This window comes from Lynx canadensis, chromosome E2 (assembly GCF_007474595.2).
Source record: "Lynx canadensis isolate LIC74 chromosome E2, mLynCan4.pri.v2, whole genome shotgun sequence".
In the NCBI taxonomy this organism is placed as follows: domain Eukaryota; kingdom Metazoa; phylum Chordata; class Mammalia; order Carnivora; family Felidae; genus Lynx; species Lynx canadensis.
Window position 1 is genome coordinate 59,014,082 of NC_044317.1, and position 69,038 is coordinate 59,083,119.

Genomic DNA, 69,038 nt, shown 5'->3' on the forward strand with positions numbered 1-69,038 from the left:
CCGGAGGTCAAAGGAACAAGGAGCCTGGCCTTGGCCGGTCAGCCAGGCTGGAAATACCCCTCGGTGGGTCCCCTCCTCCCACAACCCCAAGACTCTGGCTGCAAGTACCAACCAGGAAACCAGAGTCGGCATCAGGGGGACCCGGTCCTGAGGAACGACCTACTAGTGGGCCTCACCTCACAGGATGCTGGGTGACTCCACGGGACCGCGTCGGTCAGGCACGTCGCGCGGTGCCGAGGGCGGGAAGCACCCCCAAACTACCGTCAATATCCTTGTCCTCTTCCCCCAGCCCCTCCGCTGGCCCCGTCACCTGGAGCCCTGTAGGGGAGACAACTACCCACCAAAGTCCCTCTCCCTCCTCCACCATATAGTTTTGTCACTGGGAAGTAGTGGCCTGACCAAGGGCATCTCCAGCCTCCTCTGCAGGGAAATGTGACCCCGTGACTGCTCCCCCCCAACACACACACACACACACACTAACTGGGATGTGAGCGGGGGGGAGACACGTGTCATTTCCAGGCCAGGTTATCCAACAAGCTGGATGCAGGGAGGGGCTTCAGGGGCCGGTGGAGGAACCACAGACAGGAGCAGGGGGCTTCCTTTGCCCCTGTCCTCTGTCCCGTGTGAGGACCCACTTTGTGTTAACCCACCGGAAGGGACCAGGGGATTCGTTTTAAAAGCAGCAGTAAGCAGGCCCTACTCTGAACCAGCCCCAGACCCTCCCAGGCCGGCCAGGCGACCTTCTGTCCGGAAGGCCCACAGCCCAGGGCAGGTGACCCGGTCAGGTCACCCTTCAGGCCTGGGAGGGAACCAGCTGCTCAGCCATCTGCTGCTGTCCCCCCTGTGACTGCTGGGCAGCGACCTCCCCCCTCCCTACCAACTCAAGAACCAGGCAGAGCAAAGACAATCAGATAGTGCGATTTATTGCCCCCGCACCCCTCCTTCAGCCCCGTCCAGGCCCGGGAATAGACGGGACCCCATTCTCTGAGGGCTACCCTGGGAACAGGGGCTAGTCCTGCTCCAGCGCTCCTCCACCACCCCAAACCCAGGAAGGGGAGGAGGGACGAGGGCCAAGAAAAACAGGACCCGCGGGGAAGAAGAGAAAAAAACAACGGGAGGGGGGAGTCAGGGGGCGGGCGCGATCAAACGAAAACTCTAAAGGGAAAAGGGCCCTCTCTCCCTTCCCTCCCCAGGCTCCCCTGCACGGGAGGGGCCCGGCTGCTCTCCACCCCTCGCGAGCGCCCCAGGCGGCGGGGGAAGAGGAAGAGGGGCCAGGGGCCGCTCTCTCTCTCGGTCTCCGGTCTCCAGTTCTCCGCACGGTCTGTCCCGGACTCACCGAGAAGAGAACCGGGAGGGCGGGCCAGGCCGGGGGCAGAGTGCAGGGCGGGGGCGCCCGTTGCACCGCGCCGACCGCGGGGCGGCGCAGGGGAGCGAGACGAGGAGGCCACCGCCCCCCCCCCGCCGCCTCTGTCCATGTCTCCGCCTCCTCCGGGTCCTGCTCCGACCGTCGTCCCCGCCAAGCCCGAGGGGCCCTGCCCCCCCCCCCGGGCCTCCGCCCCTACCGGCCCTCCCCGCCGCGGCACTCGCTGCAGCGCCCCCCCGCCGCCTCGTGGTCGTCGTCGTCGTCGTCGTCCCCGCCCGCCCGGTAGTAGCTCTGTCCGCAGCGGCTGCAGACGGACGGCGCGCCCACGGCGTGCACCTTCTTGTGTCTCCGCAGCGCCGCGCCCTGCACGAAGCCCTCGCCGCACTCCACGCAGATGTGCGCGGGCTCCTCGCCCCCCGCCGCCCCGAGCCCGTCCCCGTGCTGGGCGCGCTGGTGGGCCAGGAGCCCCGCCCCGTGCCCGAAGCCCTTCCCGCACTCCACGCACACGTACGGCTTGGGGGCCGGGGCGCGCCGCGAGCGGGGCCCCGGCGCCTTGGCCCCCGCGCTCGCCATGGCGGCGGCCGCCGCGGCCCCCTCTCCGGGCGCGCCCACCACGATGATGCCCTCGCCGTCGCCCACCGGGATGGCGATCTCGCCGTCCGCCGCCGCCGCCTCCTCGGGCGCCTTGGCCCGGCGCACGCTGGCCGCCAGCACCTTGGCCGCCACGCCGGGCCCCGACAGCTCCGGGTGCAGCCGCAGGTGGCGCGCCAGGCTCTTGGGCTGGCTGAAGCCGCGGCCGCAGCGCGGGCACACGAAGGGCTTGAGGCCGCTGTGCGAGCGCCGGTGCTTGGCCAGGCTCTTGCTCTGCGTGAAGCTACGGCCGCAGTCGGGGCAGGCGTAGGGCTTCTCGCCCGTGTGGATGCGCTGGTGCTGCATGAGGTTGGAGCTCCAGCTGAAGCGCTTGCCGCACTCGGAGCAGGCGTACGGCTTCTCGCCCGTGTGGATGCGCCGGTGCTGCACCAGGTGCGAGCTCTGCGAGAAGGTCTTGCCGCAGTCGGCGCAGGCGTTGGGCCGCTCGCCCGTGTGCGTGCGCTGGTGCCTCGTCAGCTTGGACCAGTGGCTGAAGCTCTTGCCGCACTCGTTGCAGATGTAGGGGGCCGGGGGCCGCGGCCGGGGCGGGGGGCCGGCGGGGGGCGCCGACTGGGGCGGGGACAGCTTGGTGGGGGGCCAGCTGGGGACGTCGTCATCATCCATGATGAGGATGTCCACTAGAAGGCAAGAGGGGAGGAGAGTCAGGGAAGTCACGGCTGGGGGGTTGGGGGCGGGGGGAGGGGCTGTCCAGGAGCCAGAGCCTGGGGCTTCCACCGGGCCTGGCCTCGGGACCCCCTGTGATCGCAGAGGGCGGCTAGGCCCGGTCAGCGCAAAGCCCTGCCCACAGACCCGGCTGAGCAGACGCTCTCGGTCTCCGTTCCCTTACCCGCCCTGTTTTCCTCGAGCATCGCTCAGTCCCTAGCATTTTACTGAACATTCATGGCTTTACTGAACACTCAAGACTTCCCTCCCAGCTGCTTCCCCCACACCCAGAACAATGCCTGGGACACGGCAGGGACTCCAGAAATGTCTGGAAACAAACAGCGTCAACATGAAGGAACATGAGTGGAAGTCCAGGAAATGACCCTGAAACCCCAAGCACCAGGCTGGGGCAGGGAGGCCCCAGAGTGAGGGCGCTCGGACCGCAGCCCAGAAGCAAAGGCAGGCCTGGGGGAGAGGGTGTTACACCTGGGCTCTAGGAAGACTGTCCCGGTGCGGGTGAGGAAACAGGAAGGAGGAACTGGTCTGGTTAATGGTATCACAGGGACCACAGGCCAGCACGGGAGTCCCGCTACCCTGGAGTGTGACCTCACATACCAGAGCCTCTGTTACAGAGCCCTCACACTGGTCCCTGTCTGCCCCGCACAGACAAACAATAAAGTGTGGGGCCCTGACCCATCTCCCACGGTAAGGGAGCTGCGCCCCCACCCCCCCCACAACTGGCTCAGCTCAGAGAAGGCCCCTGTGCACCTGCGACCAGGACCGTTGCTCTCCCCGGCCAGCAGGGCCTCAGCCCGGGACCCCGCATGTGCCGCCCGGATCAGCCCGACCTCCACGGGTGCGCCCGCGGGCTCCCTTCAAACACTGCTCTCCCCGCTCCTTCCCTCACCGGACCACATGCTCCAGCCCAGGGCAGACCGGTCCTGCATCCAACAACCGGGCACGGGCCGGGCCCACAGGCTCGCACACCAACCCGTGGGAACACTGGCAAACACACAAAGAAGCAAGAGGACGCACAGAGGCTGGCGCTAGGTACTTAACCAGCTTCAGTGAGATTAGGTCCTGTGAGCAGGGCGCTATGAATCGGGTCTTTACAGCACAGAACCCGAGGCACCACGCAGACCAATCAAAACCTGGAAGAGGCAGAGCCGCCCCGCGCCCCTGCACCACACACTAAGGTAGTGCTCCTCCAAGGGGGGGCCCCCCCCCCGACAGTGGCATCAGAACCAGCAGGGAAGGCAGGGTCTCGCTCAGCTGCCCCGGGCCTGGCGTTTCAGCAGCTCTAGGGCAGGGGGCTCAGCACCGCGTGACCCTGGCTCTGAAGACCCACCACTCCACGGCAGGGAGCCTGGGATCTGGCCTGTACCGGATACAGAATCATCTGGAGCAAAAAAGTGCAGGTAGGAAGTTGGGAGGGGTGGGACTTCCAAAGAACAGGGTGGAGCCCGTTTTGGTGTCAACACCAACCAACAAATGGAGTTACTAGCACATCCGGTGGAGACACACAGAGACACAGGGACAGAGACAGAGAGAGAGAGGGAGGGAGGGAGGGAGAGAGAGAGGGGGGGAGGGGGAGGAAGGGAGAGAGAGAGGGAGGGAAAGAAAGACAGAACAAAATCGGACGTGCGAGGGGCACCTGGGTGGCTCAGTCGGTTAAGTGTTTGACTCTTGATTTCGGCTCAGGTCACAATCTCATGGTTTATGAGACGGAGCCGCACATCGGGCTCTGTGCTGACAGTGGGGAACCTGCTTGGGACTCCCTCTCTCTGCCCCTCCCCTGCTCATGAGTGCACAGGTGCTCTCTCTCTCTCTCTCTCTCAAAGTAAATAAACTTTAAAAAAAAGACGTTTTGCTTTTTAAGTTGTGGAGAACGTTTAACAGTACGCTGTGTTCACTAAATCTTCAGCTACGAAGGGTGTTTACACAGCCACCACGCACATTCTGAGTACAGTCGAGGCTTGTGAAACGCTGATCCCCAGGTCGAGGGCTCGTCCTCACCCCAGAGCAGTGTGGTCGCATGAGTGCAGGCCAGAGACCTGGGCACCTGGTCCAGAGTGGGACGAGATCCAGGAGGACGGGCTGTAGCCTCCAGCTGATGGGGCGGCTGGGTTTTGTGACATGCCTCAGCTCAGGCTGAGTGAATTTTCTGCCTGTGTCCAGCTGCCCACACACACCACTGCTTTTTCAAGCAGGTGTTAAAGAAATTGCTAAGGGGGGAGGGTTTTCATCACTCTGGGAGGCAGGTTCTTTTCCAACCTGCGGGTTCCTGGCCCTCTGAGGACCTCTGGATGCTGGTGTTTGCTTTCCGAGAATCGGCTGGCTCTGGGCTCGGAGGTGGTGGTGAAGGGCCAGCCTGGGGGTCAGGCAGGAAGTGAGCAGCCGCCCTCTGACCCCCCTCCTCACTAGGGGCTTTTCTCTGAGAGGATTCAAGGAACTGCTGGAAATAGAGGAGTGTAGTGACCAGTAGAAAGAGCTCACTCCACAAAAATAGCAGAAGTAACTGCCCTTCAGCGGAGGGGAGGGGAGGGGAGGGGAGAAGAAGGGAAGGGAGGGGAGAAGAGGGGAGGGGAGGGGAGGAGGAGGGGAGGGGAGGAGAGGGGTCTCCTGGCACCAGCACTCACAGCAAACATTGTCTCGACCTGGCCCAGCTCAGGGCCTCAAGCGGACCACCCTCTGGGGCTGAAGCTGGTGGTTGACCTGGCCCAGCTCAGGGCCTCAAGCGGACCACCCTCTGGGGCTGAAGCTGGTGGTTTAATTCAACGACGTTAGCCCTGCTGTTGTAAAACACACAGCCAGGGACTCCGAGGACCCCAGAATGGAATGCAGAGCTGAACACAGAAATACAGACAGACAAGTGCCCAGGTCAGGCAAGACACAGGGCCTGGCCACACACAGGGAAGCCCCTCCCGCACTCAGCCCTCCCACCATGTGCCCCTGCATTTCTCGGTGGCTCTGTTGCCCATGTGCATCCCCGGAAGCTGCAGTGTGGCCCTGTCCCATTACTTTTTTTTTAATTTTTTTTTTAATGTTTACTTATTTTTGAGAGAGAGATCATGAGCAGGGGAGGGGCAGAGAGAGAGAGGGAGACACAGAATCGGAAGCAGGCTCCAGGCTCTGAGCCGTCCGCAGAGCCCCACACGGGGCTTGAACTCACGGATGGCGACATCATGACCTGAGCTGAAGTCGGACACTCAACCGACTGAGCCACCCAGGCGTCCCTGTGGTCCGTTACTTTTCAGTTCGGAGTGTCTGAGAGTCTCTTTCAATCCAGACTCCCCTGTGTCTTGCTTTTGCTCACAGAGCGCGGGCTGCGTGTGGTTCAGCAGGTGACTGACTCCGTCCCCAGACCTGCTGTCCGAAGACCCTGCCCCTGCCTCAAAGGTACACGATGTCTGTCCGCCATGCCTGTCTGTCCGTGCCATCGGCGTCCAGTGCCTGTCTGTGCGGTCAGCAGCCACTGGCGCTCAACACTCAGGTGGCCCGACTCACTGAGTGTGCAGAACAGAGCTCCCTTTCTCAACATCGCCATGAACTCCTGGATGTAAACGCATATGGTGGGTCTCACTCCACTGCCGTCATTACAGCTAGCGGACCTCCCAGTGTCCCGTCCACAGCAAGCTGCGGGGGCTCCACACCCCCAGACGGGGCCCAGGGGGTCTTCTGGCGGCTTCCCTGTGACCCAGCCCGAGAAGTTCCAGGCTCATCGACGTGTCCCACCCGGACGTGAAACACGCTGTTTCTCCAGGAGGCCCTGGGCTCTTTTGGCAGAAAATACTTCAAGACCACAATCAGGAGAGGATCACTGTTTGTTTTCTCTCCTTACAATAAAATTCCTCTGAGTTCACACTGACACTTCCCAGACAAATCCGGACCTACAGGTTTTTCTAGAGTCTTCTCTGTGATCTCTGCATCTCCCCTCTTCAAAGGGGAAGGAGAGAATCTGAATGCCCCAGAGTTACTTACTTGCTGACCCCACGTTAGTTTCGAGATAACCACCGAGGAGCAAGTAGCTGCCTCAGTGCGGGCCAGAGACCTGGACGCCAGGCCCAGAATCGGAGAGAGATCCCACCATTGCCAATTACGATTCCTGAAAACACAAACGAAGAGTGGCTTTGGGTGCGCAACTCCTGTTCACAGCCGGTCCTCTGCCAGCCACGTGTGCGGTCCCGACCTACCCTACCTCCCGGGGTCTCATGAAGCCCAGCGGGCTCACTGCCTGTCTGTCCTCGCCAGTGTCTGTCCGAGCCTCACTTGCTAAGACTCCTCAGGAGGGCCCACAATGCGGTGGACAGAGCCACCCAGGCGCCTCCAACTCGTGGGTCAGTTTTTTGTTTTTTAGTGTTTATTTATTTTTGAGTGAGTGTGTGAATGGGAGAGGGGCAAAGAGGGAGACACAGAACCCGAAGCAGGGTCCAGGCTCTGAGCTGTTAGCACAGAGCCTGATGCAGGGGCTCCAACTCAGGAACCCCGAGATCATGACCTGAGCCAAAGTCAGATGTTTAACCAACTGAGCCCCCCAGGCGCCCCCGTCAGTTTTGAGAAGACCCTTGGCTCCCTCTGCCTTCCCCGGGAATCCTACACACGGCTCCACTTTCTTCGGCACAAAGGGCTGCTGACACACTGCCAGCACCCGCCCTCTGCCCACAGGCCCCGAGGTTTGCAGCCAGTGACCCGAACAGAACGGGGCCTGCTCTCCTGATGCGACACTCTCAGATCTGTGATTTGCTCTTTCAACACCTAAGTTTTGCATTCCAGGAAGGTTCCCTATTTACTCCCTGTCTTTGCTTTGGGTTTCTGCAGGACTGCCCCCTCCAATCACTGGGGTTCTGGCTAGCTTCAGTTTTTGGTCCGTTTTAATCTTTCTTCATTTCTCTTTTATTTAAAAAAGGTATTTTTTAATGATTTACTCTTGAGAGAGACAGAGCATGAGTGGGGTAGGGGCAGAGAGAAGGGGAGACACAGAATCCGAAGCAGGCTCCAGGCTCTGAGCTGTCAGCACAGAGCCCAACGTGGGGCTCGAACTCACAAACGATGAGATCATGACCTGAGTTGAAGTCAGACGCTTAACGACTGAGCCACCCAGGTGCCCCCCTTTTTTATCGTAAAATGTCCTTTCTCGCTGGTTATCATATGTAAGTGCTGAATCACGCTAAATTCTACTCCTGAAATCACTATTACACTATTATGTTCGCTAACTTGGATTTAAATACAATTTAAAAAATTTTAATAACAGTAATAAAGTAATAAAATAAAATGTCCCTCCTTTTTATCTCCAATTTTTCTTGGGGAATGTGTTGTTTTTATTCTGCCCTGACTTTTCTCTTTCAGGCATCACTGTGAAATCTCTCATATTGCAAACTCACTGCTGGGCTGTGCACCCCTGCTTCTGAGTGTTCTGACTTTGCCCTCTGACCCTATCTGGGGAGGTGTTATCTGCCCATGTTCCCTTTTATTCTAATAGCTTTTCGGGGTGGGGGCGGGGTGGGGGCAAGGTTCCGGGTAGTGTTTTGGCTTCTAACGTCCTGGCTTCATGGCTGAGAGTCTGTGACACACTCTCCCAGGATTCCTGGCTCTGCGGCCACCCCTGTTTTCATCTGTGGTCAAGAACAGTTCCCACTCAGTTTTGGGTCCCCTCCTGGAAGGTTCCACCCCGCGTGGGTCCTGCCCTGGCAGGGCATTCGACCTGGTGGGCACCAGAGCCCATGCGTGGGCCCCAGGCCACTCCAGCCCCTCAGACCTTCCTGCGGCCCCGAGCTCCCTGCTCCCAGTCCGGACAGAACACCTCCAATCTCAGGTGCTGGCCTCAGTGGGACCCCCAAGCCTTCCAGTGAACCCGAGGGCTATTTGGGGCTCTTCCTCCCTTTCTTCCCTCCAGCACAATGCTACCAGCACACAGGCCCGGGGCAGTTGGTTTGTCCCCACCCAACCGTATTTGGGGGCTCACGGGGGCACCTTCACACTAAGGTGTGTGTCATCAGCATGGCCTGGGGCATGTGGCTTTTTATGTGTGGGTCTGGGGGGAGTCCAGGGCTGCCATCATGCTGGGCTCAGAAGCAGCATTTGAGGGCAGCTCTACGGAATGACTCCAGGGCGCGGCAGAGGGAGGTCAGAACCCATCCTCCGGCAGGTGACTTCTGGATGCCAGCTGACATCTTTCCTGTTGGGAGGGCGCCCTCCTCAGAATCACGAGGTCTTTTCTATTCACATACCCATTTTTCTGGATTACTCTGTAGCTAAAGCCCAGATAGGCCTGGACGGCTCTTCCCCCCCTGCCACTGCCTGACCCCACACCTCTGGCCAACTCCACCCTGGACGGCCAGTTTGGGGCCATCAGGAGGCGCCCTTCTCCTGGGCACTCCTGGGAACCATCAAATTGCCTGGAGGTGGCCCAGCCTCCCCGCCCAGCACTGTTTCTGGCATCCCAGCCTCCCAGGGCGGCCGGTGGCCGGACAAGCCCGGGACACGCAGAAGTGCTTCTAAGACACCAGCCTCTGTTGACAACGGCACCAGCTAAGCCTGCACACCATTCCCCAAAACATCCCAACACGGGGAAAACAGAAATTCCTGCGGTTTCACAGATGGTTGGGGCAAGTGCACCCCAGGGAAAGGAAACGCGACCCCCTGGCTCTTTTCTCTCGTGTGTGCGGAGCTGCCTGACAAGCACCGCCCGGGTGACCGGCCGCCTGCCCTGGGAGCAGCGGGCTTCAAACTGGGTCACGGCCTGGCAGCAGGGGCCAGCTCGGCGTGGAGAGGATGGCGGCATCCCGCCCGAAATAGAGCAGCAGGGGAAACGAACAGCCTGGGTGCCGCCAGCAGTAGGACTGATCCGAGACTTTTACCTCAACGCTCAGCACACACACACACGTACACACACACACACACGTACACACACACACACACACACACACACACACACACAGAGGGGCTGGGGGCGAGTGTGCAGGCGTGTGAGAGGTGGGGCGGGGACGCTCAAACTTGTGGGGACATGGAGCTGGAACGTCCTGCAGACACCATGGGCTGGAGCCCAAGCCCACCTCCTGGTCTGCCCCTTGAGGCCCCACCACCCAACGCGTGGCCTGAACGAGCCTCAGGCCCACGACCTATAGCTCCTGAGGGGCTGGCGGCCTCCAGGGAAGTACAAGGCACCCCTGCTCCCACAGCAGCCCAGACAGCTTCCCCATCACTCCTGAGCACCAGAAAAGGCCCTTCCCCCTGGGGTGACCCTGCTGGGTGCTGCCCACGGTCAGTCCTGTCTTCCTCGCCAGAAAATCCCCAGCACAGGGCTGAGCTGGGACAAGCCAGGCATGGTGACCCTGAAGCCACCCCCTACGTCACGCGTCCCCGACTGGGCCAACCAGACCCAAACGGGGTTGACGGGGAGAGAGGCCTGGGCGGCCCTCTCTGCATCTGCCGTGCCCCTCCCGTCCTTCACTTCGGGCGGGTGCCTGGGCGGACCTGAGAGCTGAGGCTCCACTCGGGAGCGTGGGGGCGGCCGGGACAGCACGCAGAAGGCCACCCAGGGCCAGGACGCGGCGGCTCGTGGAGGAATCACGGAGAAGTGGCTGAGCTAACCACCCCCGAAAGCACCCTGCTTGCAGCCTGCCATCCCAGACCACACGTCGTTCCCGTCCTTCCCGTCCAAGCCACCAGGACGGTTCCCTGTGGTTCCGCCTCCAGCTGTGCACGGGGACCCCTCCAGCCGCTGGAAGACAGCCCCGGGCTACAGATGGTGTCCCGGGTGACCCCGGCAGGTGAGCGGAGCAGGGCGTGGGGGTCACTGCAGGTTACCTCAAGGAGCTGCCGCTGGCAGCTGGGGACAAGGGTGGACACAGGACTGCGTGGAGCTCAGTCAGCTGGGGGGAGCGGGGAGACTCCAGGGTGCAGTCCCAGCCTCCACGGCCAGGGATGCCTGGGGCCACGTGGCTGCGACTCAGGGCCGCGACAGCACTTCCCAGTCTTCATCTTCCGGCCCTGGGACGGGACAACAGGCCCACCCCACCTGCCTTCTCCCAGCTCCAGCTCGCTCTCGGGGGCCGGCAGACACCAGCCCCTCTCACTCACCGCTCACCAGGCCCCGTTCCTCTCCACTCTCCACGGAGCCCAGCCTGCCTGTGCACACGTGTCCTCCCCACCCCGAAGGCCCAACATCCCTCTCGGGCAGGCCCAGGGAATCACACCACCAGAGCCACCACAGCGGCAGCCAGCCGGGGCCTCGGGGCCTCGGGGCCTCGGGACATCAGGGCAGGAGTCCGGCACAGTAACGGTACCACGGGAGGCTCTGTGCACAGGGAGGCAGGAACCTGGCGGGCCCACAACGATGGGATGCCCAGCAGCTCGGTGTCCACAACAGTGGGACGCCCAGCAGTGCCCAGCAGCTCGGAAGCATCCGGGCATGGGGCTCACTAGCTGAGCTGAGCGAAGGGAGGGTCACAATGTGGTGACACCACAGTGGGGGATGGGGAGCACAGGCTCAGGACAGCCGGCTGGACAAGGGGGATGAGACAACCCACCTGTACGCTTTCAAGGTTTCATAAGGAGAATAAGTTAACGGAGGACTCATAAAACTAAAACTAACTTACTCAAAGGCAGACGTACACTCTGGAGAAAACGGGGTGTTTGGACAGGGACTGGGTGTTTCATTAGGTGGGGTCAGCACTGTGTCCTTGTCGTTTTGGTCGTGCTCTTATAGAGCCTGCCCCTCTGGGAACTTGCAGGTGTAATGATACAACGTCTAGAATTTTCTGTAACTGCTTCAGGGGGAGAAGAGGGCACAAGTGGGGACATAAGAGTGGTGAAGGGTCTCGGATCGCCAGAGTTCAGAAGAAATGAACAGTCGTTACACCACTCATGTTTCAAATTTCCACAACAAAACAGGCTTTTAAGTTAATTTTAAGAGGGCTAGAAGGTTGGGGCACCTGGTGGCTCCGTCTGTTGAGTGTCTGATTCTCGATCTCAGCTCAGGTCGTGATCTCACAGTTCGTGAATTCGAGCCCTGTGTCAGGCTCCGTGCTGTCAGCACGGAGCCTGCTTGGGATTCTCTCCCTCCCTCTCTGCCCTTCCCCTGCTTGTGCTCTCTTACTCTCTCTCTCAAAATAAATAAACTTTAAAAAAAAAAAAAAGGGGGGGGGGCTAGAAGGGCAAGAACACAGGTCAGGAGAAGGAGGAGGAGCAGGCCCGGGGGCGCACCAGGGAGGGACAGGCGTGGGTCCTCCCGGTGGGGGCAGCTGGGTCAGAGTAAGCACAGAGCCCCCGTGACTCGGTTTCCTGCTCCGTACCCAAGGCTGCTGGGGCCCTCCCAGCAAGGAGCTGCTCTTCCTTCTCCTCCAGACGATCTTAGAACAAAGAAGCGGGAGCGGCCCGGGGCTTTGTAATAACATCTACCCCCACGTGTGGTCCGGGCCCTCATAGCCCTTCTCTTGGCAACTGCAGTACACTGGCACAAGGGGGTGAACTCAGTGCCTGTTTTGAAAATAAAGTTTTATTGGCACGTGGTCACATTCATTCACTTCCAGATGGTCCGGCTGCTTTCCTGCTGCAAGGGCAGGGCACAGGGTCAGAAAACCAGAAGTATCTCCCCTCTGGCCCTTTACGGTAAAAGCCATTTGCCAACTCGGTGCCGGCCCCGGCCGAAAACACCTCATCGGCAGCACGAGAAGAACGTCCGTGCTTTATTTCCCGGCTGCCCTACAGGAAAGCCCCCGGCAAGCAAACCCCAGGCCCCACGAGCTCAAAAAGGAGTTTTATTCGACCCAAATAACGCTTTATTAAATAAAACAAGGTACCAGTATTTAAAAAGTGAAACATTTCCCATAAAAACCCAGATACCCAGCTTTCCCCAAAAACCCAGCAGACAGCCGCCCCTGTAGTCCTGTCAGCTCAGGTCACGGTCCCACCCCAACCCTGTCACACCCGCCCCCTGGTCTACAGTCTCTTGCTTGGGAGAAGCACAGGGCAGCGTGGCCAGGCCGCTGGGGGGCGAGGGGGCTGGGCCATGAGGGCAGGAGGAGGGACGGACAGCAGCAGCCCCCAAGGGCTCCCAGAGCCACAGGAGGAGAGGTGCAGGGAGCCGGGGTCCAGGAAGGGGGCAGGATCGGCCAAGAACCGCCCAAGGCCACCTCACCTGGGTTCTCATGACTGGCCATCTGCTGGTCCTCGGAATCCAGCGGCCCCGGAGACCAGGCCTCTTCCCGAAGCTCCATGTCTGGGTCCCTGTTAGGAGAGGATGAGACGGAAGGACAGAGCTTACAGGATGCCAGGCGCCGCATTGGCTCCAATCCGCGCTCAAGCACGGCCCCGGCAGACAGAAGGCGTGTGGCAGCAGGTACCTGAGGGACCCTGCATGGGGGACCAGCCCAAGGCCACACCCGATCTGGGGAGGAGCGGCTGCCAGCCAGGCTCGTGTCCCAGAACCGCCAGGGCGAGACACCGCCTCCCGCCTGGGCCTCCACGGCCGCCCCACACGTAATCGCCACCTTGGACCTGCCGGGGACCCAGGAGCGAGGAAGCCCTCCATCCACGACGCCCCGCCAGTCACAGGGTTGAAGGGCTGGCATGCCGGGCCCACGCCCAACGTCACGGGGAAGCAGACCGACGCAGGCACCCAGGTCACCCACGGGGTCACGTTCTGTGGTCTCAAACGTGCATGAACTAAGAGAGTCCACATCAGGGTCCTGGGGGAGGTAGCTGAGTCCCCAGGATACCTGCACTCAGAGGGGTAGCCAGACAGCCCCCAACGCCCTCCCGACCCCTTACCTCCTTACTGGCCCCAAGGGCCAAGGCCTGGCTCCTGGGGCAGACAGCCCCCCACCTCTTCCTGCCCCCTCCGGCCTCCATGGTGCACTGAGCAGAGCTGGGCAGGCGTCTACCCTGTGTCTTAGACTCGGGCAGGGTGGGAGACCTAGGCGGCACCCGGCCCCAGGCGTTCGGCCCCTCGGGACCCGCTCCCTGCTGTGGCCTCACTCCCTGGCAGGAAGCCTGCAGCGGGCAGGACCTCTGACAGGAGGCTGTAGCAGGCCAGGAGCAGTCGACTGGACCTCAAGGGCTCCTCTGCACCGTCAGGCCCTCGGGCCCCAGACCAAGGGAGCTGCTGCCTTAAGGTGAGCGCACGCAGCTCTGAGAAAACCGCCCCGGGGTCCTTCGCCTGCCACAGGACCTCACAGGGCAGCACCTGCTGCCCGGCATCTGGGAACGGCAGCCATCGGCCCCCCCCCCCCCGCACCACACACCTCCTCGCAACCTGCTTGATCCACTTCTCTCGAATCCCCCACCGACAAGGGGCTCACCGCCACCCAGGCACCAAAGGAACCAACCGTTCCAAACCCGTTCCGCCCCACAGTGGCCTCTACTGACATCTGAGAGGAAGCCAGGCAACCGGCCGTCCCGCTAACAGACACACGCAGACACGTCTCCTGGGTCTGGGCCCTGTTCTACGTGGTACGGACACCATTAACTCTGAGCAGGCAGCACCGCTGCCCCACCATCAGATGAGGAAACTGAGGCAGGAGCGGCAGCGATCCGAAGGCACACGGCACGCAGAGAACTGCAAACACGCAGTCCAGGTCCGAGCGAACAGGACAGCCTGGCCCAGCCGGCCCCACCCCGCAGGGCCTGCGAAGCGGCAGGAAGACAGATGCTGCTGTCCCCCCACACCTCCCAAGAGCTTCCCGCCCCCCAGCCCCGGCTCCACATCACCCTGCACGGACACGCTCTGAACGACCACCATCCCATCGCAGCAGAGGGGAGATCACCAGGGAGCAGGGACAAGATGCCAACAGTGTGGCCACAGAGCCCCTGGCCCCAACCGCTCTGCCTTCCTGACACCCAACCAGTCATCACAAGGACCTGTAAGAGCACAGGACGTAACCAAAGACCAAGGCAGGGGGCAGGCGAAGGACACCGACGAAGGGATGGAAAGCAGCTGACTCGGAGGCGCTGGGGGGAGGCAGTGAGGAGCCCCTGGTCGGAGCCCCCAGCCCGGGCCTTCTCATGGCCACCGTGCCACCAACCATGACAGGGAGCCACCATGAAGTGGGGCCAGGTCAGGAGACCGTGCCCTGTGCAGGCTCTCACCCCCACGCGTGGTCACAGCGCCCACTGTGACCCGGAGGCACCTGCCTCACTGATCAGAGGCTCCCCCTCCACACAGGGCACTTATGGGACTAACCAGAAGACAAGGCGGGAGAGCCAGCAATTCTGCAGGGGCCGGCATGTGCTCGGTGGCACAGTCCCTTCCTGCCTACCTGTCCCTGCCACCCCCACCCCATGGGCACGGGGTGGTGAACAGGCCACAGCCCAGCCTCACAGGAGGTCCCTGCCAGTGATGAACAAGCAGGTGAGTGAGACAGTGAAGTTCATGGAGGGGAGGGGAGGGGAGGGGAGGGGAGAGACAGGCAGCTGCACCAAGGCATCAGAAGAGGATCTCGCAGGTGGAGGGGCCGCAGGAGAAGCATGGACTGGGAGGGATGCTGGTGGCAGGAACAGCAGGTACCAAGGCCCCAAGGCTGGAGATGCAGGGCTGGGAGGATTCTCTTGCAGAGCCCAGAAGGCCAAACGGAGGACTGAGCTCTTTGAATCGTGGTGATCCCTTTGAGCTGGGCACCGTCACAACACTGGGGCTCACTGATGTAGGGGCGCCAGGTCCTGGAGGTCCCTTGCAGCAACGGAAGGAGCACCGATGGTGGGCAGCCAGGACTCACTCGGCACGCACAGTGCCACGTGCAGTGCCACAGGGTCTCCCAAGGTCCAGGAGGGTGTGGAGATGAGGGAGGGAGGCCCCCCGAGCAATGTTCCACCCTGTCTGCCTGAGCCATCACCGCCCCAGAGGCCTCCCAGCCCCCAATCTGCCCCACCCTGGGACCCACGAGGTGCCCGACACGCACAACAGCGCCAGGTGCCGATGGGGGCTGAGGATAGGCGCGTGGCACACGCCTGAATGGGCGTGAACAGAACAGAGGCTGCAGGAACAAATGCCCTGCAACTGTGTCCCCCTTGCCCACCCACCCGCTCACACCCCACAGGGAGGACGGACTGCACCCCAGAGCCCAGTGAGCCCCAGCCAAGAGCGGGTGCCACACACGGTTCGGATGAAACCAGGCTGGCATAGTCCGGCCACTCGGCTGTGGAGCCGCAAATGCTCTGACCCTGACCAGATAACCGCCTTCTCCAGAAACTAACTAGAGGGGAAAACCCGAACCTGGAAAAACGCTGCTTGCAGGGGAACAAGAGTTCATCACAGCCAGATTTCGAGCAGGGAAAAACTGGAAAGAAGCCACCAGCGCCGGTGGGAGAGCTTAAGAAAATCCCACAGAGGGCTGCCTGGGCAGTCAGTGAAACGTCCAACTTCAGCTCAGGTCACAATCTCACGGTCTGTGGGTTTGAGCCCCGCGTCGGACTCTGCACGGACACCTCAGAGCCTAGAGCCTGCTTCGGATTCTGTGTCTCCCTCTCTCTGCCCTTTCCCTGCTTGCGCTCTGTCTCTCTCTCTCAAACATAAACATTAAAAACAAACTTTTTTTAAGGAAAAGTAAATCCCACAGATGTCACAGCCTCACAGACGCTGGTCCTGATGCCCCCTGATGAGAGCAGACAAGCGATTTTAACTTTTTTCTTTTTGTTTATCTTCATTTTCTCTATTTTTTCTTTTTACGTTAACGGGTAATTACTTCTGTAACAGGGGAAAGACTAAAAATTGATTCCTTTCTGGGACAGCCGTCGCGTATGGCAATGGGAAACTCACTGGGTGTTGAGGGGGCAAAGTGGACGCAGCCGGATGGCCCTCGGGTCACACAGGGTAACCGCGAACCCACAAAAACCCTCATGCTCGGCTGGCGGGCGTGCAGGACGGGGCGGCCGCCGTGGACAACAGTCTGGCGGCTCCTCACGTGGTAAACAGACTTACCTTGTGACCGGCGACTCCGCTCCTAGGCACACACCCACGAGACATAAAGCACGTGTCCACACGCAGACCAGCCCACGAACACTCACGGCAGTGCCCTTCGCAGCATAAACACCAGAGGAAGAAACCAGCCACAAAGGATGCGGACAGCAGATTGCATCTATGCGGACGGCCAGGACAGACAGGAGCGGCTGCCAGGGGCTTGGGGGTGGAGACAGAGAGGGATCGCTAATGGGCTTTTTACGGAATGAGAAAACTCTGGAATCAGACCATGGTGACGGTTGCGCAACGTTTTGTGAATATATTAGAAGCCGCTAAACTGTACGCGTTAAAGGGTGAATTTCACCACATGTAAGTTACACCTCAATTAAAAACAAAGACTTGGGGCGCCTGGGTGGCTCAGTCGGTTGAGCAGCCGACTTCGGCTCAGGTCACAATCTCGCGGTCCGTGAGTTCGAGCCCCGCGTCGGGCTCTGGGCTGATGGCTCAGAGCCTGGAGCCTGCTTCCGGTTCTGCGTCTCCCTCTCTCTCTGCCCCTCCCCCGTTCATGCTCTGTCTCTCTCTGTCTCAAAAATAAATAAAAAACATTAAAAAAAAAAAACAACCAAAGACTTGGGGCTCCTGCCTGGGGGGCTCAGTCGGTTGAGCATCCAAGTCTCAACTGGCTCAGGTCATGATCTCACGGTTCACGAATTCCAGCTCCACATCAGGCTCCTCGCCCACTAGCAGGGCAGAGCCTGCTTGGGATTCTCTCTCTCTGTCTCTGCCCTTTATGTTCTCTAGTGCTCCCTTTCTCTCAAAAAAAAAAACTTCAAAAAATAAAAAAAACAAGACAGACTTCAAAAAACGTAAGGGCCCCCTGATAACAAGGCCACAAATGCTAAAAGTGAGGCAAGAAGGGAGCATCTCTACTTGCTAAATGAAACATTGCCCCATTCATGAACCGCTTAACAAAGCCAATTGTGTCCGCAAGAAAAGCGAGGTAAGCCACAGGAAAGAGCCGGTAAGTGCCCACAGGGTTGTGGCTGGCGGGGTTGGGGTGAAGGAGGTGGGCCCGGACAGCCGGCTTGGCTCCCTCCTCTGTACACGGAAACTTGTTTGCCAAGTGGGCATGCTGTGCTTCCCCTGAATTAATGTGTAAGTCACTGACAGCAGGGACTTCCCGGCCCCGGGCCTCCACCGCAGGCCAGCTTCCTGCAGCAAAAAGGCCTCGGCCTTCGCTCCGTCCCCTTCCTGCCCCCGTCCTGCCCCGCCCCCCAGGGAACCTTTGGGCTCTGGGGCACCTGGACCGGGCGGCGGGGACAGGAACCCCTTCTCGCTGTGCCGGACAGCGAGGTGTCAGCGGCTGCCCCACGGCCCAGTGAAGTTCCCGGGCAGCCAGCAGATGGTCACCCAGAGCCAGGAGCCTGGTGCCCACACGGAGGCAGTGAGGGAGCCAGTGCAGCGACACATGGGGGCTCCCTGTGAACAGAGCAGAGGCAGGGCTCCATCAGGGCCACCACCAGGGCCATCTACCCCAAATAGGCCACTTTGCTTCCTGGAAGCAGGAAATGAAACCCGCACAGCAAAGTGCCCTCCCTGGACCAGGAGGAAAGACCATCCTTCCCTCCAGACGCCAGAGAAGGAAGTGTGTATAAACGGACCTCCTAACGTACCCTTCTGTCCTCCAGTCCCCTCCAGGGGGACCCTTCTGTCCTCCAGGGGCTGCAGCACCTTGGCCTCCGAACTTCTCTGGGTGTTCACTTCTCTCGCTTGGGCTCCCGTGTTTGTGGAAACACAATCCGCGTGCTTTTCTCCCATTGATGTGTTTTAGTCACAGCAGGAAACCCTAAGAGGGCAGGGGAAACTCTTACCTCCCCCACAGACCACTGGAAAAGGCCTCTTTGTGGGACAGACCGGACTGAGAGGGAGTCATAGTCACGGTCCGCCCGCCCATCAGCTACCCCCTGCTACCAATGGGTTTCACCTGAGTGTTTTAATGGTCACCCTTTAAAATATATCTAAGTAGCGGGGCACCTGGGTGGCGCAGTCGGTTAAGCGTCCGACTTCAGCCAGGTCACGATCTCGCGGTCCGTGGGTTGGAGCCCCACGTCGGGCTCTGGGCTGACCGCTCAGAGCCTGGAGCCTGTTTCCGATTCTGTGTCTCCCTCTCTCTCTGCCCCTCCCCCGTTCATGCTCTCTCTCTGTCCCAAAAATAAGTAAAAAACGTTGAAAAAAAAATTATAAAAAAAAAAAATATATCTAAGTAGCTACGCCACATCCTCGATCATGCCCCTTGGCCTGTAAACCCCAAAATATTTACCTTCTGGCTCATTACAGAAAATGTGTGCCAACCCTGATATAAAGCAACGAGGGCCACCCAGACTCCCTGGCCAGGCCTGGAGGTGCTCTGCCTCCTGCGGGAAGCAGAGAGGGCCAGAGGAGTGTGCCTGAGGGGCCTCAGCAGGGATGCCAGTCGGAAGGAGGCCCTGAGCTCGGGCACTGTCCTGAAACCCCAGTAATTTTCTCTGCATCTGTGTTTGGCACATCAATTGTGACAGGACAAGGAAGTGTGCACCGGGCACTTAGAGCCGGGCCACGCCCTGTGCCTGAGAAATCCGGGCAGAGAGGGTCTGGGCTCCCGTGGGCATCTCCACGTGGAGGGAGCTCAACGGCAAATACCAAGTGAAATCACCCTGACAGATCGCGAGACCCCAGAAGAAAGGAAAAAGCTTTTTTCCTGCTTTTTGCACAAGCAAGGGGCTCACCTCTTCATTTTGCAGAGTCCCAAAAATTATGGAGCCTGCCCTGGGGGCAGCAGATGAAGCATTAGGGGCAATGAGGCCCGAGCGCATACAGGTCACACAGGCCCTGGCCAGGAGTCTGCACGTTAATCCCAACACAGCAGGAAACCATGTTTTCACAGAGGATTTGCAGAGGCCTTGGAAAGACAAGGATGCATCTTCTGGGGCACCTGGGAGGCTCAGTCTGTTGAGCGCCGACTCTTGGTTTCAGCTCAGGTCATGATTTCACAGCTCGTGGGTTCGAGCCCCGAGTCGGGCTCTCTGCTGACAGCACAGAGCCTGCCTGGGATTCTCTCTCTCCCCCCTCTTTCTGTGCCCCTCCCCCAGCTTGTGTGTGCTCACTCATGCTCTCAAAAAACGACGCACCTTCTTGTTCTGACTTTTGAGGGGTCAGGAGGTTTCCCGCTGGACCTGCCAGTCAGGGGTGAGCCAGGAGCAGGGCACACTCCCGGGTTACACCACCTCCCAGGGGATTTAAGCAAACTACGGGGTGAGGCCACGGCCCACAGTGGTGCTACCCTGGCCTGGAAGCTGGGCCCTGCCGGCCACTGCCCAGCACTGTGATCCTCCCTGCGATGACCAGCAGGTGCCCCAGGGGTGAGCGCACGAGGCAGGGAGGAGCCAGGGGTCCTTGTGAAGAGTTAGGAAGGGTGTTCACTACACGTACCCAGGCCCTTCCTCTCCCATCCACTCACTCACTCACTCACTCATTCACTCGCTCATTCACTTGCTCACTCACTCATTCACTCACTCGCTCACCCACTCATTCACTCATTCACTCGCTCACTCACTCATTCACTTGCTCGCTCATTCATTCATTCACTCACTCACTCATTTGCTCACTCACTCACTCACTCACCCACTCACTCACTCAAGGAGCTGCTGAGCCCTCCAGTCAGACCCTGGGGGCCTGTGGCTTACGGGTCCTACACCCAGGATCTCAGAGGCATGGGGGAAGGGCTGCAGCCCCCGACCCACCTCCCACTTGCTGTGAAGGAAGCCAGATTCTGCACTGTGACACCTTTGGAGACCCGCCTACCCCCCATGCTCCCTCCCAGCCCCCCAGTTTCTCCCCACAGCTTCTGTGTGACCTCGCCCATTCCTGAAGATGAAGAACGGGCCTCCCCCAGCCCGCCGGAGCCGGGCCCTTGAGCGATCCAATTAGCACAGGGGCAGACAGGGCCCAGCCACTATGAAGCTCAGACAAATTATTGTTATTATTGTTGTTATGAGATCCCGCCCACCTGCTCTGGATGCCAGCCCACCAATTAGCCCCTCTCTTTCTTCTGCTGCCAATCTCACTGCCTCCCCTCCCCCGCGCCAAGCAGCTCCAAACCACCCCTTCTGAACCCGTGCCTGGCAGGGCCCTTCCCTCCAGGACACCCCCCTGCCTGCCTTCCTCCCTCCCTCACCTCCCAGCCCTCCCCTCTCCTCCCATCTCTTCCTCCCTCAGAGCTGGGCTGTGACTTCCACCTCCTGCCTTACCTCCCACCCACTCCCAACCACTCCCCCAGCCTCTGGGTCACCAAATCCAAGGGCTATTTAACCCCTGTGCTGGCAGCGAGCACACGTTCCCCTCCCCTCACAGGGCTCCGTGGCCCAGCCACCTAGGACACAGTCCTCCCGCCTCCTCCTTCCCACCCCGTCCACCCTCCCCCTGCCTCCCCATGCCCACTCCCTCCCAACACCCCTTCAAAGTCTGCTCCCCACACCAACCCACTCATCTTTCTAAGTCACTCAACTCAAACTGCCCAACTGAAGATGAGCAAAGTGCTAGAACAGACGTCCTCTAAAGGGCTGAGGAGAACATAACAAGACTCTCAGCCTCATTCACCATCACAACAGGGTCCCACGGTGTCAGAACACAGGTGACAGAAAGCAGAAGACATCAAGAGCTGGCGAGGAGGAGCACATCCTGGAACCCGCACGGGCTGCTGGCTGGGCTGGGAAATGGGGCAGCGGCTCTGAAGGGACTGGCGGCCCCGGAAGGTAAAGCACAGAACCACCACGGGATCGTGTCACGCCGGCTTTGACTAGACACCCAACAGAGACAGGAACAGGTCCGCACTAAGTGTGCACACGTGCGGTCACAGAGGCATAAACCACGACGCCCAGACACAGAGACAAGCCAACTGCCCATTGACAGACAAACTGATACACAAACTGTGGTTCGATCACACGACAGAACGCTATCCTGTCACATGCCGCGTCACGGATGAACCCAGAAAACCTCACGCTGCGTGAAGAGGCCACACATGGAGAGCCCGTTCACATGAAATACCCAGAACAGCAAATGCAGAGACGGGACATGGATTAGGGATTCCAGGGGACGGGGGGCAGAGAAGGGGAGTGGGTGCAGCCTCTTTCTGGGATGACGATGACATTCTGGGGCAATGGGCGTACCTATCTGTGAGCACATCACCCACCACCGAATTGTGCACTGTAAGCGGGGGGACCCGTGTGGAACAGGACTCACGCCACTGCCTGGCCTCGACTACCCTGCTGCATGTGCCCACTGCGCTTCACCCAGCCCCTCGATCCCACCCCCACCTCCCGCCCATGGCCTGTCCTCCACCCACCTGGCACCTTCTCACCTTTCCAGGGTCCACTCATGTGTCACCGCCCAGGCCGCCTAGGCCCCGCCCCGGTTCCCCTGGCTGGGCACCACCACCTGGAACCGTGCCTTGTGCACAGAGCTCACTGACGGGAAGCAGCCTCGTGCGCACGTCCCTCGCTCAGCAGGGGCCACTCGGACCCCAGGCCCCTTTTCGGCCAGGATGGTGATGCCCACAAACCCCTCCACTCTCCTCACCAGCTCCTACCCACTTCCCTTTTCTGTGGGCAGCTTCACCCCTCACTCCAAGCCTGAAAATCCACGCGCTCCCTCCTCTGCCCCCACCTGGATCACCTCCGACCCCCACAGCTGGGCCTGTCAGGCTCTCCCCTCTGGTTTGAACACTGAGGGATAGTCTGCAGCACCATGGGAAGCGCAAGCCCTTTTCCCTGGGGACAGGGAGCTAGCTCTCTGTCAACCTCTCCCGTCCCATTCCTTCCACAACGATTGGTCTGCTCAGACTCTTTCCACCTTACCTGGGTCGGCTGAGTAGACCCTACTTCCCCAGAATGTAACCCGCACCCCATCCGGGTTGTCCAGTGCTCTCAGAAAGAGCTGAGCAAAGCAGTCCGTTTCGATCCTGCTCCTCTGTCCCCTCCCCACCCCCACCCCCACCCGCTGTCTTCCCCTTTTCCTGGACTGCCTCCCAGGGAGTCTATCTCATGGCTTGGTCGCTTCCGTCCACCTCCCGTCTAGACTGGCCACCATCCTCAGGGGCACCACGCACCCCTGCCTCCAATCCTTCGTGGCCCACCCAGGGTGCAGCCCACCCCAGGGGCCCTGGCAGGAGGCACACTCCAGAGGCCCGAGTCACCACTCCCCGCTACGTCCCAGAGAGAAAAGTCTCTAGAATTCCCAGAACCTCCCTGTGCTGTTATGGCGGCAGGCGGGTGGGGAGTGTGGAGGCCACCTGCCACCATCCGGGAATGCTCAGCATTCAGATCTACAGAGATGTCTGTGAACACTCCTGATTCTTAAATCTTGGCCAATAACTAAGCATTGCTTACACAAACAAAAATATTCTCCAGGACAGAGAAAAAAAAAACGCAAGCACCCCTACAGACCGCCTGTGTGTCACTGGTCAATCAGACCAGTGGGCCAGACCCCCATTCTCTAGTGGGCCTGTTTGTCCACATTCTACCTGCAGACGGGCTGCCGGGGCCCAGCAAAAGTAGCACCTCCCCCAGGAAGCCTTCCCAGACTTCTCTCCTCCCTTAGCTCAACTGTCCTCTTTTCAAATAATAGTAACAGATCCCACTCACCAAGCACAACTACACCTCAGACCTGGGTGCAGGGTGCTGTGGGTTCATAATCCTAATCCCCACAACCCCAGGCGGAAGAGAGGACAGGCTCTCTGGGCAGGCTGCCAGAGTCAGAATCGGCCCCACCACCCCCCAGCCATGTGACCTTGGACAAGGTGCTTCAGCCTGTGAGCCTCCTCACCCTCGTGAGTCCTGCATCAAGATCAAAGCAGAGCTCTTCGTGAGTGAAGAGCTCAACAGGGAGCCAGATGCCCAGTACGTGCCTTGTGACCCCTGAGAGGACTGTTCAAACTGGGGTTCAGACAACTTGGGTGGCTGACCTGTCATCACAAAACCATGAAGTCGAGGAGCACAGACTCCAGCCGGGTCGGCCGGCCTCCAAGGCCGTCTCTTTTCTCCGCGCTCTTAGGACGCCAGCCCGGCTTCCTTAACTTCCCCTGGTGGTCTGGCAGAGCAGCACAGGGCCCTGGTCCACCCACCCAGGCTCGGCGTGGCTGCCTGCTCAGCAGTCGTGAGGCGACAGCTCTCTGTGCTGCTACAACAAAGCCGCCGACACCATGAGCGTCAGAGTCACACCTGAAATGAGAGGCTGGGTCTCAGAGCACCCTGAACCAGCCAGTGACCCTGCAGATACCTTCGTGACAACGCACCCGTGGCAGAGGGAGAGCAGAGTCCCCAACCCTAGGACTGATACCTAAGAGGCCTTCGTGACAGCCTGGATCTCCCCAGACCCCAGGCGGCGGCATGATGGTGAAGGGCCAGGTCCCGGACTCTCGCACACACTGGTGATCCCATGCAGCTGTGGGGCCTGGGGCTCGATCCGCCACCCCTCAATTGGGGGGCAGTCACCCCCATCCCAGGGCCTCTCAGAGCTCAGAACAGCGAGTACTAAGCGCAGGACCAGACGCCCACCAGGCGCTCAGAAAGCCAAGTGCCAGCAAATTTAGTCTGTCTCCACCAAGAGGGCAGGGCCATAGCTGACTCCCAAGGCCCCAGCTCCCAGCACACACAAGGCCTTGGGCAGCATGGAGGACAGCCAAAGGAGCTCACCGTCCTCCTCCCCGGAGTCCCAGGGTCCTCTCGGCCAATCCCTCCCTGTCCTTCAAGACTCGGACACACCACCTTCCCCAGGACATGCTTCTAGAGTTCCTGGGAGCTGTTCTGGGAAATTCCCCCAGTCCTTTGCTGCTTCTGTGTGTGTCTCCCCAACAGGTCTCCAAGCTGCTGCAGGACAGGAACTGCCAGGGCCACCCGGCTCCGACTCTGGGCCAGGGGAGCCTCTTCTCCCACTCCACAGCGGAGCACTGCACCCGTGGGCCCAGCACACAGCCGAGTTGTCCAAGGAACGCTAGGCTGTGCTATCTTAGGGGAAAGGAGGAAACGGAGCATGAAAAAGGGAAGTGACAGATCCAAGGTCACTAGGATGGAAGACACAGGAGACAAGGCCTGGCCTAGGAAGGCCTGGCCCCGGAGCCGTTCCCACATAGTTTATGGTCACTTCTCTGAGGTTTGTTCTCACTTTAAACGGAAAGCATGAAGAGCTTCCCTACCAAGATCAATACTATTATTAACATTCCATTTCACCTGGACAGAAATTGAGATGTTAACACTCGTCTGTGCTGTAAAATCACAAAGTCTGAGGTGTGGAGCTGGGATGTGAACGCAGGTCTGTCTGACCCCAGAGTTCTTAATTAATTGGTCACAGTGCTCCTCATGGGCCAGGCAGGGTGACAAGCCCTAGCCCTGCTCCAGCTCCTCAGCTCGGCTGGGGTGGGGGTGGGGATAGATCTGGAAAGCTTCCAGGGAAAAAACTAAGACATGAGATAACACAAGTCGGAATCCGATCTGAGTGGCGTCAGGGCTGAGGCAGAAGGCCGGAGGGCCAGAGGGGACTACAGCAAAGGCAGGCAGGTGAATGCCAGCTGCATTTAGCCAAAGAGGCTTACAGCCTTACAGAGGAGATAAGCCAGGATCAATGGCAACCGTGCGTCCCCAGAGCAGAAGCCAGCTCTGACTCCCAACTGGATCCTCGGCATTGCCCAACGCGGGGCCTGGCACCAGGAAACCACACACCGAGTCACTCCCTTCCTGAAAGCCCCCGGGACTGGGCTGTGCAGGGATGCCAGCCCTGGGCTCCCACAGCCCTCCCCACCTCCCGATAAGGGATCTGGGTGGGGACTCTGCCCTCCTGCTCCAGGACCTTGCTCATCTCTCTGCCCTGGCGCCCAGTACGGGGCCGGCCCTGGAGGAGCCTGTGGGTCACTTGTCCATCGGGTGATGCCGCCATCCTGGGCTGGCCTGACCCCACGGGGCCAGTGGCACGTATCTCCAGGAACCGGGGTGTCCCCCCCTTGAGACCCGGACAGGGTCTGGGGTATAAAACAGCACAGCTAGATGCCCGGGAGGCCTCGGGGTCGGCTTCGGGCCGGGCCACCGTCCGCCCCTGTCCCGCGGGCCACGCGGTGCCTGACCTTGGCCCAGTCACTTCCCCTGCGGCGCACGCGCTTCCTGCCCGCCGCCCGCGCCGGAGCGAATGAATGAGCCTCCCGCCGGGCGAATGCCCTAATCACCGGCCGGATCAAAGGCCGCACGCAGCCCGCCCAGGGCAGCAGCGGAACCCGGGCTTCTCTGAAAAGGGGAAGGAGGTGGGGTGACAAGCCGGGGACCCAGACGCGCCCCCCGGGCCGCCGTTTCCGGTCAGGCCAGCCCAGCCCGCGCGTCCCCTTCCCCCACCGGGGCCTCAACTTCCCCCGGGAATCGCCACCACTTCCGGCCACGACCTGCCGGAGAAGCTGCGGCGGCCCCACCCCCGAGCCCCCAGCCCGAGCCCCCGCGCTGCGCAGGCGCGCTCCCTCCCCGGCGCGGCCCCGGCGCGGCGCCGCGCACGCGCGCTCCCCGCGGCTCCGCCTGGCGCGCCCTCGCCCGCCCGCGTCACCGGCCGCGCGCCCACTCACGCCCCCCCAGCACGCGCACGCGCACTCTCCCGCCCAGTCGCGCTCGCCCGCCCGCCTCCCCGCCCGCCCCCCGCCCGCAGCCCGGCTCCCGAGGCGCGCGCCCACCCGGCCCTGGGTTCACGCCCCCCGCCCCCGCGCCCTCCCCTCACCTCCTCGGTCCCGGGGCCGCCGCGCCGCACTCCTCCTCTCTGCTCCCTCGCGGATGGTGGCAGCGGCGGCAGCGGCGACTCAGACCCTGGGGTCAGGGGGACGGGCGCCCAGGCCGGAAGTGACCTTCCTGGCCGCTTCCGCCCGCGCTGCTCCCCCTCCCCTTCCCACTCCCCCTCCAGCCTCCACCCCGTCCTCGCCGCTCTAGGAAGGCGAGCCCGGCGACCCCCTAGCCGCCGCCCCCCAAGCTCTATGGTACGGAGCGGACGCCCCTGGGAGCCACTTCCGGACACGTCTAGGACACGGGTCCTCCGTCCCCGCTCTATGGCGCCGCGCGCCGAGGGGCTTCGGGCCCCGCCCCCTTCCAGGACAGGAGGCGCGGGCCCGGCCCGTTAGGCGGAGACTTCCGGGTGCTCGGGAGGTACCCCCCCCAACCCGGCTCCCGGCGCTCGCGCCTGCGCGGTCGGCGCCCCGCGCCAGCCTGGGGCGGAAAGGTGTGGGAGAGAGTGGCGGCTAGGGCCGTTCGTGCCACCCCAGGTCCTCCTGTCGTCTCTATCATCGTAACCCCTTCCGTGCCGGGGCTCGAGGCGGTGGCAGCGTCCGCTTGTGGAGGCAGCTCCGGGGCACAGCCCTGACGAGCCCTGCCCGGTGTCCGCGACTGAGCCTAGTTAGGGTCCCGGAGCGAATCTCTAGGGTGGGGCTGGCGGCGGGGGAACCTGCTGCCCCCAAGGCAAGACCCACCAGTGCCCTCGTTTAGTGCACCTGCCACCTGCCAAGCCGGGCGACCAGCCAGCCCCTTTCTTCCCTGGGTCCCTGCCCTCTGGTGGGAGAGGGGAATGCTGGTCTCAGGTTTCACCTGAAGCCAACCCTGGAGCTGAGAGGGCTCACCGCCCCCCCCCCCCCCCCCCGGCCTCAGTGCCCTCCCTTTTAAGGGGGTAATAACACGTTATGCTCCTGCGAGGTCTTTGCATACATTAGGATCCGTTAATAACCTATTCCTCTTTTGCAGATAACAAGGGACAGAGAGCTCAAGGCACCCGCCGAAAGTCACATGCAGAGAATGCAGAGCCTGGGCTCCAACCGTGGGCTCACTCCCGATGATTCCTGTATTTGACCGTGCCTAAACTGCCTCCCATAATGGACCATTGATCCCAGTAGCTGAGGATTCACCTACTTTCCTCATGTGAGGCAGGCACTTAGGAAGCACTCACTGAATGTCAGCTGTTATTTCAGTGTTTTCATATAAGTAGATGTTTTAAAACTATTGCTTACACCACAGTGTGCTGGCAGGCCAAGTCATTGCCCACCCCCCCCCCAATGCTCCCCACCCCACACACTTGGCTGCCTCTCACGTCAGTGGCAGATGACTTACCGTAATTATTTATAAGTGTTTTATTATCATCATCACTGAAACAGTCACCAATAATAAATAAATAAACATAAATGACGGATTAAGAAAAGAGAAACAGTCACGGAGCTTGGAAGTCAGGAGATGGGGATATACAATTCCCTTGTTGAATAACACCTCTCACAGCCTCAAGAATCTGTACAAATTTGCCTAATTTAGGACCTGATCCTAGCAAAGTCTCAGTGAAAATGCTAGTGATTAGCAGGACTTATTAGTGCTATTATTTCTGCTGTGGCCGCTGAATACCCTCATATCTCAATCTGCATCAATCATAAGATGTGTGTTGTTGATCTAATGACATCTTTTCAGGATAAAAAATAGTACTGTATTAAACGTACATGTAAATAGTAAGATATGCCTGTGTCTCACCTTCAGAAATATCGCAAAAGTAAATTTCTAAATACTAATTATTATTGCTAGGAGTATGAACTTTACATCATGAAACCTGAGTATAAGACTCATCAGTGCTCCTCTGAATCAGATCACTTGTTGTGTGTCTGCAGTGGCCTGGAGGGGGGCAAAGTGGAAGGCACAGCTTCCTCCCTCTCCCTTTCCACCCTCCCAGCAGACCAAATTGAGAACCCAATGATGAGATCTGGAGAGCTCTCTTGATCGCCAGACGGAAGCCATGTATTGAGGATGGTGATGCAACAGCTAGAAGGGGCCAGGTCAACACTTGGTGGCTTTATGAGAAAGAGGTTCTGTGCCAGCAGAGCTATGACATGAGAAAAGCTACCTTCTATCTGATTTAAATTTTTTTAATGTTCATTTATTTTTGAGAGAGTGGGACAGAGCACAAGCAGGGGAGGGGCAGAGAGAGGGAGACACAGAATCCCAAGCAGGCTCCAGGTTCCAAGCTGTGAGCACAGAGCCCAATGCGGGGCCCAAACTCACCAACTGTGAGACCATGACCTGAGCCAAAGTCCGATGCTTAACCGACTGAGCCACCCAAGCAACCCCCTTCTATCTGATTTTAAACCATTCATAATTCTGAGTGTCTCTCTTAAGACTATCAAACCAATAACGGGTATTTCCAAGTCATAGGATGGGGTTGTAGTCAAAACGGCTCATTGATCACAAAAACCTGCCCTTCCCTTTCAGAGTATAGAATTATCCCTGGAAAGGCTATTTCCCATCCAGGGACTACAGCTTGACATCTGTGTGTGGCCTTGTGATTGGCTCTAAACACTAGGATGGGGGCAGAAAGGACACAGACCATTTCCAGGCCACAGCTCTTAAAAACAAGCATGCTTGGAGTGCCTGGGTCACGGTCAGTCAGTTAAGCATCCGACTTCGGCTCAGGTCATGATCTCACAGTTCATGGGTTCAAGCCCCGTGTCAGGCTCTGTGCTGACAGCTCAGAGCCTGGAGCCTGCTTCAGATTCCGTGTCTCCCTCTCTCTCTGCCCCTCCCATGCTCTCTCTCTCTCTCTCTCTCTTTCAAAAATAAAACATTAAAAAAAAAAAAAAGGCATGCTTCCGTGCTCTTTTTGCTCCTACTGGTTGGATACAGAAAAGAACCAGGTCCTAGGGCATAGTGGAGCTCCAAGAAAACTGGGCCTCTCAACAGCCACCTCCTGGAGACATTCTCCACCACCCAGTACACAACACCCACCCAAGGCTGTTACCTCATCAAGAAATAGATGTCTAGGGGTGCTTCGGTGGCTCAGTGGGTTGAGCATCTGACTTTGGCTCAGGTCATGACTTAGTGGTTCTTGAGTTCGAGCCCCACATTGGGTTCTCTGCTGTCAGCCTGTCAGCACGGAGCCTGCTTTGGATCATCTGTCCCTCTCTCTGCCCTTCTCGCTCTCTCACTCTCTCAAAAAGAAATATTTAAAAATAAATAAATAAATAAATAAACAAACAAACAAATAAATAAATAAATATAAAATCTTCCCCCCTTAAAAAAAAAAAAAAAGAAATGAATGTCCAGTTTGTACATCCATGTTTAGAGCAGCATTATTCACAAAAGATGGAAACAAATGGCCATTGACAAATAAATAAGCAAAATGTGGTTTAAAATAAATAAGCAGGGGCACCCGGGTGGCTCAGTTAGTTAAGCGTTTGATGGGCTCAGGTCGTGATCTCGCAATTCATGGGTTCGAGTCCCGGGTCGGGCTCTGTGCTAACAGCTCAGAGCCTGGAGCATCTTCGGGTTCTGTGTCTCCCTCTCTCTCTGCCCCTCCCCCACTTGCACTCTGTGTTTCTCTCAAAAATAAATATCAAAAAAAGAAAGAGGTGGGGGTCAAATGACCTGGCTGAGCTCAGGTGCCCCCAGCATCCCCTAAACCTCAGCTCTCCCTTCCACTCAAGTGAGTCCCTCCAGACTCCTTCCAGGAAATCCCTATTTTGGCCATTTGGGTTCGCGTCACTGTAACCAAAGCACGGCGCACACGCGAGCCTCATTCAGGGTTGAAAGGAGGGATTGAAGGCGGGCTGGATGAGGTGCTGTGTAAGCCTCCAGCGTGGCTGTCCTCACAAAAACGCCAGGGTGCATGGGGCAAGCACCAGCTGCCACTCCGGCACCCTTGACAACCCTCTCACATGTCCCCCCTGATGCTCCCTCCTACGCAGAGCGGCCAGAACAGCTGCGGAGAGCAGGGTGCACGTGGAGAGTTTGCAGCTGTCCTCCAATCCCTGAGACACAGAGGAAGACACACACACACACACACACACACACACACACACACACACACCTCCGATGTTCATTATTATGATAATGAGCAATCTTGGAGAGCTTTCATCCTGGGCTGGACACAGAGCTGAGTGTTCTGTTCCAATCAACGTGCTTCCTGCTCACTTCCACCCCGTGAGGTAGCGCGGACCCTCGCTCAAAGGGTGGGCCTCGCACACGCCTAGTCCCCGACATCCAGGACCCCATAAGAAATGCAGGATCCCGGGCCTCGCTCCAACCTACCGGGGCAGACTGTGCATTTTAACCCGGTCCTCGGGACGCCTGGTGGCTAAGTCAGTTGAGCATTTTAACCCAGTCCTCAAGCAGTTCCTACCCATGAGAAAGTCTGCAAAGAGTGAGTGCCAAATTAAATTAACCAGTTCAATTTAGTTAAATTTGAGTTCCAGGTAAATGATGAGTTGCTTTTTAGTATAAAAATGTGCTGATCCTTATCGAAAAAAATTACATCTGGTTTATTTTAAACACAAAAGGAATCGGGGGCCCTGGGTGGCTCAGTCGGTTAAGTGTCCAACTTCAGCTCAGGTCATGATCTTGCGGTCCATGAGTTCGAGCCCCTTATCAGGCTCTGTGCTGATAGCTCAGAGCCTGGAGCCTGCTTTGGATTCTGTGTCTCCCTCCCTCTCTGCCCCTCCCCACTCGTGCTCTGTCTCTGTATCTCTTAAAAATAAATAAATACTAAAAAAAATTTAAATACATGGGGCGCCTGGGTGGCTCAGTCGGTTAAGCGGCCGACTTCGGCTCAGGTCATGATCTCGTGGTCCGTGAGTTCGAGCCCCACGTCGGGCTCTGTGCTGACAGCTCAGAGCCTGGAGCCTGTTTCAGATTCTGTGTCTCCCTCTCTCTGACCCTCCCCCATTCATGCTCTGTCTCTCTCTGCCTCAAAAATAAATAAATGCTAAAAAAAAAATTTAAATACAAATGGAACTGTGCATTATATATATATACACACGTATATATGTATATAAACATGTGTATACGTATTTTTTAAGTGTATTTATTTATTTTGAGAGAGAGCACACAAGGGAGGGGCAGAGAGAGAGAGAAGGAGAGACAGAATCTGACAGTGCAGAGCCCAGTACAGGACTCGAACTCATGACATCATGACCTGAGCCAAAATCGGGTCAGACGCTTAACCGACTGAGCCACCCAGGTGCCCCACATCCTACACTTTTATTTGCTAAATCTGGTCGCCCTGTGTAGAGGACATTGTGGGTGCTTTTATGACACCATACACCCTCTTCGCACTAGTTTTCCCAGATTTCCACACTCCTTGTATCTCAGGTGCAGGGAGGGGGTGCACGGGAAGGAGAGAGTTCCATCCCCTGCACTTTAAAAAGTGGGAGTAGCAGGTGCCTTGGGGCCAAGCTAATCCAAGCAAAATCATACCCTGTGGCCTCTCTGTCTCTGGGTAGGATGTAACCCAATCCATGCCCATATGATAGAGAAGTGTTTTCAGTGGGATTCTTTTTTCTTTTTTTTAATATATTGTCAAACTGGCTAACACACAGTGTGTACAGGGTGCCCTAGATCAGTGGGATTTTTTTTTAATTTTTTTTTCAACGTTTATTTATTTTTGGGACAGAGAGAGACAGAGCATGAACGGGGGAGGGGCAGAGAGAGAGGGAGACACAGAATCGGAAACAGGCTCCAGGCTCTGAGCGGTCAGCCCAGAGCCCGACTCGGGGCTCGAACTCACGGACCGCGAGATCGTGACCTGGCTGAAGTCGGACGTTTAACCGACCGCGCCACCCAGGCGCCCCCAGTGGGATTTTAACAAAGAAGCTGACCCTGGTTCTCTTCCTGGATGGCAGAATACGGGATGTGATGTTTGGAATGGTGACAAAAACGGCTTGCCGTCCCATGAGCGACAGGGCGAGACCCAGAAGCAGAGAAATGTTCACCTTTCGCCCCGAAAGCTGACCTACAGCCCTCACGGTTCCGATAAGTACAAAATGCACACTGGCTGCTACATTCCCGAAGGGTCTCATGACCGCCTGGACATCTCACTGGTAGTTAATACCGAGCTGAATGATAAGGACCAGAGAAATCTTGTGAAAGTAGTTTTACGAGTAGAAATTTGAAGGAGTCATTTATGATCTAGTTCTCCCTTGCACGTCCCCTCCTGCCTCGAGCACTAAGTGTACAACCGTGGGCTTCACACAGCAAAAGCGCAGCTCTTTCTGCCCGTGGGTCCTGTCCCCACACTATACAAATAGCCCCGTCTCAAGAATTCTTTCTTGATGGTCTGCTCGTGGCCCCACATCAAGGGATGCAGGTTTGAGGACAACAGAGCAGAGGGTAGGAAAGAAGACGAACCCCTGGTGACATTTTTGAGTCACTGAATCCTATTGACTTTGGAGCTGGTCCCTTTCTCGGGACTTTCCTACTGGCTGATAAATTCGCCCTGGAGTTTGAGCAAGTTGGAAACAAGTTTCCAGGAGCTGTAGCTGAACGCATGTCAACTAATATGGATAGAAACGATCGTTGCTTCCATTTCACGCTGGAGGAAACTGGTGACAGGAGAGGGGACCTCATGTGCCCGAGGGCACCCTGCTGCCTTATTAATTCTAGGCTTGTCTGACACCCAAGACCATGCTGATAGCCATTCTCCTGTTCAGCCAGTTTGGGGAAGCTCTGTGCCAATGGAGACACTCAAGACTTTCATGTTTTCAGGGGCACCTGGGGGGCTCAGTCGGTTCGGCATCTGACTCTTGATTTCGGCTCAGGTCATGATCTCACGGTTTGTGGGATTGAGCCCTGAGTCAGGCTCTGTGCTGTCAGCACAGCGCCTGCTTGGGATTTTCTCTCTCCCTCTCTCTTTGCCCCTCCCCTGCTTATGTTCTCTCTCTCTCTCTCTCTCTCTCTCTCTCTCTCTCTCAAAATAAATCAATAAACTTAAAAAAAAGACTCTCATGTGTTCAAAGACTTTCATCTTCAAACTCACAATGTTGGGGCGCCTGGGTGGCTCAGTCGGTTGGGCGGCCGACTTCGGCTCAGGTCATGATCTCGCGGTCCGTGGGTTCGAGCCCCGCGTCGGGCTCTGTGCTGACGGCTCAGAGCCTGGAGCCTGTTTCAGATTCTGTGTCTCCCTCTCTCTGACCCTCCCCCGTTCATGCTCTGTCTCTCTCTGTCTCAAAAATAAATAAATGTTAAAAAAAAAAAAACAAAAAAAACTTACAATGTTGCTTGAAGTGGGAGAGACTCTTGTTTGAATCCAGACAAAGAAGCTGAGACTCAGAGAGGTCGAATAATCCTGTCAAGACCCCACAGTCAGTGGGAACTGGCATCTGAATGCAGCTCCTGGACTCACCTGCTTCACCCCCTCAGATGGAACTGGCTACACACTGGACTCTGTTTCCCAAAACTCTTGACACCCACAGAGGAAAAAGATTACCAGAAACAAAACAAGCAAAACACAAAACAAAAAGGCAAAGGTGTCCATAAAGCTCAAAAAAGGCTCGATCACACAGAACGTGAGGTAATGACCTGAGCTGAAACCAACAGTTAGAGGTGTAACCGACTGAGCCACCCAGGAGCCAAAAGCTAAAAAGCTTTTAATAAACTTGATTTATATGATGGCCTTGGGGCACCTGGGTGGTTCAGTCGGTTCAGCGTCCGACTTGGGCTCAGGTCATGATCTATCTCACGGTCCATGAGTTCCAGCCCCATGTCAGGCTCTGTGCTGACGACTCAGAGCCTGGAGCCTGCTTCGGATTCTGTGTCTCCCTCTGTCTCTGCCCCTCCCCCACCTCTCAAAAATAAATGCACACTAAAAAAAAAAAAAATAAGTCAAAGGGCACCTGGGTGGCTCAGTCGGTTCAGCGTCCGACTTGGGCTCAGGTCATGATCTCACAGTTCGTGGGTTTGTGGGTCCGAGCCCCACGTCGGGCTCTGTGCTGACAACTCAGGGCCTGGAGCCTGCTTCCATTCTGGGTCTCTCTCTCTCTCTGCCCAACCCCCCACTGGCTCTCTCTTTCTCTCTTTCTCTCTCTCTCTCTCAAAAACAGGCAAACACAAATATATATATATATGATCTTATTGTTTAAAAAGGAACATAGGTTATGACCTCCTATGTTCATTTCAAGGGAAACCTAATTTGGCAACTACAAAACGTCATGAGAAAATTAACAAGAGGCGGTAAGTGGTTTCGGTCGGTGTAAACAAACTGTAAGACCTGTTCACTTTCCTCTTCTGGCAGCGAATTGTTCTCCGAGCTGTAAATGTTCAGCATACATTCTAAGTGGGTGTAAGGGTAGGAGAGACAGTCCTCGCTGCTGCAGGATTCACGTTTAACATAATGGTGTGTTTATCTCAGGCAGTTTTTCCTGGTATTATCCCAGGACGTTGGATGTTCGGAGTTGCTGATTCCACATCTGATCTCACATCTTTCTAGAGCTAGAGGAGGGGTGGCATCCCATCTCTGTAAAGATGAAGGGCCCTGCTCTGGACTCAGACTGCCCAGGCGGGCATAATCATCAGCCCTCCTTCCCGAGTCTGCCCGGAGTGGTGGAGGGAGCCTTTTAATTTCTGCAGGCCTCTGTGGAAGGCCCTGAATGGCACGTGAGGGCCTCAGCATCCCAGACTCAGTGTCACTGGGGAGAGGCCAGTTCACACAGCCACCTGAATCTCATATTTCTACAAGAATGTTATTTTATTATATTTTTTAAATGCTTATTTTTTTTAATTTTTAATGCTTTATTTATTTTTGAGAGAGAGAGAGAGAGAACGAGCAGGGAAGGGGCAGAGAGAGAGGGAGACACGGAATCTGAAGCAGGCTCCAGGCTCTGAGCCATCAGCACGGAGTCCCACGTGGGACTTAAACTCGTAAATCCCGAGATCATGACCTGAGCCAAAGTCAGACGTTTAACTGACTGAGCCACCCAGATGCCCCTAATGTTTATTCATGTTTGAAAGAGAGAGAGAGAGAGCACAAGCAGGGCGGCGGGGGCGAGGGGGGGAGGCACAGAGAGAGATGGAGACACAGAATCTGAAGCAGGCTCCGGGCTCTGAGCTGTCAGCACAGAGCCTGACGCGGGGCTCGAACTCATGAACTGTGAGATCATGACCTGGGCTGAAGTTGGATGCCCAGCCGACTGAGCATGAAATGTTTATTTATTGTTGGCGGAGAGAGGGAGGGGCAGAGCATGAGTGGAGGAGGGGCAGAGAGAGAGAGAGAGACACAGAATTCAAAGCAGGCTCCAGGCTCTGAGCTGTCAGCACAGAGCCTGACGTGGGGCTTGAACTCATAAACTGTGACATACGACCTGAGCTGAAGTCAGACACTCAATGGACTGAGCCACCCAGGTGCCCCAAGAATGCTATTTTAAAACCTGGTTGGAATTCTGTCTTGAAAAATGAAACTAAAAATTATTTTAAAAAAATAGTCGATCCTCATTATATCTGGATTCTGTACCCGAGAATTTGCCTACTTGCTGAAATTCGTTACCCCCCACGCCAGTGCGTGTGAGACACCAGCCCTGCTGACAGCCTGATCTTGGACTTCCAGCCTCCAGAACTTCGAGAAAATTAATCTGTGCTGTTTAAGCCACCAGGTCTGCGGTGCTTTGTTATGGCAGCTCAAGCAGAAATCGCGAATGACCAACATCACCGGGAACCAACCCTTCCCTGCACTGACCTTACAGCCTCCAGGACAAACACGGGGGAACCCACTCGGCGCGTTGCCCCTACTTCTTGATGCCATCCAACAGACCTGGTCCCCACTTCCCTGATCCCTCCTTGGAACCAAACGCTTTCAGAAGATTCCACCTCCGAGAAGCTGGGCAGATGTGTGGACGTAGAGCCGGGGAGAACTTGCCAGGGAATCCTCTGTGTTTGCAGGGTAAGGTCTGCCTGACTCCCTCGTGCTGTCGGCCCCGCTCACCGTCTGTGTTTCTAGGCTCTCCTGGCCAGTGGAACATCTGGGTCGCACGAAGGACCTGGAACAGAAGAGCAGGCTCCCCACACCCACTGCTGGTTGTGGGATTTGGCTCTCTTGCTGTGTCTCTTGGGGAAGCCTCACTCATCCCAACTGTAAAATGGGCTGATGCTTTGATCTGCTGTGCAGCCTCACCGAGAGCGCGTAGGGTGGAATAATATAATAGGCAGTGTGTGCCCATCATTAAGCAATTCATTCATAATTTAACTATTCATTCCCGGGTGTTTCCTGAGGCCCGGCGACCATGACTCACACTCGCGATCCAGCCCCCAGGAGCCCTTGTTGTGCGGCACAGACCAATCATCCTTCACCCATTTATCCAATAAACACCTGAGCCTCCGGGTGCCGGGGCTGGGCACCCTGAGATGAACCAAATCCCCTCCCCACCCCGGAGGATCTCCCTGCTTTAAAGCCCCATACAAAAGAGAAAACGTTAATTATTATTTTGAGTAATAATTATAGCGGTGCTACAAAGGAGCCTGGAAGCTTTGGGAGTATTATGGGCCAAATTTCCTGCCAAAGGAATTTTTGCCCTCAGGTGTGGGAAGTAAGGGAAGAAACACTTTCCCTCAATCCTTATTCACTGGTTCACAGGCAGGCCCCAAATTGATTTGCTCACTGGAGGAGGAGAGGCAGGGTGGTTACAAAAAAAAAAAAGTCCAAGGCTGAGATGGAGAGCAGAGGGGCCCTGTGGAAGTTCAGATGAGGGGCTTCGTCCAGATTTATTGGGGGTGGGGGTAGTCTGGGAAGGCTTCCTGGAGGAGGCAGCATCTGAACAGATAACTCACTGAGGGATGTATGATGTTACCGGGTGAAGAGGTGGAAGAAGGACATCCAGGGAGTCGTCCCTTCCAATGCTCACCAGTATTTATGGTGCCCTCCAGTGTTAGAGAAACAGCACTGTGTGGACATTGCACAGGTCACTGAGGTGGTGTTACGTGAATGGCTGCTTAATTTGTGAGGCCCAGGGCAGAATGAAAATGCACAGCCACGTATTTAAATGAAGGGGTTGGGGCGCTTGGGTGGCTCAGCACCAGACACTGTCAGCACAGAGCCCAACACAGGGCCCAAACCCACAAACTGTGAGATCATGACCTCAGCCGAAGTCTGACGCTTAACGGACTGAGCCACCCAGGCGCCCCAAGAATTTGCATTTTTTTTTTTTTATTTAAAAAAAAGTTTTTTTTAACGTTTATTTATTTTTGAGACAGAGAGAGACAGAGCATGAACGGGGGAGGGGCAGAGAGAGAGGGAGACACAGAATCGGAAACAGGCTCCAGGCTCTGAGCCGTCAGCACAGAGCCTGACACGGGACTGGAACTCACGGACCATGAGATCATGACCTGAGCCGAAGTCGGCCGCTCAACCGACTGAGCCACCCAGGCGCCCCAAGAATTTGCATTTCTAACAAGCCCCCAGGTGATGCTCTGTAGCTGGTCTGAGACCCGACTTTGAGAACCCTTCTGTTAGAGGAGGGTTAGGCCAATGTGGCAGCGACAGTGGTCGTGAATGAAGGAAAGTGGCGTTGGGCTGAGGGCCGGGCTGAACCTTGTATCCTACCTACAAGTACCTGGCCAGGTGGGAAGAGGTGGCCGAATCCTCCTCTTGACATACTTGTGGGACCCATGCCCTAGCTCAGGCCCACTGTCCTTCAAGGGCGCTCTTTTCTGATTTGCACCAAGGCACCATATAAGTTAGAGTAATTCTGGATCTGAAGGGGTCTGATGATATGGGACTTGGCAGGCCAGAATCAAGAGTTTGCAATGGAGACTTTTCAGCAAAAGTCCTGTTTAAAAGCCCAACAGTCCTGACCTGTTCCTGTTTAAGATTTAAGAGCCCTGTGATAAGTGGGAAAACAAAATGTGATATAATGAAGTATTAACCAGTCTTAAAAAGGAAGGAAAGTCTGGCAGATGCCACATCATGGATGAACCCTGAGGACGTTATGTTACATGAAATAAGTCAGTCACAAGGACACAAATACTGTATGATTCCACTCCTATGGGGCACCAGGGGCTGGTGTGGGGGGGGGGTGGATAGGGAGAATGGGGAGTTGTTTACTGGACACACTTTCAGTTTTGCAAGAGGAAAAGAGTCCTGGAGATGGATGGTAATGATGGTTGCACAACAATGTGAATGTACTCAATGCCACCGAAATGTGCACTTGAACGTGGTTAAAATGGCAAATTTTATGTGTTTTCTTACACACAAAAATGATCGCTCTGGCTGCCGTGTGAAGGGACTGGGTGGGATGCAACGGTGGGAGGAGGCCAGGTGACAGCTGTGGAAGGAGAGAAATGGACAACTGTGACCACCTTGAAGGCAGGGCCAAAGGCGACCCTTCCATGTCTGGCCTGGACATTTGGGTGGACAAAGGATTCATTCTGTAAGACGGTGAGTCTGTAAGACGGAGGGAAGATGTGTGTCCTTGCGAGGCGGGGGTGCAAAAACTTCTGCCGCCCCTCCCCCACCCTGCCGGATGGGGGATGTCAACTGGGCGATCAGATGAGAGTGGGATCAGCGAGTTCCTAGGGGCAGAAGCAGGCCCGTGTGGCTGGAACACAAGAAGCAAGAGTGAAGAGAGGGCAGAGGGCTGGGCCGGGGGAGGGTGGGCCACAAAGAGGGCGATGGTTTTCACCGGTCTTGGGCAACAAGTTCTGATCCAGCCACTGACCACTTGTGAAACCCGGGGGGAAAGTTACTGTTCGAGGTAGGGGATGGCGTCTGGCTCTGGCCCCCGGGCCCCCGAGGCTCGTGTGAGCGTCCCCAGGCCTGGATCCGTCTGGATACGAAGCTTCGACCCATCTCTTAAGATTTCCTCCCGCTCCAAGAACCACTTTTTCTTCTGGTTCCGAGATGGGGAAACTGAGGCAGTTGCCCTATCCGATGGGGGCACGCCATGGACGTGTGGCAGGAAGCCTCCTCTCCCGACTCACACAGGAGAGGACACTGAAGTCTGAAGCACTGAGGCTTGCGCCAGAGGAGCCGAACCAGAGGGCCCAGGGCGCCCCCGGGCCGAGCACGTCTACCTCCAACCTGGTCAGCGCCGCCGGGTACTATAGGGGAGGAAACGCGACCCATTGTCAAGGAGACAACCCGCAGGCCAGACAGGCGCAGAGCTCTGGCGGGGCCCCTCCTCTCTTATCGCCCAGATCGCCAAAGGATTTCACTCCCGAGCTCCCGGCACATGACCTCCCCCCACTCAGGACAGCGCAGCCAACGCTCCTCCCTTTCCCTCCCACCGCCTCCCCCGTCGGCACGTCTTCGCAAGCACGGGCTCGCGCGCGAGCCAATGGGAGGCCCTATATACATTCTGGGAAATGTAGTCCAAAGCCCGGCGCGCTGAGAGGCCTTGTTTGCGAGGGCTGATAGGCCGCTGGCGGTGCTCAATGCACCTTGGGAAGTGTAGTTCTGGTGCCGTTAGAGCATTCGGAGACAGGCGTGCGAGGGACGCCACGGCGAGGGGCCAACGGGACGCGTCCTTTGCCGCGATGCTTCCTGGGAAGTGTAGTTCTGGGTGAGGCCCGTAAGGCGGTGGTGTGGCGTGGAACGGACTACCCGGTCTCGGAGGGTTGGGGGAGGGGGGACGGATGAGTTGGCGCAAAGCCTGCCGGGGCATGGAGTCCCCGTGAGCTTTGTGCGCATGTGCGAAGAGGTGAGGGGGCTTGGGGGGCCTCGTCTGGGAGAGTGAGGTGAGCGAGGGGGGAAGGGGGGCTGGGAGGGTTGGTGGACGCGCTTTGGGGAGAGGGGGGCTGGAGGCCGGAGGAGGGAGGGATGGGGAGCGGGGGGGGGGAGGGGAGAAGACGGGGACCGAGTAAAGCGGGAGGTGGGCGAGGGGGATGGGAGAGGGCACGGGGGGGAGGGGCTGGGGGAGGGCCGGGAAGTGGGAGGGGGCTGTGGCCCCTGGAGGTGGGGAACGCAGAGGCAAGTGAGCCGCCGAGGGAGGGGGGAGGGGCCGGGAAGGGGGAGGGGCCCCCCAGGGGTGGGGCCGGGGGCTCGGGGGCCCGCCCCTCTGGAGGGGTGCAGGTGGTTCATTTTGCCTCGACCTCGAGCGCGCGCGCGCGCGCCCAGGAGTTCTGGGAGTCCCCGGGACAAGGTGGGTCCCCTCGCTGCGCTCCCTGTGGACTGGAGCGCCCACCTCTGTGGCCGTGCTCAGGGGAGGAAGTTGGTTAGTGGGTGCAAGATGCCTCGAGGGTGCGTTTGCTGCTGTTGCCACCTGAAACTGCCCCTTCTCGCCCCCCTCCAGTCGCCCTCTTGCGTCTCCTGTTCCCGTTTGGAGTTGGATTCTAATGCGTGTTTGGTTAATAGCGGTGCCCCCTAGCACTCCACAAAGTAGCAGGAATTTCAGCTCTGACTCCAGTTGAGGACTTGCATAGCGCCTAGTGCTATTCTCAGCGTCTTTGTTGTCCTTGTATCTTGAATTCCTTCTGCGGTCTGGGATTGGTTTGATTTTTCTCCCCATTGTACAGCCCAGGCTGTGGAGAGTCCGTGTAAAAGGTGCTGTTGTATCTCGTCCAAGGACAGATGGCTGGTAGGTGGCCGAACTGGGATTTGCTGCAGGGCCCTTGTGCTCTGAGTAAATATTTGTCCAGTGGACCCGTGGCTCTCCACCGGGGTCGAGTTTGCCTCCCAGGGACATGTGGCAATATCTGGAACCATTTCTGGTTGTCGCAGTTGGGGAGATAGCCACTGGCATCTGGGGGAAGAGGCCAGGGATGTCGATAAACACGTTACGTTGCATGGGGCAGCTGCCACAACGTGGAATTATCTGGCCCCGGATATGACCGGTGCTGAGGTCTGGAAACCCTGGGCCGCTTCTAGTTCAGGTTCCCAGCAACCCCTGTGGGGAAGAAGCTGTTACACGAGTCCTGTGTCCCAGGTGCAGAAGTGAAGCCCACGTGTCCAAGGTCACACAGTGGGGCACGCAGTCAAGGTCCAGAGCCCATCTTTTCGCATTCAGCTAGCCAAACGTGCTGTGCAGAGGTGCTGGGACTCTGGAGTCAGAACGGTTCCAGGTTTGAATCCTGCCTCTAAGTGTTCATTTCTCCTGCTCACCATGGTACCCAGCTCACAGGGCTGTTGGGACGGTGGGGTGGGGGCAGTGTGAGACAGAGGCCACTCAGTGGCTGTCTCCCAAGGCCTCCAGGGTGCCTGGTCGGGCAGGACGATACTCCTTGGACACAGACAACAGTGTCACAGATGCTTTTGTAGCAGTAGCAGGAGGCACTTGGTTTACAGGGTGGCATGAACTTGCTTAGCACTTAGTGTGTGCTTTCTCAGGGTGGTGACCCCGGGACCCAGAGAAGGGTCCCGCTGGCCCTGCTGTGAGAAACTCAGTGTGGACAGCTGTGGGAACGTGGCTACCCATGACCCATGACTACAGGGCCCTGCCACTTGGTGCTGGGGCCTGGCTCCCTCAGGTCAGATTCCACTCCCTTCGGGGGTGGGGGGGAGGGTGTTTGTCACAGTACAGAAGGCTTCTGTGCATCCTTCGAGACTCAGCTCTGGCCCAGGTGTTCTGGAAACCCTACCCTGCCTCTCCCAGGCCCAGTCAGTGCTTAGATGGAGGGACGAGTAGGCAGGAGGTGGTCCTGCAGAGCCTAAGCTCTGCCCCTTACTAGCTGAGTAACTTCACTCTCTCCACTTGTGAAGTGGGGGCCATAATACTCCTTTCAGAGGAAAGATCATCCTGTACATCTCCTTTGAGTGCCAGCCAGCATGCTGGGCTCTCCTGGGGTCTCTTGCTTTCAATGAAGCTTGAATTCTTGTGAGGGAAAACAGCATACAAACACGACAGCCCATCTTGTTAAACGCTAAAAGGGAATTACTAAAGGGAAAGGTAACTGCAGGGAATGGTGTGTGGATGCCGTGCAAATCAGATGATCTGAGGAGACTCTCCAATGGGGGGGGGGGGGAATCACATGGAGGCCTCAAATATGAGAAGGAGCCGGCTGAGCAAGGGTTAGGAAGGAGAAGATAGCAGGTACAAAGGCCCTGGGATAGGACTTGCCTTAGGTCCAAGAAGATAATCGGGGAGGCAGTGTGGCTGAGTATAGAGAGCCAGGGATAGAAGGAAGAAATCAGAAAAGTAGGCAAGGAAGCAGTCAGAAGGTTTGGAGCGGGGAAGTGTCACAACGTGATTTCTATTAAGGAAAAAACCCCTTCCTGAGTGTTGTGGTGATTTGCAACTAGAGCGACACTCTCAGGAGCAGGGAGATGCTGCGGGGGCTGTGACAGCCGACCCAGCAATGAGATGATGCCTGTGGTCGGTGGTGTAGTGGTTAAGCGTCAGGGCTTTGCACTCAGGCTATCCAGGGGACTACCTCAGCTCAGCCGCTCACAGCCCGTGTCCATGCAGCCTCTGAAGACCCCACGGCACACCCAGAGAACGGGAGTAAAACAGGCAGTATCTCTTGTGATGAAATCCTTCTGACCTGCCAAGACCCAGGGGTCCCTGGACCCAGCGAGGACCTCTCTCCCAAGCCGGGGTCTCTCGGCCTTGGCACTGGACCATTCTGTGCCATGGGGCTCTCGTGTGTGCTCTAGGACACCTAGCAGCATCCCTGGCCTCTGCCTGCTGGACGCCAGAGGCACTGTTCCCCTCCCCCATCCAACAGTGAAAAATCTCCAGACATTTCCAGCTGTTTCCCGGGGTCACGTCTGGGTTCCCTCCCTCAGGAAGGGGAAAGCGGAAGTAGCGGCACCTGGCTTCCTCGGGGGTGGGGGATCACACAGAGGAGAAGGGGACTATGGACATGGGTGAACTCCTGCAATCTGCCACGTTTCCCAATTCGTGGACGTGCTTGGGGGCCCATCCGTGTATTCCTCCGCTCCATCACTGGCTGGGGGCTTTTTTTTTTTTTTTTTTTAATTTTTTTTTCAACGTTTTTATTTATTTTTGGGACAGAGAGAGACAGAGCATGAACGGGGGAGGGGCAGAGAGAGAGGGAGACACAGAATCGGAAACAGGCTCCAGGCTCCGAGCCATCCGCCCAGAGCCTGACGCGGGGCTCGAACTCACGGACCACGAGATCGTGACCTGGCTGAAGTCGAACGCTTAACCGACTGCGCCACCCAGGCGCCCCATGGCTGGGGGCTTTAACAGCAGACATCTGTCTGTCTTGGTTCTGGGGCCAGAGTCCAAGGTCAGGTGCTGGCAGATTGGGTGTCTGGGGAGGACCCGCTTCCTGACTGTGAACGGCAGCCTGGTTTGTTCTCACAGGGCAGGTGGTGGGGATTTCTCTTCCGCCAAGGCCACCAATCCTGTTGGATGTGGACCTCATCCTCGTGACTTCCTGTCTTTCCCCAGTTGTATTGAGGTGTGATTGACGCGCAAGGTGGTGATGCGATGACGGGTGTAGACGTTGCGATGCGCTCGCCACAGTCGGTTCTGCTGACGTCCGTCACCTCTCGTTGGCTGACTTGTTTCTTGTGACGAGAACTCTGGGGATCGCGGCTCTCACGGCTTCTAGCAGGAGGCACAGTCACCGCACACATTAGACCCCCCCACGACTGACCCATCCTCTAACGAAGCTCACACCTTCCACCAGCTTTCAGCCGGCATTGGTGGCCTCCTCGTCACCTCCCCACATCCCACATCCGGATGTTGTGCTGGGGTTAGAGCTTCAGCGTGACGATTTGGGGGTGGCTTTGCAGTAGGCGTCCCGAAGCAGCTGCCGTTGGGGACGCTGGGGATGGTGGGGTTTGTACGTCATGCGGGCGAGCGGTTATGACGATGGTGGTGCTCACGATGATGCCCCGCTCTGCTCACTTGAACTGGGGGGAAGAGACTGCAGTGCCCACGGTCACTCCGCAGGGAGGGCGGAGCCAGGGTCTGAGCCTATTGTGTCCCAGGACCGGGATCCGAATGTCCATTCCTTGGGCACCTGTTGTGTGCAGGACACTGGGCGCCACAGCCCCCAGGCACCTTCCCCCGCAGGCCCTCCGCCGAGCAAGATAGGGGAGACTGAGGCACAGAGAGATGCCGCCCCTCACTGCAGGTCACTGGGCTCCTGGGGGTGCCCCCTCACGGCGACGGTGGGAGGGTGGGAGGAGGCGGCGGTTTCTAGCATCGCGGGCCCAGCTCTCACCGCGCTCACTTCACCTCCCCCACAGGCCCGCTGTCCCTGCGGGGCTCGCGACCCCATGGGAGGGCCCGTGTCCCCAGCCCGTGAAGCAGGAAGGCCAGGCTGCCGAGGGCCTGGCCCTGGACTCACCGTGGCACCGCTTCCGCCACTTCCACCTGGGAGACGCGCCCGGGCCCCCGCGAGGGCGCTGGGCCTGCTGCGACGCGCTGTGCCGGGAATGGCTGCGGCCCGAGGTGCACACCAAGGAGCAGAGATGGAGCTGCTGGTGCTGGAGCAGTTCCTGAGCGCCCTGCCGCAGACATCCAGGCCTGGGTGTGCAAGCCGCGGCCCCAAGAGCGGGGAGGACGCCGTGGACATGCTGGAGGAGATCTGGGTGAGACGCGGGGGGGGGGGGGGGGGGGCTGCTCGCACGCGTGCCCCTCGGCCGCCACCTCCGCGCGCCGGCTCGCTCAGAGACTGGCCTCCCTCCCGCCTCGCCCCTGCAGACCTACAGCCTGGCCTCCCTCCCGCCTCGCCCCTGCAGACCTACAGAAGGAGGCTGGTCTCAGTGGGTAGGAGTGATGCTTCATGCGTCAGCAAGCACACCAGGCAAGCCCCGGGCGGCCGGTCGTGGGGCGGAGAGAGTCCGGCGTGGAGAGCAGTGCAGGTGGTCCCTGAGACCACCCTGCCGGCGGACCCTCGTGCAGCTTTGGGGTCTCCCAGAGACCTATGTGGAGCGAGTCAGGAGGAGGACTCCGTGAAAGCCGTCTTGTTTACCGTGCTGGTGATGCTGCTCACGTTGGCAGGAGGACGAGGATGCAGCTTCAGCAGAGGCGGGAGGCGCAAGGGCGGGGTCCCGGCAGTGGGAGGATGCAGGGGTGGGTCCAGGTGAGGAGAGATGCAGGGGTGGGGTCTGGAGGAGCCCCACCCACAAGGAGCCTCCGACCTCCCCCTCACATGGCATGAGGGCGGCTGACTCCTCCCGGCAACATTATATGACCACGTGTGTGCAGTCTGGCCGGCTGGAGTGGGGGGTGGCTCCCTGAGCCGTGGTGGTGCCCCGAGTGCTTACTGGGGCTACAGGCACGACCCACCTCGCTCTCCAGCCCCCCTGCAGGGAGCAGGTGCAGCGTCTGAAAGTCACTGTTGTACCTCCTATTGTTGGACCCAGCTGGTGTGGCCCCAGGCCCCCAGGCAGGTAGGATGCCCCAGGGGCTTGGAGGTCACCTCCCGGTGGTGGTTGAGGGCAAAGGTCAGCCATCCCTTTGGGGGAGGCTGCACTCTTTAGTAAATGCAGGGGTCGCCCAACTGGCCAGTGGGCCAGCCCTGCCCCCACCCATCCTGGACCTCTCTGGATGCACAGCCCTGCCTGTCCTGTGCATTGCCGGTGGCCGCCTTCACCACAAGGGCAAGGTGAGGCAGTGGGGACACAGGCCGGGGGGGCCAGCACAGCCAAGATCCTCTACTCCGGCCCACTGCAGGAAAGCCTGCCAGTCCCTGGTTCAGAGCAGTGCTGTCCAGTTAGAAGTGGGACTCAGGCCAGTTCTGGGATCCTGAGCCTTTTAGTAGCACATCAGGAGGGCCAAAGAGAGCCTTCTAGGAGCAGGTCGGGAGGGCTGAAGAGAGCCTTCTAGGAGCACGTCGGGAGGGCCAAAGAGAGCCTTCTAGGAGCACATCAGGAGGGCCAAAGAGAGTCTTCTAGGAGCAGGTTGGGAGAGCTGAAGAGAGCCTTCTAGGAGCAGGTCGGGAGAGCTGAAGAGAGCCTTCTAGGAGCACATCAGGAGGGCCAAAGAGAGTCTTCTAGGAGCAGGTTGGGAGAGCTGAAGAGAGCCTTCTAGGAGCACATCAGGAGGGCCAAAGAGAGTCTTCTAGGAGCAGGTTGGGAGAGCTGAAGAGAGCCTTCTAGGAGCAGGTTGGGAGAGCTGAAGAGAGCCTTCTAGGAGCAGGTTGGGAGAGCTGAAGAGAGCCTTCTAGGAGCACGTCGGGAGGGCCAAAGAGAGCCTTCTAGGAGCAGGTTGGGAGAGCTGAAGAGAGCCTTCTAGGAGCAGGTTGGGAGAGCTGAAGAGAGCCTTCTAGGAGCACATCAGGAGGGCCAAAGAGAGTCTTCTAGGAGCAGGTTGGGAGAGCTGAAGAGAGCCTTCTAGGAGCACATCGGGAGGGCTGAAGACAGCCTTCTAGGAGCACATCAGGAGGGCCAAAGAGAGTCTTCTAGGAGCAGGTCGGGAGGGCCGAGGAGAGCCTTCTAGGAGCACATTGGGAGGGCTGAAGACAGCCTTCTAGGAGCACATCGGGAGGGCTGAAGACAGCCTTCTAGGAGCACATCAGGAGGGCCAAAGAGAGCCTTCTAGGAGCACATCGGGAGGGCTGAAGACAGCCTTCTAGGAGCACATCAGGAGGGCCAAAGAGAGTCTTCTAGGAGCAGGTTGGGAGAGCTGAAGAGAGCCTTCTAGGAGCACATCAGGAGGGCCAAAGAGAGTCTTCTAGGAGCAGGTTGGGAGGGCCGAAGAGAGCCTTCTAGGAGCACATCGGGAGGGCTGAAGACAGCCTTCTAGGAGCACATCAGGAGGGCCAAAGAGAGTCTTCTAGGAGCACGTCGGGAGGGCCGAAGAGAGCCTTCTAGGAGCACATCGGGAGGGCTGAAGACAGCCTTCTAGGAGCACATCAGGAGGGCCAAAGAGAGTCTTCTAGGAGCAGGTTGGGAGAGCTGAAGAGAGCCTTCTAGGAGCACATCAGGAGGGCCAAAGAGAGTCTTCTAGGAGCAGGTCGGGAGGGCCGAAGAGAGCCTTCTAGGAGCACATCGGGAGGGCTGAAGACAGCCTTCTAGGAGCTCTTCGGGAGGGCTGAAGAGAAACCAGTCGGTTTAATCCTGATAGGTGACTTGGTTGAGCTTAGCATAGCCAGGTTGTGACCCTCTGGGCACGTGGCACTTGGCACCTTTCTGGGTGCTCAGCAGCCACATGTGGCCGCGTGGTGCCAGCGACCCGCCGTGCAGAGACCAGGAGGAGAGCAGCCAAGACGAGGGAGCAGCTGGAGCCCAGCCCAGGCCGGCACAGAGGCTGGCGGGTCAGAGGCCGGTGGACAGGGGGAATGAGGAGTTGGAAAGATGGCAGGATGTCGTCGCGAGCGTCTGTGGGGCACTGTCGGGTGCCAGGGACGCAGTTGTGGTCCTTTGTGCCTTCCTGCCTCTCTGATACCCTCTCCACCCTTCCCTGGGACGAGCCTCACCCCTCCGTTTCCTCCCCTCAGGCGGCTTCTCTGGGTCATTGTGTCCCAGGGTTGCTTGTGTGTTTCTTCTTGCTGCCTCCGTAACAAATTCCCGCAGACCCCGTGCCTTAAAGACGATGCAGACTTACCCACTCAGGGTTCTGGAGGTCAGCGGTCTGACTCGGGTCTCGCTGGCTGAAACCAGGGTGTGGGCTGTGCTCCTTCAAGAAGGAGGCTCCGGGGGGAATCCATTCCCAGAAGGAGGCTCCAGGGTGGGGGGGGATCTGTCCCCAGAAGGAGGCTGGGTGGGTGGGGGGAAGGGATCCGCCCCCAGAAGGAGGCTCCGGTGGGTGGGGAGGATCCATTCCCAGAAAGAAGGGGGGGGGGGAATCTGTCCCCAGAAGGAGGCTCCAGGGCAGGGGGGTGGGGATCCGTCCCCATAAGGAGGCTGGGGGGCATCTGTCTCCCGAAGGAGGCCCAGGGGTGGGGATCTGTCCCCAAAAGGAGGTCCAGGGGGAGGGGGGATCCGCCCCCAGAAGCAGGCGGGGGAGTGGGGTGGAATCCATCCCCAGAAGCCCCAGAAGGAGGTCCCGGGGGAGTCCGGGGAGGGGGGGTCCGGCCCCAGGAAGGCATCCGTCTCCTGCCTCTCCCAGCTTCCGGGGCACCCACATGCTGTGGCTCGTGGCCTTCTTCCCCTTCCTCCGTCTGCAGAGTGCCTCACTTGACCTTTGCTTCCAAGGTCCCATCCCCTCCTGACCCTCAGCTATCCCTCTTTCACACAGAACACTCCCATGATGACATGGGGCCCGTCGGGATGATCTGGGATTGTCCCCACACATCAGGATCCTTAAGTCAGTCACATCGTCAGTGTCCTAGCCCTTTTGACACGTGAAGTCACAGAGTCACGAGCTCTGGGATTAGGATCAGGGTGTGGATGTCGTCAGGGGCACTGCTGTGCCTGGCCAGAGGCAGGTGTGTGCACAAGGAAGTGGGGGGTCCTCGATTCTCGTGGAGTCGTGGTTCCCGATGACCCTCCACTTGGAGGAGGCCTCCGCTTGGAGGAGGCCTGCCCGTGTGCCCAGATGTCTTCACCGCCCCTTCTGTGTGTTCTCTCCGGTTCTGGTAGGAGAGCAGGACTCGGGCTCAGAGCTGTCCAGGGCTCTGGGGTGACGCCATTTTACGTGATCGCGCTGAATTGTCCACAGTGTCCCTGTGATGCCCTTGCCCCACTTCCGGTGTGACTCAGGACCATTTAGGTGAAAGGTATGGACAGTGGTTATCGCTAGGGTGTTAGGCCATTGCGGTGACGCTGTGGGAGGTGCAGGGAGAGCTGGCATCTGGGAAACGCCCCCAGGACTAGGGCTGCTCTGGTCTGTGGGTCCGTGCCTATCCTCGGCGGAGCCTGCCAGGACGAGTTGTGTGTGCTCGGGGGTCCGGCTGTGTCTCCAGACCTGGCCGCTCATTAGAGCACGTGGAAGCTTCAAGAAACACTCTTGGAGGGTCTCACGGTCAGGTGCTGAATCCGTTGTGACAGTGCGAGGAGCTGTGGCTTTGGCTGTGTGTTTTTTTTTTGTTTTTTTTTTTTAACGTTTATTTATTCTTGAGACAGAGAGAGACAGAGCATGAATGGGGGAGGGTCAGAGAGAAAGGGAGACACAGAATCCGAAACAGGCTCCAGGTTCTGAGCTGTCAGCACAGAGCCCGACGCGGGGCTCGAACCCACGGACCGTGAGATCACGACCTGGGCTGAAGTCGGAGTCCTAACCGACTGAGCCACCTAGGCGCCCCTTGGCTGTGTGTCTAACATTTCCAGGGGGCATATGGTTCTTTCTGCTGTTAACACGCGGTGGCTAATCGTAACCACAGCCACAGTCAGGACACAGAGCCGTGCAGTCACCCCAGGGCCCCAAGTGCTGCCCTCACGGCCCCGTCACCCTGGGGCCCTGTGTGCCCGTCACTCATTTAGCCCATCCCCCACCCACCTCCCCTCTAGCAACCCCTAGCTTGTTCTCTATATTTCAGAGTCTTTTATGGTCTGTTTCTGTTTTTATTTTATTTTCCTTCCCTTCCCATATGTTCTGTTTTTTTCTTTCTTAAATTACACATGTGAGTGATACCATATGTCTTTCTGTGACTTATTTCACTTAGCATAATACTCTCTAGTTCCATCCACATAGTTGCAAATGGCAAGATTTCATTCTTTTCATCTCCGAGTAGTATCCCATTGCGTACATACACCACATCCTCTTTATCCATTCATCCGCCGATGGACATTTGGGCTCCTTCTATAATTTGGCTTTTGTTGATAGTGCTCTGTAAACATCGGGGTGCATGTGCCCCAAGTGTGTGTAATTTTTAGAACAAGTTGCCAAATGCTTCCTGAGTGGCTTCTCACTTGGCGTCCCTGCAACCGCGTACGAGGACTCCACGCTTCTAAGGACTCCCCCCCCCCCCCCCACCGATTCCAGGGGGCTGAAAGAAATCCCTACTGGCTAAGCCAGCCTTGTGGAAACTCGTTACTTCTTTATGGTTTGTCTGATGGCCAGAACGTAGGACTCTAGAGCACAGGGGCCTTTGTCTCGTTTCACCAGGCTTCCTGCTTCAGTAGTGCCTGGTGCATAGTAGGTGCTCCAAAAAGTGCTTGCAGCAAGTGGTATGAGTAGCCTCCCCGGCCTCCTCGTCTGTCCTGGGAGAGAAGATTGACGTAGGCAGCAGTGTGAGGTCTCCTGTCACCTCTGTTGAGGGAGAGCCTGGTCTGTTCTGCAGGTGATGGGGAGGTGGATGGGGCTGAACCGACTTGCCTGCTGTCAGTCACCCGAGTCCGGTCCAGGCACACCGTAGCCAAGGGGCTTGGGCGTCCGCCAGCCCGGGAAGCCCGGAGGAAAGCTGGTGGGCGGGCAGGAGCGGGGAGGCCCAGCTGTGATCAGCACAACAGGAAACACCCGCCAGTCTGTGCCTCAGAGGTCAGCACTCAGGGGAGTCCTGAGGCTTCAGAGAAGAGAGCACAGGTCCACTGTCAGATGTGAAAGCCAAGGTCGGCGGATGGACCTGTGGGGCTGGCAGGAAGGTGAGGGGGCGTCGTGGCCGTGGCTCAGGGTGGCTGGTGGGGCTCACCGGGGCGACGCATCTGAGTGCTTAGCAGGACTTGGGCCAGACCCCAGACCTGTGCGAGACGGACGTCCCGCCTTCTTGCTGTGGCCTGCAGAGCCCGTGGCCCTCACCCCCCGCCCCTTGCCCGGTAGAGCTCAAGTAAGTACACGAACGAGCGCCAGGATGGGAAGTGTGGACGTGCACCCCGCGGTCCTGACTGCCAGGCGGCTCAGTGCACAGCCCTCAGGGGTTCCCCCAAGGATGCCCTCGCTGTGACACCACCCCAGGACCAGCCTGGGTTCCGTAATCCCTGAGAAGGACTCAGGACTTCAGATGCGTTTCAGTGAAGGACGTGGAGTCCAGTTAGCAAAGGCGAGAGGCCCGCGGGCAGGGCCCGTGAAGCTCCTCGCCCAGGGGCGCCGTGTGGACGACGCCTGCTCTTGCCAACCAGGGAGGCTCCCCAGACTGCCATCCGCAGTTTTTATTGGGGGTCAGCCGTATAGACACAGCTGACCACCTCATGGCTCCCCCTCATCTCCACCTCTCTGGAGGCTACAAGTCCCCGTAAATCCCATTGTCAGCACGGCCTCCCTGTCTCTGCATGCGGCCCTGGGGCCTCAGTATCCTCTGTCACAGATGAAGGTGTGAGTCCCACAGAGTCCCACAGAGGCCAACCTGCCTGAGGCCACATGGCCAGTTAGGGGGCAGCGGGAGGAAAAGAACCCGCAGGCCCTCGCTCTAGATTCTGCTCTGACCCCTGCTGTACAGCGGATACTGAGCCCCCAACGCCTGGCCCAGGGCATCAGCCTTATCCCACTGCCAGTCTGCCTGGGTATCTTCTTGTGGGCGGTGCTTGGTCTCCACATGGTCTAGCGTCCGCTGTCCGGGAGCCCAAACCAGAGCCGCAAGACATCCGTAGGGTCCTCCAGAGGAAGCAAGGGCGTTCAGCCTGTGCGGGCCCCAGAACTTCCAGGAGAGCCTGCTGGCAGTGCAGCGTCCTGGGCTCTGCTCACGGCGTGCTGACCTGGCCGCAGTGGAGGCCAGTGAGGGCGGGCACCTGCCGGTTGCAGGAGCCCTGCTGGGGGCCAGGGAGCAGGTGGTACCCCAGATTGTGCCCTCGGACTCGGGGAGACTGAGTGCACCTCAGCACCTGTGCACCGACCTGCGCACCAGGTCGGTTCCTGTGCACCGACCCTGGAGGGGCAGGAACTTGCTCGGGGTCCCACGAGTGGGTGTGTGGCTGGAGGCACCTAGGGACCTAGTCGGTCACGGGCCAAACCCTGACCCCACGCTTCGGTTCCCCCTTATGTCAGGACATCCCCTTTTAGGAAACCCTCCTTCATCAGAGCGAAGGCAGACGGTTTTGCCCTTTGATACGTCCGTTGTTCACTCGCTTGGCGTCTGCCGAGGGGCCCGGGCCCTCTCCCGTGGTGGTGGGACTGTGCGGTGTCTGCGGTTCCCGTGATGGTTAGACACGGGGCCGCCCTGTGAGCCACCAGTGCCCCTCCTGGGAGTCGTCCACATGGAACTCGTCCCTTCTGTGAGGTCAACGATGGCAGGACAGCGGCATCTGTGACAGCCAGAAAGCGGAAACGACCCCTGTGGGGACCCACCGAACAGATAAACACATGTGGTCCAGCTTCACAATGGAGCGATACTCAGCCACGCGCAGCGGAAGCAGCCACGCGGCTGGGGCGACCGTCACACACACAACGTAGGAAAGGGAAGAAGTCAGTCGAAAGAGACCGTGTGTTGCAAGATTCCATTAATGCGGCATCCAGAACGTTCCTAACACTTTGCCAGCTCCTTCTACGGGGCCAGCATTACCTTGACATGCAAAACCAAAGAGCTTACAAGATAAGAAAACTGTGGGCCAGTATCCCAATCTCAAAATAATATATTTCAGGAACCGCCCACCCCCCCCACCCCAGAAAAGTACCTAATTATCGTGTGGTTCTGTGTCAAGTTCTAGAACGTGAAAACCGCCCGGTAGTGGTGAGAAACGCACCAGCAGGTGCTGAGGCTTAATGGGGAGGAGGCAGAGCGATCACAGATGTGCACAAGGAGACTTTCAGGGGCTGCTAGATGTGTCCGCCATTCCGATTGTGATGGTGGCTTCACGCGTGTATACGTGTTGAAACTTACTTGACCGTATGCTTTAAATGTGTGCACTTATTGTACGTCTGTTCTGAGTAAAGCTGTTGTGAAGTGCAATGTGCTGGGGACCAGGGTAGGGCCTGTTCCCAAGTCACACAGGGTCCTAAGCCTGCGTGTAATGGCAGGGATGTGGGCTCCGCCAGGTCCTGAAGGACATGTAGAAGGTAGACAGGGGAAAGGGTATGAAGAGTGGGTTCCAGGCAGAGAACAGAATGAAGAGTAGAGGTTTGAGAGAGCCTGGCACACTCGGGGCGCCGTAAGTGTTCTACTGTGGGGCTCCAGGCAGGACCCTGGCGAGAGGCGGGGCCGGGCGCGCGGGCCTTGTGGGCCACAGTAGCAGCAAGCAGCGGGGTGGCACGTGCAGCACCTTGACACCCTGAGCTGCACCAGTGGCCGGGAACCAGTTCAGTCTGCCGGAGCAGAAAGGCGACCGCGCAAAGTACTTATCCTGCCACCACCAGGCAACGTAGGCGTCACAGATTCCAAACCACGCACGTTTGAGAAAGGCTTCGGCAGCTTCCTGAAGACTCTTCTTGCTAGGTGAGAGAATTTTAGGCACTACTAGGGCACCTGGGTGTCTCAGTCAGTGAAGCAGCCGGCTCTTGGTTTTGGCCCAGGTCGTGATCTCACGGTTGGTGTGTTTGAGCCCCACGTCAGGCTCCGTGTTGACACTGGCGCCTGCTTGGAATTCTTTCTCTCCCTCTCTCTTTCTCCCCCTCCCCCGCTTGCTCTCTCACTCTCTGTGTTTCTCTCTGAAAATAAACTTAAAAAAAAAAAAGATTTTAGGCATTGCTGACTTCCATCCTAAACGTTACACTTGAAAGAAGTAAAATGTGAGAGGTAGGGTTGGATGTGTGGAACTCAGTAGTCACCTGCATCAGCACCAGGATTCTAATCTGTTTCTTGGGGGGCAAGGGCTTGAGAAACATTGACAATAGCGTAAAGGAACCTAAATTAGTCTGAAACATTTCCGGTAAACTTGGTGTTCCTGGCTGGCACCATCGTGCTCAGAAGCGGTCCACCACTTGTGCTGGGAAAAAAATCTATTCCTGATGGAAAAAAAAAACTTTATTTTTTCTTGAGTTAAAGGTAGCTTATGTGTTTCTCTTGTGTATTTTGTCAAGGAGTTTGCACTTTACCCGAAGGGCAGTAAAAAGCTAAGGCAGGATTTAAAGAAGGTGCATCAGTTGTCTGTTGCTACATACAAGTCACCCCAAACTTGGCAGCTTGCGACAACAAACATTTGCTGTCCACACGGTTTCCACGGGTCAGGAATTTGGGGCACATCTGGCACAAGTGTCTCAGGTTGTGGCTGAGGCTGGAGGGTCCACTCCCCAGATGGGTCCCTCACATGGTGGCCAGCAGGAGGCCTGGTGGCCGGCTTCCCCCGGAGCTTGTGATAGGACCTGATGACTGTCTGAATGTAGCAGGGGTCTCAGGGGAGAAAAGTAGAGGCTATCGCTGTGGTCTCTCAGTTCTGAGTGTCGTATCTCTCGTTTCAGGGACCAGCAATGAGGGCACCTCAGGATGTGACGGAAGGCTCTGGGGTGGCTGTCGGAAAGGAAGATGGTGTGATGATGCCTTTAGGTGAGTAGCTTACCCCCCTTTCACACTGTGCTCCCCTCTTACCCTAAAGGTGTTCTCCTCCTGCCAGCCACTCATTTGTTCAGTGAACATTCGTGGTGTCCCTGCCGTGTGCCAGGCTCTGAGCTGGGCACCAGGGCTGGAGATGGGTCAGACACGCCCCCATGGAGGGCACAGTGAGTGGGGGGTCAGGATAGCAGGTGCCCGGTGACAGGCACCAGCTGTTGGCGAGTGATAGGCACTGTCCTGCCAGTCTCCTGCAGCCTGCGTTGCCACGTGGGAACATGGGCACAGCACGTCTACGGTTTTTCCTCAAGAGAAGACAGAAGTGTAGATTTCTAGGATGTTGCCTGATTTTTAAACGTTTTTTGTATTTTTAAATACACTGCCGTGCACCAAGCCCACGTCACCTTGGCTGCCCAGCTGGTACACTCGGCTCTCCGGAAGCCTAGATGTAACAGCAGCAACCGAGGCCAGGAGAACTCAAGCAGCTTGCCCGAAGCACACAACAAGTCGGGCCAGAGCCAGATAGGGATGGGGCTCTGCACGATAGTAGGGGTCTCTGCACCACCACAGGTGGGGGAGGCCGGGACAGCACGGCTTGGGACGGTGGTGGCATGGAAGGGTGGGGACAGGGGGGACCAGACTCTTCAGTGTGCTGGAAACTGTTTTTGTAAGTTGAGTCATGAGCTGGAAGCTTGTGAGGCAAGTCGGATGAAAGGGTTGCGTATCTACCTGGAACGCCATAGAGCAGTTTGAAAGACGGGGGAAAGGAAAATGAGGTTCATTCGTCCACCTGACTTACATGCTTACCTACCATCGGTCTGTCACCCAGATACCCACTTGGACGCTGCCTGTGCCCACCCCTTCCCGGGGCAAGCAGTTCAGCCTGCCACTCACCCACTAACTCGCAAACCAACCCACCCATCCCCCCACCACCCCACTAAACCTAGCCGTCTACCTCCCACCCCATGTTCAACATCAGCTGCTCCTACTCATTCATTCGTCGTCTCCCTACTTCCCCTCCATCCATCACCCACCCATCCACCCTGCACCCTGGTACTTTGGATTCATCTGCCCATCTCCTCCCCTCCGTCACCCACCCGGACCTGCCGTCACCATCAAGCCCCTCCTCTGTACAACGAATTTCACGGCCATTCACCCATCCTCATATCCGTGCATCCGGTGCGTTTATTGGCGATGGACTTTGTGGTGTGTACCAAGCACCGTGTTGGGTACAGGGCTCCTAGGGGTGAATAAGCAGCCTGCAGTCAGCCCTTCTCCCGCCCGTGGTTTCCAGGCATTAAGCTTCCCCACCCGCTCCAGCGGGGGGCCCTTCATCCCCGGCCTGCCCTGCCCTCCCCGCCCCCGCCGTCTGCGGAGCCACCGCCTACCCTGTGCTCTGCCCGGCAGGAGACGCGGTCCCCGGGGTGAGTTGCTGGCGACGGGGGACCCAGGCCGCGCCCCTACAAGCAGGAGCCGGCGCCCTCCGCGGCCCCGGCGGCCACCTGCGCCCGGCCGCGCCCGAGCCTTGCCGGCGGACGGGCACCGCCTCTGACCGAGTGCGGCAAGGCCGCCCTGAAGCCTGCGCACCTGCTGCCACCGGCAGAGCCACTCGGGCGAGAAGCCGCACGCCTGCCCCGAGTGCGGCAAGGCCTTCCGGCGCAAGGAGCACCTGCGGCGCCACCGCGGCACGCACCCCGGCGGCCCGGGGCCGGCCTGCGCCCGCTGCCCGCGCGCGAGAAGCCGCACGCCTGCTGCGAGTGCGGCAAGACGTTCTACTGAGCGAGCACACTGGTGCGCCACCGCAAGACGCACTCGGGGGCGAGGACGTTCGCCTGCTGGCAGTGCGGAAGGGCTTCGGGCGCCGCGAGCACGTGCTGCGCCACCAGCGCATCCACGGCGGGCGGCGGGCGGCGCGGGGGCGGCGGCGGGCCGGGGGGGGGGGGGGGGGCGCGTTCCCGGCCTGGCCCCTGGGGTACGCCCGCCTCCCTCTGCCCTCGGTGCTGCCCGGGCCCGCAGCCCCCTCGGTGCCTGCGCCGGCTCCTCTGCCGGCCCGGGCTGTCACGTTGTCCTTTTGCTCTTTCTGTCCCCTCCCCACTTTCGTGTTACGGCTTCGAAGCCCTCCCAGCCCCTCCCACCTACTCTGTGCGCCCACAGGCGCCGCCTCCCTTCCCTGCACCTGCCTCGGGCGGGGACGCCCCCCGAGACCCAGGAGCCCAGAAGTGGAGCCTGGATCCGGAGGAGGGCCGAAGGAGGGAGACCCCTCCCCGTCTGGGGGAGGGGGGGGGGAGAGGACCGGAAGGAGCCAGTGGTTCCCACAGGACGGTCGGGCTCTGCCAGTTGGCTCCTTGGCCTTGCTCCTCTCTGCGGCCGGTGGCGTGTGATGGACAGACGGCTGCTCCTGGGAGGCGCCGCGGAGACAGTTCAGCATATGGAAAGTAATAAAGTCATTGAGTTGTGCACACCGCAGTCCAGGTTCTGTTGTGGCCAGGCCCCACCTGGACCCCCACCATCGCCAGGAGGCCGTGGGCACCATTTCCTCGTCCTTGCGCCTGGAGACCAGGGGGAGGTGGGTTCCATCCGGCCCACGAAGGGCCTGGGTGTGGCTCGCCCCACTGCTCTCTTACGGAGGCCGGCCTTGGAGGAGCCTTGGAGGCTGGGGTTCTGAAGTCATTCTGTGGCTTCCTGGCCGCGTGATCTTAGATCTCACCCGCTCTGGGCTCCCGTGTTCACATCTGTAGCAGCAGATTTAAACGGGCATTGCTAGAGTGTTAATTGTGGGAGGCCACCCATTCATGGGGACCCCCGAATACCGGTTTCAGTAGGTCTGGGGTAACCCAGTTTGCGAAGAGAGGAATCCAGTCTGTTGCTGAGGATGGGGTATGAGCTCGGCGGCCATGGGTCTGGGACCTCGCAGAGGTGGTTGAGGAGGGGCCTGGGTGTGGCTCACTGTTGAATGCAGTCCCTGGGCAGCCTCATCAGGGTGCTGTCTCCCCCACCCCTTGTCCTCATCTCAGTGCAGAGTCCTGGGGTCCAAACCCTGGTGCCTTCCCTGGGAAGGTGCATCTGACCGGCAAGACCCAGGCCACACTCCATGCCCTAGCTGCAAGCGGGTCTGGGAAAGTGGCCAGCTAGACTGTCGGGCATCTGTAGCCAGAGGCTGGCTCCACCTTCCGAGACCTGTGAGGCAGGACCGTCCCCACAGCTGAGGCAGGTCTGGGTGGCTGGCAGCGTCTGGGAATGTCCAGTGTGTACTCGGAGGTCTCCGCCCCCGCCTGTGAGTCGGAAGTCCAGTGGTCAGGGAACGCGGACACAGAGCACTGTCAGCGTGAGCGGCCCGCACACACCTTTGTCACGGTGCCCTCCTCACGGCCAGGGCGCCATGTCCCTGTGCCCGCTGTCCTCCTGAGGAAAGAGGCCTGGAGAAGCAGCGTCTGCAGCTGCAGGACCTCAGCAGGGCGGTAGGGGGAGGGGGAGGAGGGGGGGTCTGAGGACCTCAGCAGGGCGGTAGGGGGAGCTGAGGAGTGGGCGGGGTCTGAGGACCTCAGCAGGGCGGTAGGGGGAGCGGAGGAGGGGGGGCGGGGCCTGAGGACGGGTTCCGGTGAGAACAGCAAGTCCTGTGTCACGTGCTGACATCCACCGTCTCACTTACCACCGCACCCAATGAGGCAAGTGCTGCTGCCACCCCCGTTCACAGATGGAGAAACTGAGGCTCCGAAAGGGGAAGCGACTGGGTCATGGCCGTGGGTGTGAACCAGGCGGTCTGACCCCAGTGCCTTGCGCCCCACTCATCACGCAGTGACCGTTGACAGGCTCCTGTGTCACTCGGCTTCCCGCCTCTGCCAGCAGCGCGGACACTGCTCCGTCCCTTTGGACAAGCTCCCCTATACCCTGGTTTGCTCCGGGAACCATCCCCCCCCCCCCCCCACACACACTGTGTCCATCGGTGTGGACCCCTGCTTCCCCCCGTGTCCTCGTGAGCCTCCGTCCTGGTTAGGGTTGGAGGGGCCACTGAAGAACGCCCTAGGAGACAACTAAGGAGATGCGGAGATGGGCACCCAAGCGTTCTCCCCTCAGTGCCCGCCAGGGGGCACATCCGTCTGACCTCAGCTTCCACAGCCCAAGGTGGGCCGCGTCTCCCCGACCGGAAGGACATGCTAGAAGGCTGAAACAAGCTTCGTGCCAGCTGCTGGGGGTGCAGAGCGCTGCAGACGGGGTCACCGGGGGGTCACCAGACACACCCACTCCACGTGGCTGGGGCGGCACCGAGTGGGGGGGGCGTGAATGTCCATCCTCTGGAGAGTGGGGGAGGGGTGCACCCACATTGTTGGGAAAAGCCCAAAGCTTGGAAATAAGGACAAAATTCAACGGTGCCTCCGTATAAAATCACGGTAGAGCATTCAAAAATAAATCCTCTCTGAGGGTCATCTTGTAACGAAACCATGTTTGACCAACCATCGTTTGGAGGCTGCTGTCTGCCACTCCCGCCGTTTCCAGGTTAACGTGCTCCAAGGTGGTTCCTGCGAGGTCTTTCTTGAGTGTGGTAGACCAGGTATAAGCCCAGGTGTTACGGTTCACTGTCCTGCGGTCCATCACCCGTCTGGACGCAGCAGCCTTGCTCCCCGCTAACCACGCAGTCTGGCCCTCGAATGCCTCTTCCCTACGACCTCTGGCATTAGCCACAAATGAGCTAAATAAAATGGTTTTGCACAAACCAACAGTGATGGGGAGCCCAGAAGGGAGGGCGTGAAGGTCGCAGACTTCGTCTCAAGAGAAGGGAGCAGGTAAAAGCCAGCACTGCGCCCCCCAGAGGCCGCCGGGACGAGGCTGGGCGACGTTAGAGCCCTCCTACCACGGGCCGCCTTATCTGCAAGCTTTTACTCACCCACCGGCACCACAGCCCGGAGAGAGCCTGGGCTGTGGTTCTGGAGGCTTCCCTGCTTCCTTCTTCAGCGACAGGGAGGGAGACTGTTGTGTGTAGGTCCCCGTGGGGGCTCCCCTGAGGCCGCTGCACCCGTCCCTCCCCATAACGGGGCAGCGCACCGGGCGAACCCAACGCTGGTCCTGAACCGCGGTGCGAGGAGGTGACCAGGAGCACCCAGGGCCGTGCTCTTCGTCTGCTCACAGGTCCCCCAAATCCACTCTGCTCTCACTCCCAAAATACACCCAAAGCTGTGCCCTTCATTTTCGTTACCCCTAACTCTGAGCCAAGCCTAGGTGTTCCCCCATGCCCCTCACCCCTGCTGCAAACGAGAGGCGGTGTTAGGGTCTGAGGAAACCTGAGTCTGTCATCAGTAAGCAAGGTCACCCTTGTCTCGGACGCACCCACTGTCAGACGTACCTGGGCTCGTTCCCAGGCAAGGCATCCTGGGCATAGGCTGGAAGCCAGCACAACTTTCCCGCTGTCTTTTCTCAGCCAGAGCCAGCTGCAAGGCCAGCCCGCGGTCAAGGGGAAGGAGGGAGTCGTAGGGTCATGTGCAGACGGTGTGGATGCAGGAAAGGGTGGGGCCGGCAGTGCAGCCCCTCTGCTAAGACCCCTCCGTTTGCTCAGAAGTCGTTCATGAGCACGCACTGTGGCCGGGTACCACGTCAAGTGGCCCATGGAAGGAGGAGAGCCCAGGCGGAGTCCCTGCCCGGCTGAGTTTACGCTCAGATGGTCCAGGGCACGTTTGGGGGCAGACGGTGGAGATGGAAGAGTCGGGAAGGTCTGAGGAGGGCTCGGGTGGTGCCTGGGGAAGACCTTACGGAGAGAGGACACAGCCAGGCCACGGCCCCGGGGCAGAGAGAGCCTGGTGTGGGCAGGAGGCCAGGGTGGCCGGAGCGAGGAAGGAAGGGAGGATGAGCCATGAGCGTCCGGGCTGCCGTGAGAGGTTAATTATAAATTCGGGACGCTGGGAAGCCGCTGCTGGGTTTTGGGCAAGCCCTGCGTTATCCTGCTTGTATTTTAAGGGCACTGTTTTGGCCATCGTGTGGAAAACAGGTTGGGGGGGGTGGGGAGAAGATGAGAGCAGGCAACTCAGAGGCATTGCTCAGTGTAGACAACATGCAGGAGGGGGTGAGTCCGGTCCAGGAGAGAAGAAAGCGCCCTCCGCTTCCTCACTCGTGACCTTGGATCCTACCACGTCCCTATTCTGCTGCATGATGGATAAGCAAACAGGCTCCCGGGTCCCAACGCCTGGGTTTGGATGTGGTTGTTTATTGTCTGTGCAATCTTGGGGAAGTTACTTAACCTCTCTGAGCTTTTGTGTTTGTCACTGGTTCAGTGAAGGTCATACCTATCTCACAGGGTTATCAGGAGGGTTCAGTGAGGTCAGACGCACGATGTTCTTAGCACATCACTTAGAGCCCGGTTAGTGCGTGTGATTACTGTAAATATGATTATGTTATTTTTAAAGTTTATGTATTTTGAGAGAGACAGAGACAGCGTGAGTGGGGAAGGGGCAGAGAGAGGGAGAGAGAATCCCAAGCAGGCTCTGCATTGCTGTCAGCAGAGAGCCTTATGCGGGGCTCGAACCCACGAAGCCACAAGATCATGACCTAAGCTGAACCCAAGAGTCAGACACTTAACCAACTGAGCCATGCAGACGCCCCTGACCATGATGTTTGATGAAGGCTCCTTTCCACAGTGGGTCCCTTCCCAGCCTGCCTTATATGCAGAGTCCTCAATACTTAGTTGCTCTCATAACAACTCCGTGGAGATATTATTATTTTTATAATAAAAACAATCATTTCTAAAGATGAAGAAGTCGACAGTAGGCTAATTAGGAAGCAGCAGAGCTGGGATTCAAACCCAGGTACGTCCGGTTCCAAAGGTCTCTTTCCACGTCCCTTTCTTCCTCCGAAGAAACACAGAGCAGCCCAGGGAATGAGAGATGACAGGACATAAAGATATCAGGAAGTGCTGAGTTCCAGGGCGGGGAGCCAGTTCAAAGCCTCTGCACATATCCCCTTCCCATCACAGAGCCCAAGGAAAAGTCTCAGATTCATCTTTTTAATCCAGGACATCGAAGGGTTTCTAGGGCAGGAGGTCCCAAGTGACATAATGGGAACCAGAGATACTGCAGAAACAGGTGAAGGAGGGAGGGGTACACAGTAGGGGCTGGTGAGGTCTGCAGTGAACTGGAAAGAACACACCTTGTCAAGAGCTGCCACCCAGCCCCGGCCTGTGGCTGCCATCTGGGGGTGTACAGACCCCCTGACACATCTCGAGAAGCCAGAGATCAGGTCTGGACTTGAAATTCCTGAACTCTCCACGCCGGTGGCTCGGCTTGCGATTTGTCAGAAACACTGCAGAGGAACCCGAAGAGGGTCTGATCGGGGTTACCCCTTTACAACATCTGACCTGATCCCTCAGTTTACCAGTAAAGCAACGGAGATCCAGAGATCTGTCGTGACTCCCACAACTGCATGGCAGGCCAGTGAGACGTGAAGACGTCTGAGAGACTCGAGGCAACTGAGTCCTTCTTTTCCCCGGGGGTTAAGTGGACACACGAGTGGAGAACCCAGGGGTGTTGGAACAACACTGATCTTGGGGTTATGGACAGTAAAGGGAGTGGGGTCTTAATCCTAACCCAGGTTCCCAACCCCAAACAATAGCATGCCTATGTCCTTTAGAGGATTAATTGCAATTCCCTAATTTGGGTCCAACATAATAAAGAAACGAAGAACATTTTGAATATTCGGCACAATGGACAGAGGTGGGTGCTCAAAGCTGACCTGCAGGAGGAAGGAAGCGTGCACCCAACTCCCCCAAGCTCGTTTTTACCTCCTTGGATGGGAAGGAGAAATAAAGCTTCCGTGCAAAATTGTTTTTGAACTGTACAAGGACCCCCTTTTCACTTTTATTGTACGTCTGTGAGGGGATTTCTTTGGTAAGATTGAAAAGACAAACATGGGTCTAAATTTGTAAACCTTGGGAGACTTTTACGAGTGGTTTTATGGGTTTTTAGAGCCTGCCTCACTCCACAGGGGTAAAATCCGAAGACATTCACGTGTATCTGTCTCCGTGATGATGCGTAACAATCCCTCCACATTACAGCACCTCCCCGAACCTCATGGTGACCAGAGTTAACCAACAGGAAAGAGTAGCCTGCCGTGCTTGTGCCAAGGTCTCGCCCCGTCTCTTCATTATGATCTTTTCTTTCATTTTATTTTATTTACCCTCTTTCAGTCTGCCGTGTTGCAGACTCTGAAGGAAGGGACTCACCCACGCAATATCTGGCGGGGGCATTCCAGACAGAGCCAGTAGCAGAATGCTCGCCCTTTCTGTCCATCCGTGGCGGGACACTACCCCCTTTTCAATATTCTACTAATATTATCTGTGCACCTATGAGGAAAGCAGAAATTAGAAAGATACGGCCCACCCCACCAACATGAAGGAACCCATCGCCGCCCACATAACCGTCTCTGTACCATTCTCCACGCGCCCTCGGATTCGGAACCCAGACAGGTTGCCGCCTCTTCACTCTTCAAATTTTCACCGTTTGATATGCACTCGTTCTGTCTTTCCCCATCACCACCTTTGTCATCCGCCCAACCCCAGGACGCCCTTCCACTTCTGGTGACTCTGGCCCATGAGTCAGCCGCACCACCCCCACCTGACGGCCACTGGCCCCACTCCATTCTGGCTCTCCTCAGCTTTGCACAGAAACATTGTTGGGGGAGTCCGCTCTGGCCACAGGTGCTGTGCTTGATCCTTCTGACATCACGATTACAGCTTCACCAGCCCAACCCCCTTTAAAAATCTGAGAATTCAATGAATTCTGGTTCAGTAACTCAGGTAGGTCTTTCTCCCGCACCAACAGGGCCTAGGGCTTCCCAGCCCTCCCGGTAACTTCTCCTGACCGTTGTCACTCTCTCCGACGACATGGCACCTTTCTGTGGCTCTGTGGAACCAGAAACTGGTACACTCTTGCTGAAGGACAACTTGGAAACATACGTCCAGAATCTCAAAACGTACACAGCTTTTGACGGAGTTGCCTTGTAGGGTTTGAGACTCAAGAATTGGACGTGTGTGGGAGCATTGAGGTACTGCGATGGTCACTGCCTGCTTCATGTGATTGAACGCATGCCTAATGCAGCAGTGAGGAGTGCCGGCCAAAGAGCAAGCTTGCCCCTGTCCCCTGGGAGGTGTGTGATCTTGGCCATGTTATTTCCACTCTCAGAACCTACATCTCCCCCTCTAAAATGAGAACACAAGGCAGGAGCACTTGGGTGGCTCAGTCAGTTGAGTGTCCGACTCTTAACTGAGACTCAAGTCGTGATCCCAGGGTTGTGGGATCGAGTACTAAGTTGGGCTCTGTGCTGATTGTGGAGCCTGCTTGGGATTCTCTCTCTCTCTCTCTCTCTCTCTCTCTCTCGAAATAAATAAACATTAAAAAATAAATAAAAATAAAATACATGAGATCACAATACTACCCATTTTATAGGGCTATTTTTCAGATTCGATGAGATAACCCATATAAGACACTCTATCCCTGGCAGAGTAAAGGTCTGAATCAGAAGCTATTATTTTTATCATCCACTTAGCATTGCTCTGCAAATGTTTGTTCCATTCCCTTGGCTCTGAGGAACAGCGTGCATCTAATCTTAGATGCAAATATTCTCACTGACCCTCTGCATCTTTTTCTTCTGTCTGTTTTGTCTATCTATCTATCCACCATCTCTAATTCCCTATTTTTTCTCAACTCTCTCAGTACACAGCCTTCATCCTTTAGACCCTCAAATATACTTTTAGTTGGGGGCAGGCTGAATCTTCCTCCGTTTCTCTAGTACTTGATGGAAAAGAAATGGAGTGTGCAGTCAGTTATTTGGATGTTGATGAGTGTTCCCAGCAGAAGCAGAATGTGTGTGTAGAGAGTAGGGGTGGGAGTAAGGATTCAAGTGCCTGCAGCTCATAGTCGCCAGTGTCCGTGTTCTTCCACCCTTCAGACCAGAGCACTGAGGATGAGCCACCGTTGACATCTTGACCTCACACGCCCACCCCAAGAAAACTGGGATGCAATGGTGGAGATGGGAGGTTTGGTCTCTCGGGAAGTGTTCCCCACAAGTTCTAGAAATCCAAGTCATCTAGCCTAACTCAAGACATTTTTTTTTAATTTATTTATTTTGAGAGAGAGGAGAGAGAATGAGTGTGTGAGAGTGGGAGAGGGGCAGAGAGACGGAGAGAGAATCCCAAGCACAGCACAGCGCCCGATGTAGGGCTCGAACTCATGAACCCTGAGATCGTGACCTGAGCTGAAGTCTGACGCTCAACCAGCTGAGCCACCCAGGCTCCCCTCAAGACATTTTTTGATTTCCCTTTCAATTTTTTCTCGGCCCTGTTGGCTGTTGTTTGATTCTGACATGCTTGTGAACTCTCCCGTTTACCTTCTGTAGTAACAGTAACTCGCGGTCGGGGAAGACTCTCAGTTGCTCTAGACGCTGTGAGATCTGCCGTACAACTGCCTTGCCCACGTCAAGATTTGCTAGGGGGGCAGACTTCATGTTAAGTGTTCTTACACATACACACACACACACACATGCGCGCGCGCAAGACCCAACACAAAGGGACACAGGAGACTCCAGGAGGTGCTGGTGTGTCTGTTACCTGGATTGTGGTGATGGCGCCACGGGCCCTGGTTTGTGTCTAAACTTAGCAATATGCGCAGTTCTTTGTACATCCGTATACCTCAATAAAGCTGTTCTTTTAAAAATCCAACTCAGGAGCTTGGGTGGCTCAGTCAGTCGAGTGTCTGACTCTTGGTTTCATCTCAGATCATGATCCCAGAGTCATGGGATCGAGCCCTGTGTCAGGCTCCACACTGAGCATGGAGCCTGCTTGTGATTCTCTCTCTCTCTCTCTCTCTCTCTCTCTCTCTCTCTCTTTCTCTCTCTCCCCTCTCTCTCCCTCTCTCCTCTCCTCTCTCTCCCCCCTTCCCCATTCACGCCGTCTCTCTTTCTCCAAAATTAAAAAAAAAATTCAACTCAAATTGGCTTAATGACAGCATAGGAGCATATAATTGGAAATGCAGGAATGGGGTGAGTTTTCAGATCTGGGAGACTCAGTTTCTCAGTGTTGTCCTGATTCAATTTCTCTGTCTTCCCATCCTGCCTTCTGTGTTTCAGTTCCAATCCTGCGTTTTGTTCCCCCTCATGGTGACCGGGTGACCAAACATCTCCTGGGGCTTTGGGCTTCTTTTCAAGGAAGAGATACAGAGGAATACATATCTATCTAGAGATATGCTTCCAGAAATTCTCTCAAAAGACTGAGGAAACACACTTACGCCATCTCCAAGTATCTCCCCACAAGACAGTGATCAATTACAAAGGGACAAAAAGTAACTTCGCAGTGGAGAGATCTGGCCAACACCGCCTTAACCAGGCGATTGACCAGGAGCAGGATGAACTGAGTCCCAAGCTCCCATGGCCAGATGCACCCAGGAGGACATAATTTATACAACACCACCCCAATCATTTCTGTGACTTTCCTGCACAACGTGCACAACCCAAACACAATGAAGTGTCAGACAAACCCAAACTGAGAAGCATTCCACAAAATATTTCACTGGTACTCTCACCAAAATTTCAAGGAAAACATCAAGGTCATGAAAGATAAAGTAGAGACAATCTTTAGCTGTAAAGGGGACCAACAAAGAGGCATGGGGTGGAGGTGTTTCTTTTGCTTTTGTTTTGTTTTGTTTTTTCTTTGTTTGTTTTGCTATAAAAGCCATTAGGACAATTGGTGAAATATTAGTAAGGTCTGTAGCTGAGGTACTAGTGGGGTGTCAACATTCATTCTACAATGTTGACAATCTTACTGTGGTTATGTTAAAGAATGTTCTTTTTTAAAAAAGTTTTTTAAGCTTATTTATTTTTGAGAGAGGGCGAGTGAGCAGAGGATGGGCAGAAAGAGACGGAGAGAGAAAATCCCAAGCAGGCTCCATGCTGTCAGCACTGAGCCCGATGCGGGGCTCGAAGTCATGAACCATGAGATCGGGATCTGAGCTGAAATTAAGAGTTGGACGCTTAACCAACTGAGCCACACAGGCGCCCCAAGAATGTCCTTGTTTTTAGGAAGACGTGTGGAAGAATTTAGGACCGAGAGAATATAATGTTTGTGACTTATTCTCAAACAGTTCAGAATATTATATGTGCATATGCGGAGAGGAGAGAGGCAGACGGGGTGGGGGAGGGGTATCAGAGAAATCAAATGCAGAAAAATGTAAACATTTGGAGAGTCTGAGTACTGGGGAATGATTTGGACAACTTTCATGGAAGTCTAAAATTATTTCAAAATAAAACATTAAAAAAGGAAGATTTTTTTGTTTTGTGTTGTTCCCAGAAGCTCCAGCAAGTATCTTTTCTGCTTTTGCTAGCCGGAATAATTGGGTCATTGGCTCACTGGGTTGTGGGCAGGGACAGAGTACAGTTAGGCACCCAATACCGATCTTTGGAAGGAAGGATAAGTTTCGATCCCAGTCTCCCGTCACCTGCTAGGGGCAGGCATGTGTTAGCATTCTCCACAGCACCGGGACACTTAGCGAGGCTGTGGATGTTCAGATAAAACCCAGCAGACTCATCACCAATAGCAGCAAAGAAAGGTCGGACGGGAAACTGCAGTGCCCCCACGTTTCCAAGTTGCTAAGAGGGATGCAGGCTCACGACAGCAGGCTCAGCCACAGAAGTGCAAAGAAAGTGACATTCCTCCCACACACCTTGGTTTTGTTTTGCATGAGATTTGGACTCCATTTATTTCTCCAGATCTGGTTAATGAGGAAGCGAGGTCTCTGTCCTCTGACTCTTCATCGGTCTCCAGGTAACCACGTCTGGGTTTCCAGCGACGTCTGTCCTTCTCTCCCTCCTCTGTGAGCAACACCCCTCCTTCTTCACCCTCTTTCCCAGCAAAGCCATTTACACCTTCCTGTCACTTCCTCCCCTCCTCCTCCAGAAGAGAAAATGAAAATGGGAGCAAACAGTCCATGTGGTCCAGTGGTCCTCTTTCTTGCTCTCATTCTACCCATGGTCCAGGGTTTTCATTTTATTTATTTATTTTTAACGTTCTTTTTTTTTTTAAGGTTTATTTTTATTTTTGAGAGAGACGGAGACAGAGCGTGAGTGGGGCAGGGGCAGAGAGAGAGGGAGACACAGAGTCCGAAGCAGGCTCCAGGCCCTGAGCTGTCAGCACAGAGCTGGACGTGGGGCTCAAACTCACAAACCATGACCTGAGCTGAAGTCGGACGCTCAACTGACTGAGCCACCCCGGCGTCCCCCCAGGGACTTCATTTTATCACTGAGATGAGGAAGGTCCCTTCTGTGGGGGTGGGGTTGATGTGAGATGGAAAGAAGGTACCGATGGACCCCAGCTCTGCATGGTACAGATGGGGAAACCGTGTCTGGTGAGGACCAGGACTTCCAGGGGGCAGAGGGCAAAGCCAGGGGTGCATGCCCTTCCCTGATGCCAGGGCTCCTTCCCCTGGAAACCTGCTGATCTCTGGGGCAAAGAGGGAGAGAAACAAAAAGACAGGTTTTAAAAAAGAACAGAAAGAGAGGGAGGTCACACAGAAGTACCCCCAAGTCATGATGAGCAAAAAAAAAAAGAAAGGAAAGAAAAAAGAAAGAAAGCCTGTGGGCAAATGCCCTCCAGTGAGCAAGGCGCCTTCCCACCCCTCACCAAGCCTATTTTCCAGGGAGCGGGAGACGCATAACAATGAAGGAAACATACGGACAAGGTGCATGATACAAGGGAGAAGCAGACGAGCAGGAGGGACTGAAGGGAGCCCAGTGCTGCGGGGCCGTGGGTAGGTGGGGTGCAGGGGCCCAGACAGGCCTGGCCTGGGCAGATCCAGGCCAGGGGATTGCTCGAGTAAACGCAGAGCTTGAAGCGCAAATCACACCTGAGAGGGGCAGGAGGGGAGGAGGAAGGGTCATGTACTCGTCGGATTAGAGGGTCTGCGGGGGAAACTGAGGTGAGGCACAGAAACACTTCCCTGCGGGAAGCACCCCATTCTGAGCTCAGCTCATAAAAGCCCCTGGTGTCCGCGAAGCCTCACCCCTCCTCCAGCCTTGGCACTCTCTCCCGTCTTCCCCCTAATTGCTGACTCCCTCCCTTCCCCTGCCCTGCCCGCCTCCTTTCTCCTCGGGAGGCATAAAAGCTGCCGTGGAGGATGTGGAGGAGCTGGACCCCGAGAGAGCTGGGGGCACCTGCCAACACCAGTGAGGTAAGCGGAGGGGGGAGGGGGGGATGGCAACCAGGGGTCCGGAAGGATGGAGAGGGGCTAACGCCTCTGTGACTCTTAAAGTTTGGTCACTCCTGCACCGTGGGGCTCTGCGGTTATGCGCCCAGTATCCTACTGTTTACCTGCCTCCTTCGGCCCTTTCCCTCAACCAACTCTCTGATTTTTTTTTTTTTTTTACTTAAACAAAAGCGTTCCAGAAATGGAGCCCCACCAGAAAAACCAGCAATGAACTCAGAAGCCTTGGTTTTATTTTTCTGTCGTATATTTAAGGCAGAAAGACACAGAGGTTAACCTTCGACAGTGTTGGGCACTTTATAGTTTGTTAAAAGTCAGACAGAGGAAGATGAATATGA

General features: G+C 57.3%; 2 protein-coding genes across 6 annotated transcripts; one reads left to right on the plus strand and one right to left on the minus strand.

Moving 5' to 3' along the window:
- Positions 1-902: 902 nt before the first annotated feature.
- On the minus strand, positions 903-26,486 carry ZNF787 (zinc finger protein 787). Of its 5 annotated transcripts, none has more exons than XM_030297816.1 (4): positions 26,331-26,486; positions 18,224-18,396; positions 12,795-12,883; positions 903-2,631 (listed from the first exon to the last, which is right to left on the minus strand). In XM_030297816.1, the coding sequence occupies exons 3-4, from the start codon at positions 12,871-12,873 to the stop codon at positions 1,559-1,561; spliced, it is 1,152 nt and encodes a 383-aa protein (XP_030153676.1). In that variant the 5' UTR covers positions 12,874-12,883; positions 18,224-18,396; positions 26,331-26,486; the 3' UTR covers positions 903-1,558. The 5 variants fall into 5 exon arrangements, with proteins under 5 accessions (XP_030153676.1, XP_030153675.1, XP_030153678.1 ...); XM_030297815.1 differs by lacking the exon at positions 26,331-26,486 and adding an exon at positions 19,316-19,583; XM_030297818.1 differs by lacking the exon at positions 26,331-26,486 and adding an exon at positions 16,572-16,769 and having other exon boundaries at positions 18,224-18,373.
- Positions 26,487-39,895: 13,409 nt separating this feature from the next.
- On the plus strand, positions 39,896-56,931 carry LOC115502441 (zinc finger protein 444-like). Its single transcript, XM_030297812.1, has 4 exons — positions 39,896-40,020; positions 44,481-44,825; positions 54,385-54,469; positions 55,880-56,931. The coding sequence occupies exons 1-4, from the start codon at positions 40,009-40,011 to the stop codon at positions 56,851-56,853; spliced, it is 1,416 nt and encodes a 471-aa protein (XP_030153672.1). The 5' UTR covers positions 39,896-40,008; the 3' UTR covers positions 56,854-56,931.
- Positions 56,932-69,038: the final 12,107 nt, after the last annotated feature.

What these genes read in the sequence shown, in the direction of transcription:
- LOC115502441 (XM_030297812.1), top strand. An exon ending in ACATGCTGGAGGAGATCTGG is followed by an intron (nt 44,826 to 54,384) that starts GTGAGACGCGGG and finishes CTCTCGTTTCAG; the next exon opens with GGACCAGCAATGAGGGCACC. An exon ending in TGGTGTGATGATGCCTTTAG is followed by an intron (nt 54,470 to 55,879) that starts GTGAGTAGCTTA and finishes TCTGCCCGGCAG; the next exon opens with GAGACGCGGTCCCCGGGGTG.
- ZNF787 (XM_030297813.1), bottom strand. Translation starts at nt 12,873, where the DNA reads ATGGAGCTTCGGGAAGAGGCCTGGTCTCCGGGGCCGCTGGATTCCGAG. An exon ending in GGCCAGTCATGAGAACCCAG is followed by an intron (nt 2,632 to 12,794) that starts GTGAGGTGGCCT and finishes CTTGCCTTCTAG; the next exon opens with TGGACATCCTCATCATGGAT.